Here is a 72,089-nt window from a genome sequence, read left to right as displayed (position 1 = left end):
ACCCCATGTGCAGTGTCGCACCATGCTAATGAAAGCATACAGCGATTCACGAAGTGGTGCAGGCATAGCGCAAGCCCATGGAAATGTAAACCAAAAAACACGGTTTACATTTTCCCAAACAGAACATCGGAGTTATGGAAGCGGACCACACGCATGTATTACAAAGTTAACATATGCCAATGGACAAATACACAGCCAATGGCACAAGAAAAGATGCACAACACCTAAAAAACAACATTTAATGTCATGTCCACAGTAACGCACAGTACACCCACAGGGCATGTGTGGCAAACAGAAATACAAAGGAAATATATAAAAATGGCAGAAAATCGCAGTGAAAGACAAATTAGGATTGCAACTAACTACCATGATTTCGACTAACATGATTTCAACTAAGCTCGAAAAAGGGCATAGCAAAATTAATTTAAAATGGGTGGCAAAAGCCAAACACACTCTGGCTAGGCTTATAAATGCCCTAGGGCAGATAGCCTAGTATGAACCTATGAACCTATGAACCATAATATGCAATGGTAGGCATGGCACACCACAAGCAAGGCACAAGGGTTGCCAGGGGCCCGCGACAGTGTTCGGCGCTGTAACTATGAATTAGTAGTCAATGCCATGCAAATGAGGCAGGTAATACTGAATCGCAAACATCCCGCCGGATTAAGGATGTACCTGACGGTGCAGCGCTATAACACCGAGGAGTTTATCAAAGGTGATACATGACATCAGCAGAGGGGTGTGTCACCATATCAGTAAGCACATTGGAGCAATGCAAATCTGGCCTGCCCGTTGCTAAGCAAAGCTGAAGGACAGGGGTTGGGAGGAGGGTATAGAACTGTTCAGCTGAGAGCACACATGGTGCCCGAAAGCGCATGTGTACGGGGATGAACTCGTGCCCGAAACCCGGTAAGCGGATGCACGCGCAGCGAACAATAGCACAAACAGGAAGGTAAGGGGAAGAAAAGAAGGAAATGCCGAAGCAGGGTAATTGGCGTACTAATGAGCAACACACGGCGGCCAATCGACTCCAGTAGACAAGCCTGCATGCAGAAACCTGCAAAACAGGATAGGGGAGGCATAGGATTGCAAAGAAAGGTGTGGAGGACCTGGAATGCAAAGAAAGGAGAACTGTCATAGCAGAGCAAAGCAAACCCACAGTAGATCGGCAATAGCACACATTACACAAGATGAGCCAGGTCTAGGAAAGTACAAATGAAAGCAGGCAGCTGGATGCATGCCAGCAAATGGTAGGTGTAACATGCACAAATGTAAACGGAAGGGCAGGAGGTAATTCACAGCATCCAAATGTAATACAACACCAAAGGCAGCACAATAGCGGTTTCATAAATAAAACACAGAAGATACCCTGTAGCCACGATCGTACATACACACCCTATGACATCATCATTGTTCACAGCAAAACAGTATAAAGTGTGAAAGCACCCAACACACACCTGTGTATTCCCAAACACCGCACCATAGGTGTAAACAGACGGAGAACTTTTAAAATGTACATGTTGGGAGCTGCCATAGCTGTGATTCATCAGCATGTGTTACAGACTGACGGTGTTGTGGAGGATGATGCTGACAACCACCATAGGCCTCGGAAGAGGAGAAGAGTGTTCAGACCAAGGGTAACCTACCAGGGGCTACATGATCTGGAGATAGTAGAGCATTACAGGGTGGACAGGGACATCTTACAGCAAATAGTAGAGCTGTGCCGGCCATGCCTGAGAACAAGAAACAACAGAGGGGAACCCATCCCAGTGGACACGAAGGTATGTGTAAGCTTGCGAATACTAGCCGCAGGTACCTTTCAAAGGCCAACTGGAGATATAATGGGGATCTCACAGACATTGGCATCCAGGGTATTACACCAGTTCCTGGATGCCATGTTACCACATGCCAATGAGCATATACACTTCCCCTGAACTCAGGAGGAGTTGGCCAGCAATATGCGTCACTTCCACCGTGTGGCAAACTACCCAGAGGTACTAGGTGCGATAGACTGCATGCATATACAAATTAAGTCACCACCCGGTGAGTATGGTAGGTGCTACATAAACCGCAAGGGATTCCACTCCATCAACTGCCAGGTCGTGTGCAATGTCCAGGGCATTATCATGGATGTGTGTGCTGGCAGCCCTGGAAGCTACCACGACTCCCATATCTGGCATGCTTCACAGCTGTATCAGGTATTTGTCAGGGGGACATCCCACAAGGTCACCTTGTGGGGGATGCTGGCTATGCACTGGAGCCGTGGATGATGACCCCCATCAGAAATGCACACACACCAATGCAAGAACGCCATAATGAGGCACACGCAATAACCAGAATCATCATAGAGCGTGTGTTCGAGATGCTGAAATCACGGTTCCGGTGCGTGGACACATCTGGTGGAGCCTTGCAGTACTCTCCAGGTACGTGTGCCCACATCTTCATAGTATGTGCCATGCTACATAATATGATCCTGCGGAAACAGCTGCAGCAGGGTCATAATGGGGGAGGGCCTCACAGCCCACCGCAAGTGCCAAGGTCAACACAGGCACAGAGGGATCCAGACCACGGACACACTGTGCCAGCCCCAGTAGGCAGACGGAGGCATGCCCAATATGCCTACGCCTTGGCAAAGAGGGAACGTATAGCACATACCTTGACAGTGTAGGCTCCCACGGACTGACAGCCCTCCCCACCTGCACACAGTAACATGGATGGCACACAAACACGACTACCTGTAAATTGTGATGTATAGGTGGCCCACTGTGGAATCCTACATAGGCAGCCCTCAAACATTGTACACGCAACAGCCATGGGAACACGGAACTGTCAACACCTGAACAGTAGATGCGCCCATCAGCATCTGTCGGTGCTGTGTGTATAGGTTCCCAGGTACATCGGTAGGTAGACGCCCGATTGTCAGAGGCAAAACACCAAACGGGGCAAACAGTGACACCCGTTGCCACAACATCGAGTAAGCAACTGCCGCGTACTGGAGCAGAGGCAATCATGGGAGTACATGTGTGTAAGCACTGTCCTACACACAGTCATCACGGATTACCTGCTGCGTTACTGAGGGGCTCCACAAAATGTAATCATGGATGTAGTGTCAAGGCAGGGGATGTACCCATGACAGGCATTAGTCACCCCGGCATGCTGCATCCACGGTCGTATGAAGGTGTAGCAAATAATTGGGTGTACCTAATTGTGATATACACACCCAGTGCTGGAGTACAGCCAGTAAACATCACATGGACATACCATTAACTGGACTCATCAAGTTGTAAACTAACGGAGTCTTCCATGTGAGTGTAGTGTGGAGTAACTGCTGTAGTGTACTGCACATACAAATTTACATAATTCGTGTACAACCCCCAGATGTCCAAGTGGTACATGCAGTGACTGTCATGCTTGTTCCCGGTCCCACGTCCCGCAAGGGATGTCACATAATCCCGACGGCATGAGTAATGCATTCCGGATGCAAGTCATCAGAATATGTGTAGCACACGTTAGCGGGAATAAGCGTTGCCCACAGCTGGTAAGCGATGTTTAAATACAACTATATGGATATGCGTGAAACAGGGCTAAGTGTCACCGACCACTGTGCAGATCACGGTCAATGATGTACAGAACAGGTGACACCAGCATTAGTCACGCCTGAAGAAATAGCGCCTGCTCTGAAGGGTAAAACGACCACTGCCAGGAGTGGAACAGGCAGTCATGTACACAATCACCCAACACTATTGCTAGGCAAGATGTACATATGGTAGGGTTGCCACAGTTCAAATGACCAATGTGGGACATATGCCAGATGTCAGCAGGATGACACACACCCAGCCAGGATGAAAACCAGAATGACAGTGTTTTGCATAGATAAAAAGCTTATAGTTTAATAATGGTCACAGGTACGTGTTCCGTGTCCTGTAACATGTAGGTGGGTCAGATACAGAATAAATGTGTCATGCAACTATGACATAAACTATAGGGAATATGTTTGCCCCAAAGTCGCAGGACATTTGCTATGTTCACAAATATTTCGCAGGACACAACTGCACAAAGAGGGATTGTCCCACGCAAAGTGGGATGGGAGGTAATCTTAACCTATGGCAGGTGTGTAATGTGACGGGTACAGACACAAATGTGCGGAGTCCAGGAAACACAGTATACACTGACAAACACACAATGAAAGGTGTAGCGTGCCTGTCACCACCCCTGTCCGAGATATATATATGTATATATATATATATATATATATATATATATATATATGTGTGTGTGTATATATATAAACATACATATATATATATATATATATATATATATATATATATATATATATATATATATATATATATATACACATATATAATACAGATAGAAAGGGCGATAGTGTGATATATGTCGATATACAAGGGGTCACTGGCATCTGCAAATATATAGATAAGTCGACGACATTCTAAACACCTTTGAGGTACAAATAAACAGGATACCGCCAACTATGGAACGTGTCACACACCGACACGAGTAACCAGTAGGATGAAAGACAGAAAGAACACAGTACTGGAACAGTAGAACCGCGAGCAATAGGATGATAGTAAGGACATGTAGTCACCGCTGTCGGCGGTGCGGTCCACGTAGGTACCGTGTACAACTGTGGTTGTGAGTGATGTAGCCTGTGTATGTGTGTGTTGAGGATGCCATGTGTGTTCCCGTGTGACTAAAGTGTGTGTGTGTGTCCACATAGTGTGTCTGTAGGTGGCAACTCGGAGGTAGATGATTAAGGTAGGTGCGGGTATAGCTATCCGTAGGCATGCGGTAAACACCTGTCCCACATTGGGAGGGACAGCCCCCTCCTGGGCAGGTGTGTCCTGACATGAAACATTAGAAAGGGCAACTGTCTGTGAGTGTAGGACATTAGTATGTCCCACATAATATGCAATAGTTGCAGGAAATACTCATGCCTGTATGTAAGAAATGGAAATGTTACATGCAAACTGATAAGTAGTGAAGGACCAAGAACAATAGGTATGTAATGAGGATAAAAGTATGCGCTATCCTGTGTACTGACCGTGACCATATGTCAGCCTGTAAACACCACTGTGTGACCCGCAAGTGTCCAACTATGGCCATATGAAAAGGTGGCAAGCCATGTGACAGAGGGTCTGACACCAACACCACTGCAATGACTGCAAATATCTGGGACAGACATACATGGGATAGCGTTCATTTACAAATATCCCTGCACATATCAACGTACATCTGGAGGTATGGAAGTGTCAACTGCACCTGCATACCATATAGAAACCAATTAACAATGGCCCAAAGTAAATTCCAGTAATAGAAGTCTATTAAGTGATAGCACTGTAATTAGGGAAGGGGCCCACACACATATATATGGACTACGTAGAAATGCAAGCCCCACAAAACCGTATATGCTACGTACACCCGCCTACATCCCCCACACTGTAAACAATAGCAATACAGACCATAACCACAGCCCAAACATCTAGTTAGTCAATTACATCCACTGAACCATTGACATACCTTGTGAAAGACATTTAAAGGCGCCATGCAAAATTGTATCCGTTGTATAACGGAACAAACGGCGATGTTACAGGTGTTTGCAATAGTCCTTTATCAGATGGGTGGGATGACAGGTACAGTCACAGGTAGAACCACATACTCAAGCCGTCACACACAATCCATGGGGGACATGACCCCAAAATAGACTTGGCTCTACACAAAGCAGTTGCAATTACACACAACAAAACACAATACAGGCTGTCTCCCCGAAGACAGGGCAAATGGCCAATGCCCAGGTGGAGAATTCAATTATACCCCACTGTTGCCACGTAATTGGCGAATGGAGTAGCTGCACAGCTGAAGTGCACGTAATTAGTCACACCGGACCACCAATTGGCGGCAGTAAACCACATGTTGCAGGTATAGACTTATATAAGGATGACTTGCCAGATATGCAAACTGTATGCTCATACCGTATAACAGTTGAAAGAGTGATACAGAAGAGCGAGATAGAGATGAAACACCAGAACGATATCAAGGTATGTATAACACTAACTGTATGTATGGTATGTTCTGTATTATGTAATGTCAGTGTATGCATATGCTGGTTTGCAGTAATTAACAGTGTCCGCCATGCATAAAGTGGGGAATGGTATTTATGTAGTGATGTCTCGCCGATCGTACTAATGCTTGTAAAAGATGTGCATCCAGCAGTGGGCCACACGGTAAACAGCACAGACACCACAAGGGATGCAACATGATGGCGTTAAACAGAACAATGTCATACGACCCGCCGTCAGTGGCAGGGTATGTCCAATAAGTATGTGCCATAGCAGGGGATAGTATATGTAGATATACTGTAACAGTACGCATGTGTAAGGGCATATAACGTCAATGCCATGTCTAAGGTGGACCCTCTGTGCAAGTAATGGTTGAATTATGGGATACCATGTAAAACATGTGTAATGTATAGTACAGTAGATTGATACATCAGATATGTTACACAGGAGAACAGGCATATGATGCATAACAAAGGTATCATATAGTGATGTGAGTAGTTGATGAATGATGAAATAACTATGTACTCCACTCTGTGTATTTGCAAAGGATGCAAACATTGCTCCCATACTAGAATAGCAGAAGAGATGTGACAGACAAACATGGACATGATTGGCGTGTACAATAACAGTATACATATGGCCCATAGTCACGGGACATTGTAATAGCGTGACAGCCAATCTAACTGGAAGGGCTATACCAGTAACCATGCACAAAGGACACGTAATAGTTGCACAGGTTCATAGTGGGGTACCATGCAGTCTGGCAAGTCAATGTGTAACAACAACTACAGTGTGCACACCAGTGGCACCTCTCCAGGGTAGTGTCCTGTGAACGGAAGAGCCATGTGTAACCTGCATCACTGCACAGTACAGCCACCGCATTGATCCCTGGCGTACATGTGTCCACCATCCAGCAAGCGAGGTATCACATGAACACTGCTACTGACTGTCCATGTGTGATGTACATAGGAATCATGTCCCAAAGCATGGTGAGTGTCCGGTCTGGGAATGCAACCCCCAAGCACATGCCACACACAGTCGCATGTGTGCACATATCCATGAGCATCATGGTCATAGTGGCTATTGTGTAAGTCGTGTATGCAGAGTGTATCCATAAACATATTTGCAGACATGGGCCCTGTCTTTGCAGCAGACGTCACCCCTGAGTATGTAGTCTGCAAATGTGTACAGATGTGGTGTCTGTACATAAGCCGCATACATTAACAGTTGTAGCTCAATAAACATCATGGCATTTTAATGTTGGGTTATGTAAAGCTGTTGTGTAAGGTACACCCTACGTGGGGTATTGTACCCATGGATGGGTGTATACGTCCCGTGTTCAGAGGTACAATGGGTGCCTATGTACCAGCTACACACCCAGTACAGACATGTGTGAACACGTAGAAGGATATCCACGCGACAGTGGCAATGTGGTAATCACAGGAGTGTGTGCGACATACATGTGTCTTACAAACATGTACAATGCAACATGTATGTAGGGGACTAACACCTATGTAATAACCAGTGGGAGGATGGTGTACTGCAAAGGTGATGTTCACACCAAGTGTCATGCAGGTAGAGGCCATGATGTTCATATCAGTATCTGTAACAGTGACAAGTGTATGGATGGGGTCTGTATCAGCTGGTGGAGCAACAATGGCGCTGGGTATGCAGTGGTCTGTAAAGCTAGGCAGAGAAGTCCCCTCGGTGGTAGCCTGTACCTCAGGGAAGCATATACCGAACATGAGGGCCCCATGACTGAGGACTGTGGTAAGCCAAGTGTAACTGGATTGCAGTATGTGATATGGTATGCCACCCTCAGTGTGTGTGTCCCGTCCATTAGCCACATTGCATAACATCCGGAGACATAGGTTGTGATGTGCAGGTAGATGTGTATGTAGTCAATGCCAGAATGGAGAACGGTGCTGAATGGTGGCGAGAGGACAATGCAGGCTGTGTCACCCGTGTCATCATCAACTACTCTGGTGACTGTAGGAAAGGTGTTTAACAGGTGTAGGAGGCCTGCTATGGCCCCAACAAAACCAACCCAGCTGGCATCAAAGGACTGGAGCACAACAAAGACTCGACGAATGATGTCCATGATGATGTGCCCTATAGCCATGCATAACAGTCCAGTGAGGTGTGTAGGGCAATAGTCCCAGTCGTGCAGTGTGGTGTCACCTGTGAGAAGTGTTACTGTCGCTGTGTGCCAGTCAGAGGCCACAATGTCTGGTACAAGGCTATTACTGAATATGGTGTCCCAGTGGGGAGACATGCTGTTCAGAGTTTTGTGGACATCACAGCCTGGGATATTGCAGGGTGACAAGGGGCCTGTGTCCTAGGACATATAGAGTGCAGGTTAGTACTGTGTAGGTGTGACTGCAGGTACACCGCAATGTACCTGCAAGGAATGTGGCCCTGCAGGGAGTGAGAGGGTGTAATGTTAGCAATGAAGCCATCAGACAGCATGTTGCCAACATCACCTGTTACTGTCATGTTCCAGAGTGACAGTTGTATGTGTGAGCAGACGTGGGTATTGCATACGACTACCGACATACCACCATAATGCCTTGTGGTACATCTCTGAATGTGTCGCAGTAATGTGTACGTAGCTAGTTATGGTGTATGTGATGTGGGATCCTGTGGCCCTACCGAGGCTGACCAGTGTGTCACCCTGCCCATGGGAATGTACACCACTGTGTAACAGCCCCCACCTGTTGTTGTAAAGTATGTCCGTGGGACTGCACCCCCAGAGTGTCGTCTATATTCTGGTGTGTACCAGCATGGCTCTGTGTGGAATAGCATGAACCACATTGTCGTGTACATGCTATTGAAGTGCACTGGGGTATGTCTCAGCATTTGCATGTGCATTGTCCACCTGCATGTGTGTCACAACAACAACTATCGCTGTCATACGACATCTGTAGTTGGTGTTGTAGTACTCATCTACTGTGTATGCCATGAAGTGTGTGGTGCCAGTATGTGGCTAACAAGGGTGGGTAGCAGAAGTTCGGATTCCACCAATGAGAGGATAACCGCAGGTGTGGAACAGCAGTCACATGTTGGTAGTGTCCATGTCAAGGATACTGTAGGTCTTGGAGGTGGTGTATGTGTCGAACCAACTGAGTGGAGGTTATGACTCACGCACAGTGTACGCCTAATGTGTCAGTACATGTGCGGCTATCACAGTTAAGTGTGGGTTACTGTCAGTCTCACATTAGTAGCAGCAGTAGTTCCGGACACAGTTATATGCATGTGGAGCACCTGTGATGCATTGTGCGAAGTAACCAGCCGGGATGTGTGTACAACATGGTGGAATATGGGGACACCTCAGCTGTGGGTGTGCCAGTCCAGGTACGTGCCTGAGAGGTACTGTCTGTCTATACCCAGTCATTGCAGGTGCGCTCCGCAGAGCCAAGAGGCAGGTCCCAGTCACTGCAGAGATATTGCAGTGGTGCAGTATCAGGTGTGCCTTGCCTGCGTGCATCACAGAGGATGATGTCAAGCATTGTGTGACATGACCACATGCTTCGCTAGCCAGTTCCCGTTCTGGTGGTGACTGTTAGTAGGCACTGTGCAAGACAGGCAGTATAAAAGCAGCAAGAGTCCAACATGTGATCTGTACTCCCAGGGCTGACAGGTGCAGGTCAACTGTGCCACAGCATCATGTTGTTTGGCCGGGTCTGTCAAAGTGGATGTATACTAGATGCCTGTGGAATGACAGCAGAAGCATGGACAACTGTTGGGAGTGACACAGTCATTCGTAGTACAGTGGTAACAGGTCTGGATGACTGCAAAATGCTTCTGAGGGCATGGACCACACCATCAGAGCGACAACACTGGTGGCCTATTGCATGTATCTGCACACATAGTCTGTGCCCTGAGTGACAACTTCAGTCACGCAAACATGGAAGGGGAGTCACATCGTACCTGCTGACTTGTGGCATGTGTGCATAGGTTATGTTGCAGAACCAGTTACTGGACAGCAGGATGTAAGTGACTATCGCCTTGTGTAGCCTGCTGAGTGGAACAGCAGTATGACCGCCGACAGTCACCTAAGACAGGTGTGTTGTGTATGTTATGACACCCTATTGGCTGTATGTGATGGGCACATGTGTCTGTGGGCTATAGGTTGGTGTGGTTGTGTTTGGCGATGTGGGCTGTCATCGGTGCCCACACAGAGTATGGAGGGGTACTGTACAGGGTGTCTCCGTATGTGTGGCCTGTGGTGGGGATCATGTGGGACCATGTGATGTGTGGGGTGCATTGCCAATGTTGCACAACCCCACATGACTGTCAGGTGCAGTCAGGGTTGGTGACAGTATAACCCCCAGCAGGGCTGCATATGTGCATCCCCCACAGGCTGTACTGTTGTATGTTGGGAGGTGTGCATTGACTGTGGACATGAGAATATCTCTATTGCCACATGTACAACATAGTCATCATAGTGACAGTCAATAGCACTGGTACGTGCCAGTTGGACATTCCTGTATATAAGTGGTATGTGGCAGGTGGACAGGCCATAGAAACCACCATGTCTCACGAGGTATGTGAGTGATGTATGTACGACAGCTGTTGTACATTTATCAAGCTGGAAATGTATGGACAGACAGTGTACCTGTGAGGACTGGTGTGAAATGGGTGCTAAACTAAGCAGTAGCTCATAACATGCCAAGAAGCTCTGAACAAGTGCTGAGCATGCCCATACATTACAGATAGGGTGTTGTATACTATCAACCCACAAGTGTTGACAACAGTCATGATTGGTGGCACTGCATCAGAACACTGCCGGGTATGGTCTGCAGGTCCATGAACCATTATCAGTGTAGATGTTAGCAGTACAGATGTGCAAGTCAGTATGGATGTTTGGCTACAGTTGCCTGTGTATGTCACAGGAGTGTTCTACTAGTGGCCTGTTGACAGACTCACAACTACCAAAGGTGCTACAGTGACATGTGCATATCACACGGTGTCAGCTATAGTAAACCAGGGTTAATGTGTTGTACCCCACCCGCATTGTAACCCATACCACACAGACAAATGTCAGCCATCTGTGTATGTGATGATGTGAATGGCCATGACCTATGGGCAATTGTTGTCACAGTGTTGTGAACAACATACAGAATGTGCTGTGTGTGTGATGTGTGTGACATATGTGCACATTCTGGTGGACGATATCAGCAATGACACCACTAGGGGAATACCACCGTACCCATTAAGAAACACCTAGGCTGTGGTCAACAGTATGGACACTGTGTTAAGGATGGTGTAGTGTAGTACACCTCCCTGAGCTGGAGACATCTCCCTGGCCCTTTAGGTAGTCATCAGAGGTACCCATGACATGACAGGGTGGTATCCATGAGCACGGAGATCATTGGACAGGCATACACAGCAACCGTGTGACCAATATTGGAATACACATCACCCTCCAGGGGTAGGGCCCATGCGTGGATTGCCGATACCAGCCTCCAGAATACTCACCTCCAGTATGCAGCATGCTATCCACCTTGCATACAGACATATGCCACACTATGCTGTTAGACATGCTACATGTCTATAGCCTGATCTGAAAGACATACGTCATGGACAACCACCGTCCTATGACTAGGATGGCCACATACTGGACAGATCCCTGTGCCATACCTGTGACATACTCCCGCCATACCATGCAGCCCTGTCCACATAGCTGCACATATCATCCCTGCCATACATGGTGTGATGGCCGTATGGTAGATGTAGTATCATCTATCTGGATCAGTAAGGTGTCACTGATGCCCCTCGTGGTGGCGTAATGGGTGTCGGATACAGCTAGGAAACCCAGCCCATACATGCCATAGCTGATAACCTTACCTGCGAATGACGTCCGACTAGCCATTGTCCCATGTCTATCACATGTGCAACACAGGTGATCCGTGACAGGATGTTGAACAGCTGTGCAGTGTAGATGTCTATGGAAAAACAGATGCATGTACATGTTTCCATGCGTACTTGGTGCATTGTCACTGCCCAAGTCCAGTAAGGCTGTGTCTGTGTTGATATGTGACATATCCACAGCATCTAGGTCAACAGCATTACAGTGGATACATCAGGCATGGGTATATAGGTAAGAACACCAGTGCATGCAAACAGACATGTCCACATGGAGACTGACGTCACATGCAGTAGGAGCACTAATGAGGTGACACACATATATGGGGATGATATCCAATGCATACTGGGTGTTATATGTGTGGGACACATACATACCAGTCGTGTTAGTGATAAAGATAACTGATAAGTGATTAGTGTAAAGATAACTGTGCGAATGTACTAGACTGTATGTGCAGCAGTATCACTGTACATGTCTGTAAATGTGACCTGTCACCTTCATCATGTCTTACAGATAATGCCGCGTACACGCCTACCAGCATATAGCCGACAGGAGGATGATGTCGTAATACTGTACCTCCATGAGAACTACAAGGTGTTATTTAGCCACGTGCCACAGCATGCACAGCAGCAGGATGACCTGTGGCAGGATCTTCGCAGGAGGGTCAATGAAGTGGGTGGCCACAACCGCACCTACCAGCAGGTGCGCAGACACTGCATGGACCTCATACGTCATGCAAAACAGCGTGCCACTGCAATTGCCAGGGAACAAGGTGGTACGGGTGGTGGGCCACCAACCCAGCCTCCACTCACACACACAGAGGAGCTACTGGCCAGTCTGGGAACACCCTCGGAACAGCCCCCACAAACAGTAGCTGCCATCGTGGAGTTGGGTGTCTCTCAACCAATGAGTCTGGAGTTGCCTGGTAAGTCAGTACTGAACATATGGCCAGTATAGCCCACGTACGTGCATGTGTCAGTGTACATCATGTAATGTAACAACATATGCAAGGTATGTGGACACACATGCTTTATGCTACCCTGTGTATGCACCATACCTCTGACCTGTACGGGTATTTGCAGGATGTCCAGATGTCTGCCTCATATTGTCGGTGTGTTCCCCTTAATATCTGTCCCTTTCTGGCAAATAGCTGAGGAATGGAGTCATTACATGATGACATACAGTTGTGTTTACGACTGCACATTCTGTTGCAAACCCATGTGCATGCAAACCTATTGGTCTATCAAATATCCAGGTTAGTAAGAGCAATATGTCACAGTTGTCCCTATATGTCCCCCATCATAGTAGGCTTTGTCCACATTTATTGTTCTAAGAGGTTGAGAGGTATGGTATGCACACATGTGTTGACTATATGCTATTGTACAGGCGAATGTGTTAACCTGCACTGTGCACCCTGTGGCTGTCATACAGTCATGGATAATGTTCATACTGCTGTGTCACCCTATACAGGTACCTCTGGCGTGCCGCACAGGCAAGAGTCCATTGCAGGCGAGTCTATCATCGGTATCAGGCATGTCAAAGCATAGATCTATTCGCCATGTGGTCAGTTAATACATGGATATACAGGTCACATCACCCATCATCCACACAGGCCACCCATGTGCAATATATACAACTGAAATGATACACAGACAGGAAACTACAGTTGTTGTTATTGCTACATGTGTGCCCAGCTGTGCATACAACAGTGGAGGTGTTCTACAATGGAGGGATATGTACTATACAGTGGAACAACATGTGTGGTACACAAACCAGTACCGCACAGTGAGCAGTGATATGGGCAGACCACAGGCATCTTGTGTTATATGCCCCTGCAATGGTTTCACACATTGTGATGTTCCATCCAACATGTCTGAGACACGTAGTGTTTTGGTTGCAATATTGTCACAATTTCCCATAACCCATACCCTACATACCACACATACACCTGTTGTCTGCATAGCCCTGTGGATGGTAACATAACCAACATCTATGGGTGTATGTCATATGGGACAGCACAGACATGTGGATAGACGGCCATCACATACATGACCAACACATGTACACACATGGCCATGGGGGATGGCCAGAGACACGTAGCCACACAGAAGACTGGATGTAGATACACCCTGTCCCACTTTGTCCACACATGGTCCAAGTAAAGCCGTACTAGACCGATTATACAGGTGATGTGGTACGCTACACATCATAAATGCCTGTGCACAGCTAGTGGAGGTGTCAGTGACATGTACCTCATAAGATGTGTTGAACATGATGTCTGTGTCATAGCATGACAGTAGTCACCTTCACAGATTCCACTGACAGTGACACCAGGCCACAGAAACTGTACTTTTCACCCCTGCCATAGGACATCACTGTCAGCTGTGCACCATGTGTGCATGGTACATCATTGTCATGTGTGAAATGGTGACGTGACAGGTCTGCTATGTGTGGACATGGTTGCCAGGCAGCTAACACTCTGTAGTCATCATGCAGGGGTGTCATCTGTATGTCCTCCAGTGACCTGTCACATGACACAGCATGGTTGGGTGTGTATACACCTCAGCATTGTAGGTCACAATCCACAGGTATGTCATGGGTATGCATGCAGTTCTGGATATGCAATGTGTACATAACATGCACTGTTTAGCAATATAGATGCCTCATGATGCCATGCAATGGCAGTGTCTGTACATCATACTGTACAGCAATGTAGATGGCCCAGTCCCCTACCATGCCCATGCACATTTGCTCAACATGCATTCTATCTGTAGGGCATATGGACAACACTGCAATGTGATACCCAGTACGATGCTGTACATGTGTCATGACACCATTGTGTCAGGCATGCATGCATGTTAATGAACATGTCAGCAGAGTACATGTCAAGGTCACGTCAGCCATGTGTACTGTTATCCTGTTCTGGTCCACATGGTGTATCACGGGGATGCATGCATACTACCATGATTGTGTGAATTGCATGGATAATGATATGACACCTGCCTGCTGTAGTGTGCATTCCAGGGGATATGCTTACAAACACTATTGATGTCTGAGCTGCATGCTGTCGGCTGTATCACAAGCATGCTGCATGCCATCTGCCATCTCACATGCATGGTGTGTCAGTGTGTGTGTTGGTGTGTCAGTGTGTGTGTGTGTCAGTGTGTCAGTGTGTGTGTCAATGTGTCAGTGTGTCAGTGTGTCAGTGTGTGTGTGTGTGTCAGTGTGTCAGTGTGTGTGTGTCTATTGTAATGTAGAGTATTTCTTTGCATTCACAGGTGATGTAGGTGCGTTACCCTCCTGCGGTCCATCTGATAGTGTCCCCACAGATGCTAGCAGTGATGAACATATGCATAAGGTACAGGCAGGGATGTCAGGGGTGGAATCTGTGCCAACGGTTGCCATCCCAGCTATGTCCTCCTCTTCCCCGCACACAGTTCAGCTGCCAACACATACCACATCTGCAGTGGCCATAGAGGAAGGACAGTCAGCGTTTGTTAGCGTTGAACAGGAACATGTGGTGGCTACAGAAGGTGTGTCTCCACACCATGGTGGCAGTATACTGACTGCAGATGTGTCACACAGGCATGTGGCTGGTGCTGCTCATAGGAGGACCTCTGGCAGACATGCACCTGCAGGACATAGCGCAGCAGCTGGGATCACCAGACGCATGTTCCAGACTGTAATGGCGGCACAGGCACATGCCGAATGGCAGAACAGAGAAGGGCAGAGGCTGCAGAGGGCTGCTATCAGTACCCTAAATAACAACATCCAGGCATTGGCAGGTGCTCAACAGCAGCTTGCTGATGTTCTGGACAGGTGATTGGGTGACATGGTCAGAATCCTCGACCGTGGCATGGCAATCAGTGAGTGTGAGCTGTCTGTGCTGGAACATTTGGTAGGGGTGAGGCGTAGGACACATGGATGTAGGCCAGCTACACCACCTAGTGCAGGTCAACATGAGCATGCCACCTTACATGGCCACTCCCATAGTGCCGGTAGCAGTAGCAGTGCAGCTGGTGCTGCGATGTCCACACCAGGTCACAGCAGGCCACGGCTCTGGACGTTCCCAGCGGGGACACGGTTCCAGTGGCCATGTGTCGTCGGACAGTAGCCATTCTGTACCTCTGCCTGGTAGTGCCCGTGCAACCCCTGGCAGGCACAGGACACGTGGCCGTGTCCGATCACAGTGAGCTGTACAACCTGGTCTGTACAATCTGGAGCTGTCCATAATACCCTTGTGTAGGCCTCACAAATGACAGAACTGTGTGCACACATACACGCACACAGCAAACACAATTGCAGGGCTCCACAACACCCACATGCATACAGAACAGACATGTCCATTCAAATCACTGGCCCTTACCCGCACACATGATGTCATCCATTGGAGTAGCCTTTGCCCCTGACAAACAATATCACCCTGTGCATATGATGAAGCCTGTGCCGCATCTCTGTCATCCACCCCATCGGTGCAGGGATATGCTCATATGGTCTGATGCACAGGGTGAACAGAATAGTGAGAGGTGTATCTAACATTACTTGTGTATGCACATTGCTGGATGTGTATGTTGTATTGGTCGTGTGTGAATACTGAGATGTGAGAGGTGTATCTAACATTACTTGTGTATGCATATTGAGGGATGTGTATGTTGCATTGGACGTGTGTGAATACTGAGAGATGTGTATGTGACATCAGTGGTGTACTGTCAACATGCACCAGTCATACCATGTAGTCCAGGTGCAGCATGCATTGTGATATGTTCACAGTATGTGTCTCGGTGACAACAGTAACAGCATGTTGGTAATGCCCTGGTTCCCTCCTATGGTGTACTGGTATGTGCCTACAGGTAGCAGTGTTTGCAGTCCCCCATGTGTAACTGTGGAGTACTTACAGGCACGTATGGCAATATCAGCATGCTAAACGTACCCTCAACCTGACTGTTGGACAGTCGAACATGACACAGATGTCCGAACATGACACAGATGTCCGCACATATACTGCACCTGAAGCATGTGGTCAGTTGAACAGGCTACAGCGGACAGAGATGTGACATACATAAGGGAAACATTACAGGTATGTTGACATGGTGCAGGGGTTGTACACAGCGGTCAGGCCATTGATGACATTAGAGGCCACCTGATAGCATGAGGCCACACTGTGTAGCAGTAATACCTTGTCACAGTACAGGAACATGGCCACATTCACGGGGTCTACAGCACTATAACACACCCCATAGTGTTCATGTGTGGACCCTTGCCTATGTGGTCATCAACCTCACAGTACTTTGCACCCACACAATGTGGCACAGAGAAGGGACATGCACAGGTAGCCAGTATGGCTGGGACCGATGGCATCAACAGGGCAGTAGACTGCATCACCATGAGGGGTTAGTGATCCTGTTTCCACAGTATGGTAGCATACACCCTCACACCAAGCACCAGACAGCTATACATACATACACACACACAATGTGGTGACCAGATATGTGTGTACGGATAGCCGATGTGTGTGATGCACCACACCTGCCGACCTCATGCTTTCCACACTGCAGTATGTACAGATCTCTACAACGGTGTACAGGGATGTGTTACATCTGGGACGTAGTCCCCACCATATGTGGCATGTGTGGTCACACAAACAGACACACATGGCAGTGCTGGGAATGATACACCTACCATATGATGATCCGTTTGATAGACATGCAGCGGTACTGTCCGCAGTATGTGTACCAATGCTATGTCTTGCAATTGTGTGGCTATGTGCACATGGGAGGATGTCAGTGATACAGGTGTCATGTGACATACAGTTGGTTACACCTGACCGCTGTGTATGTGTTAAGTCATCACCATCAAGTAACAGTGACATAGTGTACTGTTTGCACATGGCATGGTAGGGTAGTGTGTGACACACCTGTGAGCCATCCCCAGCACACATACATATACACAGGTGGATCACCACTTTATGTACACAGATCCCTTCATGCGTGATGTACAACCAACTGTACTGTCTGTATGTCACCGTATACAGGTGTCAATGATGGGGCTACATTGCGACTGCATGTTGTAGTTAGGCACAGCTGTGTTACGGACATCGGCCACTGCACATGCATGGTTGCTGCATGCACAGCACAGATTGTACATGTGCGTTGGTCCTACATGTGTCCCCTGTAGCTATGTTTGTATGCATTGCTATTGGTGGACATGTGTGTTGACATACATGACACATGGACTGTGGTATGATATCACGGGTGTCATGGGTGACTACTACAGTGGAATGTGTCCTCGGTCAACATTGCTACCTCCTGTACTGTGAGCATTCAACAGACATGGACCCACCTTCCATTTGCATGCGTATGATTGCTTAGGCCACTGTTCTGCATGGGGGACAGCAAAGGCTTAGCTATGTACATATGTGTTGTGTGTGTGGACCATGCACACATCCACTACAATCACATGTTTGACATATCCAAACATGTGTGTTCGTTGGTGTACAGCAACACTCATCTGTCACAGCTGTGTAAGACCTGGGGCCCCTGGTATGTCTTGAGCTGACCTGGTCATGTATAGTGGTATACTTGCAATGCATAACACCTGTTGGAACCCTGTCAGTACATGTGTACCCTGCACAGTTACTGAAGACCTCTGTACAGTCCACTGGTCATGTGTCACACGGTGTTGTGGTAATGTCTGGCTGTGTACTGCTGCAGCAACGACATGGGGATGTCTCAAGGGCTACAGTGTAGACTGCGGTGTGTACATCTGGGATCTGCACCTGTGACAGCTGTGAAGGCAGCTGAGTGTGTACTGGTCACTGCATGTGTGTGACCGCTCTGTGCGTGGGGACAGTTATACCTTACTGTGCCCTTCCGTGTCTAGACTCCGTCTGCATGCAAGACGGCCCTTTGCAACTGCTAAGTGTGTGAGCATGCCCAGTACGCTGTTGTGTAGATGGACACACATGACAGTCCCAACTGAGCCCTTGCGAGTTGAGACTCTGTCCACATGCAAGACGGCCCTTTGCAACTGCTAAGTGTGTGAGCATGCCCAGTACGCTGTTGTGTAGATGGACACACATGACAGTCCCAACTGAGCTCTTGCAAGTTGAGACTCTGTCCACATGCAAGATGGCCCTTTGCAACTGCTAAGTGTGTGAGCATGCCCAGTATGCTGTTGTGTAGATGGACACACATGACAGTCCCAACTGAGCCCTTGCGAGTTGAGACTCTATCCGCATGCAAGATGGCCCTTTGCGACTGCTAAGTGTGTGAGCATGCCCAGTACGCTGTTGTGTAGATGGACACACATGACAGTCCCAACTGAGCCCTTGTGAGTTGAGACTCCGTCCGCATGCAAGACGACCCTTTGCAACTGCTAATTGTGTGAGCATGCCCAGTACGCTGTTGTGTAAATGGACACACATGACAGTCCCAACTGAGCCCTTGCAAGTTGAGACTCTGTCTGCATGCAAGACGGCCCTGTGCAACTGCTAAGTGTGTGAGCATGCCCAGTACTCTCTTGTGTTGATGGACACACATGACAGTCCCAACTGAGCCCTTGTGAGTTGTGACTCCGTCTGCATGCAAGACGGCCCTTTGCAACTGCTAAGTGTGTGAGCATGCCCAGTACACCGTTGTGTAGATCGACACACAGTACAGTCAGAACGGACGTGTATTACTAAGCATGTGGCCATACCCAGTGACACCTTGTGTCGGTGATGTCCCTCTGTGCATGGCCATTGACATCCTGTATAGCCATGGTGGTCATCCAGGCAACAGATGTCCATTTTCAACGTCACGATGGATGCCTACTGAGTACACACTGGTTGACTATCTTGAAGGGTGGGGCATCCCATGACTGTCATGTTGTCGTGGTGCACCATCAATCTTATGTTGCCACGATCACACCACTGCCATGTGTTTGTCTACATGTACTCTGGGACAGTTATATGTCTGTATGCTTTCAGACTGATCACTCTCTATGCAATCCCTGTCAGCGTCCTTGTCAGTGCAGATGATGACACATGCCTAGAAGTATGCCTCTGGGATGGCTGTGTTTAGTAATCTCACTAGCGCGTTCTGTAAATGCATCATGCTGTAGTGTGTTAGGGTAGTTAGGTGTATGTTTGACTCCCAGCCCTGCCAAGTGTGTGTGTGTGTGTGTGTGTGTGTGTGTGTGTGTGTGTTTGCGTGCATGCTCCTGTCCGCCTGATGACTCAGTCTTGCTTTTAGACGCCTCACACCACAGCAGTTTCCTACCGACGTCTTTGCCTTTGTGGATGATGACACACACTTAGATGTCTGCCTCTGGGACTGCTGTGCTTAGTAATCTCAGTAGCGCTTTCTGTAAATACGTCATGCTGTAGTGTGGTAGGGTAGTTAGGTATATGTTCGACTCCCAGCCCTGCCAAGTGTGTGTGTGTGTGTGTGTGTGTGTGTGTGTGTGTGTTTGCGTGCATGCTCCCGTCTGCCTGGGGACTCAGTCTTGCTTTTAGATGCCTCACACCACAGCAGTTTCCTACTGACGTCTTTGCCTTTGCGGATGATGACACGCACCTAGATGTCTGCCTCTGGGACTGCTGTGCTTAGTAAACTCGGTAGCGCATTCTGTAAATGCATCATGCTGTAGTGTGTTAGGGTAGTTAGGTGTATGTTCGACTCCCAGCCCTGCCACGTGTGTGTGTGTGTGTGTGTGTGTGTGTGTGTGTGTGTGTGTGTGTGTGTGTGTGTGCTTCCAGCTGCATGACAACAGTACATTGCTTTTACAGTATTCACTCTCCATAACATCCATGCGGTGTCTTTGACTTTGATGTTGCTGTCTGCAGGCTAGACGTGTGCCTGTGTGAATCATGTGATCCACTGATCACAGTAGCGCATTCTGTAACTGCGTAATGCTGTCGTGTGGTACAGTGCTTAAGTTTGTGTTCTGCTCCCAACCCTGCCACATGTGTGTGTGTGTGTGTGTGTGTGTGTGTGTGTGTGTGTGTATGTATCTATCTACATGTGTGTATATATATATATATATATATATATATATATATATATAGCTGTATATATATATATATATATATATATATATATATATATGTATATATATATATATATATAATGTATATTGTATATAGATATGTATGTTGGGATTATCACTCTTGAATGTGCTGTATTATCTGTACGTGAGCACCTTGGATGTATGTACATCTGCTATGGCTCTGTGATAGTGCCCATACTGTGTGCTGTAGTGATCGTGGGTTATACATGTGTAGTGACCGGTTATTGTGTTACTGGGTATTACACGGGCATTGGAAACAATGTTAGTACAACACCTTTGAATGGTCGTATGCAGATCTCGGCAACAGTCAGCAGTGGTTATTACATTGGAGTGTGAGTATGGTTCATATCCATCTGTAGTAACAGACAATTCTATGCACCTCAGGTTAACATTACAGACTCACGTTTATCCACAGGTTGTGGTACAGATCCCAGGACTGTATGTGTAGACATTGACAGGTGCAGAACTGGGTTGTGTTGGATGCATGGAGGGGTGTCCATGGCCAGTAATGGGGATCTCTACAGCCTGGCAGGTACAGTCTGTGACTGTCCCACAACCTCCTGTATATGGCTGACACATGCTGTACCTGTGTATATGCAGACACACACACTTACCACAAACAGCTACGGCTATCACATACACACACCCATTGCACCACCATTGGGCCATGCAATAACCATTGTCCCTCACACACACACACCTACGTGTACATTGGATGGCTCAATGACAGCTCTGGAAATGTTAACACCACACCCTGTGCATATGATGTCACCTGTGCCACCACCTGTGATGTGTAACATTGATGCAGGATCTGACTAACCTGGTGCTGCTGCACATGGTGGCTTTATTCCACTGTATTGATGTTAGCATGCTGTTAACACACAGTGTGTTACTTCCAGGTGTATATCAGCGGGCATGATGCATTGCAGCTATGACCATCACTGTAGCATAGTTTACAGCACTGTTACTTCTGATGATGTATTCTCCATCCATGTGCCATTTCACTGATGTGTGTAGTATTGGCAGCATGTGTGTCTGTGTGTGCAGTACGTGTGTGATGTGTGTAGTACACATGTATATATGCTTACAAACGCATACACGACATTACATGGGTTTCACCATACGTACACTAGTTTACTCGTTATTCCACACTCCACACACGCACGCACACATGCTTACTCGGGCTTACTGGCGCGCACGGGCACAGACACACTGTGAGCAGGTTTGCAGGTCACATCGGTGGTATCCATGGCGTACACCGTCAGTCACCTGACATTCTCTAGGATAGCTCATGACACGCCGCTTTCACTGAGTACTGACAGCACACATGTGACACTGCTCCAGTGAGGTTACAGTGTTTTATACATACACACTCCTGTTGTCACCTATCTTCTACTCTAATAGTCCCCTTAACCTACACTACACTGTAGAGGCTTGGCCCATATGGCATGACATGTTGTGATTCACTATCCTCAGCCTCACTTGCCTCACATTGCCTACATATGCTTCGTTACATCTCTGACAGAGCGCTTCCACACATAAGTACCAGTACGCAGTAGCCATGTTGTCTCCAGCTTGCCATTCATCTACATGGCATACTAACATCTAACTAAAGCTACATTTTGTATGTATATTATACATAGGTCTTGTTTTGAAGCGCAGCGCATTCTCATGGCGCTGCGCTACGTTTCCACACCAGGGATCAGGGGAGGACAACTACTGGTTTATTGATATCCAATGGACAAAGCCACCACTGGCCTTGGACTTGGACATTGGCATGCTTCTTCGACTGTATTCATACTGTATTTGTAGCTGTCATTGCTCCATTTAGCAACGTGCAAAACGTTAGTTGCATAACATCCAGGTACATTTCTGCACATAACTCTGCTCTTGCACGGACAGCTTACTGTTTCATGTATCGCGTAATTACATCATTTGCATAGCTTACACATACAAATGGGGTATGTTGCAAATCCCAACATTGTCCGTGCAATGTTCGTGTTACGGGCGGTCTTGCACGCCCCTACGGGTGTTTGCTGAATAGCCTGGCAGTCATCTTTCCTTGCTGTACTCTCACTCAATCCATACACACCGGAGGCTTCGTGTATCATGGCCTAGGCTTTGCTGTGTGCTATGTCTAGTTGTGGTGTATGCATGGCTGTGGGTATGTCCCACTGTCATCATTGGTAAAGGTGACGCCCTATAGGTACTTCATGTAGACTGCTGTGTCATTTGACATGTCAGCACATACCTGCAGCCAGTACTGAACTTCCTACTGCAGAGCTTTTCATACCTTCTGAGTTATCTTGCGGTTGATAATGCTGTTTCCTCAGACATGTATCTGTTTCTGATCATACCTATCAACCTCCTAGAGAAAAACATCTGTACAAAGCCTAACATGATGGGGGGACAAATAGGGGAAGATTATACATATTGCTCTTACAAACATAGATAGTTGACAGTATTATCGGTTTTGCATTAGTATGACCTTTCTGAGGGATTTGGGGTCTTAAACTCATAAGTTTATCAGTATTTAATGATGTCAGTTCTCAGGTATTTGGCAGACAGGTACAGATTGTAAGAGGAACACACCACACATATGAGGCATACATCTGCACATTCGTGCAGTTGCGAGGTATGTTTCTGATACTGGAAATCAATTTTCTTACACCAATACACACAATACATGGCGCCATCACAGGCCAGTTGCCGTTACATTCCTATTGCAGGACACACCCACCCAGAGGGTTATATTCCTCACACAGGCCGACAGGTGCTTATCCACACTAATTATTCTATCATGTACCTTATGTGTACGCTGGTATTTGCACTTTCTGTCAGTGGCAGAGCTCACGTACGAGTATGGGGGACTGGACACTGTATCGGTGACACTGCATGACACCCTGAGGGACACATGTCTTATGAGTCTATTAACCTTCCACATTGACTTTCACAGGGCATACGTTGTCATTCACATTTGTGGAAATACATGCTTTTGACTTGTACATGTTTTGTCATTTGTCCTGACGTCTTTCTTCTCACCTGTCCACCTAGTATCACTAGTTCTGTACATTTAATTAGGATGGGTTACCTTCATACCTCTCACCTGTACACATTATGGGTATACTCCCCGAGGTTTGACCTATGATTCTGTTACATTTGTCATGATAATGTGCCTTTCTAATAGATTGCTGGCAAGGCATGACGGACTGTGCGGTTAGGTAATCATGACTGACATTTCTATGTCATGATTACTAACTCTCATAACCTTCGTATTCCTGACTACACAATTATTCTATCAACGTTCTGACTTTGTCTGGGGTATATTTAATATAGTCCCTATTTGTCTTTCATGTACTATGCCTTAGTCCAGCTGTCTTATTCTGACATTTTGGCAGGTATGGTTACCATCTTGGTCGGACGCATGTCCATCCATGATAATCACCTGCATGACACTGATATAGGTCCCTACATCTTCCCCCAATGGCTTACACAATATCCAGTAGATGGGTTGCACCTTTTTGGAGAATATAGGTGTGTGCTATACCCACATAGGTATATTGATCACTCCCATGGGGCATACCTAATAGATCTGTGCCAACCAACACCTTGGCCCATTTCTGCATACACATGATTCACATACCTGACACCCCTCTACAGTACCCATTAGACATGTTTAATGTGAGCGATAATAAAGTGTGAGGACACTTCTGAGCACTCCCCACTCTGCAGATATCAGGTCGTACGTCATACATTATATCGACCCATGTGTTATTACCCTTGCACCTGCTACTGTTGCATGTACACCTATATCGTAGTTGCACTTGTGACTTCTTTAGTGTCAATGACGGTTCGCACTTCATACAGGATCAATTTTTGGGGTTCTGCAAAGGGCACCTATATTCATGTTTAATGTGTAGAACTTGCAGGCCCTGTCACACTGGTACTTTCCGGGCAATGGTTTGGAAAGCATCGGTGTATTCTCCTTTCATGCATGTCTGTCTATCTATCCATAATAGCTATACTGTGACCTATTTATGTACATGTGTTATATGTACAGGGACATATGCTTGTTGTGTATATATCTATTCATGTATCGTGTGTGTATAGATATATATATGTACATATATACATATGTCTGTACATTCCTCATCTCATAATTTGCTTCGGTTTATGTCTGTGGATATATGTGTATATATATCTCCATATCATACCTTTCAACTGTACAGATTTCCGCTGCATGTACAGCTGTTTGCCTCTTATTTTTGGTCCATTTTTCATAACCTTGTGTCTATCTGGGAAGTTAGTGGCATATCATTAAAGACTGACGTTGGTAAATAATGACAAACATTTCAGGTTACGACTTCATACCCTTCAGAGAATCCATGCTAGTGACACACCTGTTATTCTATCCACTTTCTATGTTTGTTAGGGCAATATCTGGGGATTGTCCCTATTTGTACCAGTTGTTGTCATGGCTTTGTCCGGTTTCGTACTTTACGGGGTTAACAGGTATGAGCCATGTACATAGAACGTGGGGAAAACACCATTCATTTTCTATTCTGTGAGCGGATTACACACGTGCAGGCGCATTTGCATATCCTTATTGTGGGTTACATATGTTTCATAGATAATTGTGCTTTCATAATTCTGACCGTAACAGTTACATATCTGTATTCCAGTTTATGGACTGCTGCGAAACACACGTTCACCTTTACGTATTTAAATGTGTGTACAGCACGAACGCATTCATTACACTTTCATGTTATATGTGCAGTGGTCGTAGGTCAACCGGGACTGCATTCACATTGGCCGGATGCCAGAACCACTATTCTATTGGTGTTCTCCCTCATTGATATGCATACCCATAGTACTTAGCTACATCAACATACGCCTCACCACTTCACCTATGACACAGGCATCCATTCTCCTGCTGGGAAAAAGGTGGTACTATATATTACACATTCCCTATTGCCTACTGCTGTGGACTCCGGCTGCATTGTTAATCATTCCGAGCATATGCAGAACACCAAGGCATATAGTCCAGCCACATACAGGTCTTTGATTGTCAGGGCGTTCATGTAGTGATCTGGGTTTAGGCTTGTCCACCTGGTGAACGGAACTTCCCTGGCCGAGTTCAAATGTCAGACGAAGCATATGGACAGGGATTATCTCCCTATTTTGAAGATTTACCTGTGTTTGTAGACACAGGTGTTTGGGCACCTGTCAGCAGCTTATTCTCTTGGCATTACATATTATGGGTGGGGTTGTTACAGTCCATACTCCACGGTGAGGGTGTCCCCATTCACATTTGACTATTACCTGTATACAGTCATACGGGGATTATTATTTTGGACATGAAGTGACTACAGGTATGCAGTGTGAAGGGTTGTTAAATATGTACGGACCATACCTCTCAACCTCTTAGAGCACCAAACCTGCGCAAAACCTACACGATGGGGGGACAATTAGGGACACATTTTAATGATTGCTCTTACAAGCTTAGAACATTGATAGAATACTAGGTTTTGCGTTAGCATGACTTTTCTGCAGGTTGTGGAGTCTTAAACTCAGGATATTTCTCATTATTTAGTGACGTCAATCCTCAGCTATTTACCACACTGGTGCAGATTGTCGGAGGCACACACCAACACTATGGGGCGAACCTGTGGTCATTCTTAGGGTTGCCACCTTTTCAAATGCCCAAAGTGGGACATGTTCTGTAGAGATGTCAGATTTTCCAGGACAAAACATACCTACAGCCATGCATAGTACATAACTTTAACCTTTTTTGTACATATAATAGCTTATTCTAGTAACATTTGAATTGCTTATGCTACTTCACATAACATATAGAATTTTCATATATAAGATAACTGTTTTATGCGACTATTAAAGAAACTTAGGAAATAACTTTGTCCTAAACTCTCAGGACATTTGCTATGCCTTGCTTTTTTTCACAGGACACAACTGCCTACAGAGGGACTGTTACTTGCAAAGTGGGACAGGTGGTGACCCTAGTCATTCTGCGAATATCCGGACAGTTGAGTGGTATGGCACGGACCTCTGTAATACGCTGTTGTGTTCTGGCACAGCAGTAGCTCAGCATTACAGACTGCAGTCAGAACGTGCTGACAGACAGTTGGGTTTCAGACTTCATACTCCAGACATTAATGCCAATGTGCAAACTGTTATTCTATCAAATGTTTCCAAGAGCTATCTTTACAGATTGTCCCTGTTTTTGGACCTTTGGCAGTAGCTCAGCATTACAGACTGCAGTCGGAACGTGCTGACAGACAGTTGGGTTTCAGACTTCATACTCCAGACACTAATGCCAATGTGCAAACTGTTATTCTATTAAATGTTTCCAAGAGCTATCTTTACAGATTGTCCCTGTTTTTGGACCTTTGGCAGTCGCTCAGCATTACAGACTGCAGTCAGAACGTGCTGACAGACAGTTGAGTTTCAGACTTCATACTCCAGACATTAATGCCAATGTGCAAACTGTTATTCTATCAAATGTTTCCAAGAGCTATCTTTACAGATTGTCCCTGTTTTTAGACCTTTGGCAGTAGCTCAGCATTACAGACTGCAGTCGGAACGTGCTGACAGACAGTTGGGTTTCAGACTTCATACTCCAGGCATTAATGCCAATGTGCAAACTGTTATTCTATTAAATGTTTCCAAGAGCTATCTTTACAGATTGTCCCTGTTGTTGGACCTTTGTCTCACTTATATTCACGGCTCTGTCCAGATATCTTGCTCACACAGGTTGACAGGTATGGTCGGTCATGACTGCACACAGTCAGTGTCCCTCACACTTGATCAGGGTTGACCTGTTTACGTCAGTGTCTTCCTCACCCTCCTGCCCTTTTCCACTTTGCAAATGTGTGCATTATATTCTCCCTCCTATTCGTGTCTGGACACGTGCGTCACGGGAAGGTATTTTATCCTGGGTGATAGGTTATGCATGCCCACTTAGGGCTGGACAGTGTCATAGACCTCCACTGCATGTTCTGACTTGTGTCCAGATATCTACTGGATTGGACATCTTGTTGTCATACCCATTCTACTATTTACACAAGTTGGTCATCCCATGAGGGATATCCCAAAAATTGGACTAGACCAAAACAAGTTAGATAACAAAGATTTTTGTGGCTTCACGAAAACGTGCAGGGGGTTTTACATGCAGGGGATACATGGTTTGCAATCCTGACACTGCCTAGGGTGACAATACCTACTACATATGCGTAGTGGCCACTGTGTGTGGCTGTTTCTGCAACAAACCAGTGGACCAAGTACGGCTGGATTTGATGGACGTTCTGGTATGGTGGCAGGTTGTGTGTTGTGGAGGGTATGCTGGGTAGGCCATTATGCATCCAGGTGTGTTGCATTTGTTATGGCCAGTTCCATCAGGACCCATCTGTGGGTATGTGATGGTGACGTATCTATACATTTGTCTCGCATATTTCCATAGTCATATGTTTGTGGGATTGTGTTCTACACTATGGTCTGTCTGCTTGTCTTGCAGCTGTTTCTACATGTGGTTGTGTTTCTTTCCACTTCACCCGCTGCCCCCTCGTACACCTCTGGTTCACCTTTTCTGCATACGACACAGTATCGCCTTTGAGGAATTTACCATTAAACACCCACCCCTCGCACGCGAATTCCTCACACCCCATAGAGCACTACTTTGGTTGTTGGCCCATGACATGGCCAGAGTTACACACTGACTACCCTACATGTGTCAGGTACCTTTGTGGTTGTGTGGACTACCCTGCCATGTTTGCTTTCCACATGCTATACCTCACGCACATCGGTACACGCCCATACTTCACTTTCATTACTTGGTTGGTGTATCCGGGTACTACCCGTTCGACTGTGTCACATACACATTCAGATTATACAGCTGCCTTACGGATTTTGCCAGCCTGTTGTACTCATTGGTAGGATGGCAACTTTTCCTATGTCCAAGCTATTCCTTACACATGTCCGACTGTTGTGGACAATGCCTCCCCACAGTCGACGGTTGTGTTTCCACCTTTTCAACTGGCCACAGTGTGACATAGGGTTACCACCTGTCCCACTTTGCGAGGGACAGTCCCTCTTTGGGCAGTTGTGTCCTGACATGTAATTGTAAACATGGCAAATGTCCTGAGATTTAGGACAAAATTATTTCTTATATTTTATGTGATAGTTGCATTAAACAGTTATTCTGTATCTGAAATACCTAAATGTTATGAGAAACAGAATAAGCAACTAAACTGCTACAAGAATATGCTTTTCTGTAGGCAAAACAGTTACGTTCTGTCCTTTGTACTGGCCGTGGGTATGTGTTGGCCTGTAAAATCTGATGTCTGTACCAAACATGTCCCACTTTGGCCATTTGAAAAGGTGGCAACCCTACTGTAACATTTGCGGTGAACACAGCATATTTTACAGGCCGACACATACCCACAGTCAGTTCGGCAGATAGAACTTACAATTCCTGCCTATATCTAAGCTTATTCTTGGAGCATTTCGGTATCTTATTCTGTTTGTTATGACATTTATGTAATATACGTTCAGTAAAATATGTTTAATGCAACTATTGCATGATGTCTACGGATGAATTATGTCCTATATTCTCTGGACATTAGCCAGTTTTACATGTTTGTGTCAGGACACATCTGGACTGTCGCTTGCAAAGTGGGACAGGTGGTAATCTTGGTCGACAGTACGGATTATACTGTTCTTTTCAGCCTACATGTGTCCGTATTGTTATGGCTGTTTATATGCTCCTTCTTTTTCGTTTACATGCGTATGCTATTTCCTATCACATTTGGTATGTGAAATACGGGCATACCTTTTGTATGTGACTATTACATGACTTGTGGGATATGATTCAGACATACGGTCAATACATATATCTACATTTCTCCTCGTGTATTTTGTTATGGACACATCTGCGCAGCTATGTTCTCTCCCTCACATTTTGGGTCGGCTGGTGACCCTCTCCGTTGGACTGGACATACCTACTGGTGGCGCGCTAACATATGATACGTTTTGCTTCCACATGGTATAGCTATCAACACTATGTTGGACTACGGGCACATGGTTTTCATGTAATTTGTTCAAGAGTAGGGACCCGTTATTCCCTACCATGCATTTGTGTTTGATTCTTCATTTTCTGTTCGCAGTGGCTATGCTTTGCATACGTTTCAGTATCCACGGACACTGATAGGTACGATTACTATTGCTGGCAGGATATAATATTCAGCAGTTTAGGTTGCTCCTCGACAGCCGACATTGACACGCCTCCCTGCGCAACTTTGATATGCCCCTTGCACTCGTGCACATTTCCTATGCACGTGGCTGTGGCGGCTGCGCGCCTTCATTAATATGCATATGGCGCGACTACTCCATATATACGCCGCACGGCCCGCGCAAGCCTTACGCCGGCCTTGCGCCGTGCTTCATGAATCCCAGGGTGAGTTTCAGACGTCATAACCTTCAGAAAAATGCATGCTAATGCAAGACCTGTTATTCTATCAACTGTCTTAAGTTTATACAAGAGCAATTTTTAGTAGTGTTTGTGTGTTCCCCCAATGTATTTGGCCTTGTCCAGATTTCCTGCATTAAGAGGTTGAGAGGTACGTGCAAATTGCTTTGTAGAATTAGGAATATCCAAACCTCTCAATTGTCCCCAATTTTGGCTCAAAATGTTGCTCTCCCCTAATAATCCCTCCTCAAAATGCAATTTTGGGAGAAAATTTGAAGGGCTTACAGTTATATATAACTGTAATGATCACAGTTATAGATTACTTTTATTTCAGAAATGCATGTAGATGCTCTTATTTTGTTAGCTGCTCAAGTGTTAATATTAAAAAGGTGTTCCTTTTTTGACAGGTTCCCAGCTGTATTGTGTGGCAACTTTATATTTTTGCATCACATTTTTGGTCTGTTTTTCATAAAATTGTGGTTTTCTAGCAAATTAGTGGCAAGTCATTAAAGATTGAAGTTAGAAAATAATGGCAGACATTTGAGTTTCGGATTTCATACCCTTCAGAAAATTCGTACTAATGCAAGATCTACTACTGTTCTATTATCTAAGTTAATAAGAGCAATATTTAAAAATTGTCCTTATTTTTGGGCCTGTGTCCCACTTCTAGTTCTATGTATGGCTTTGTCCAGATTTCTTGCTCTGAAGTTGAGAGATATGAGTGTCAGAGCCATCACTGTCAGCCAGAGACATTTCAAATGATGACATACTTGTTGCACCCCACTCCCCATTGCAGTGGCTCTGGATGTGTCCAAGGAAGGCAAGGAGCAGTTATGCAGTGTAAGTGTGCAGAGTATTCCCCCATCCAAGGTAGACCACAAATACGACCGTGGATTTTCATCTGTCCTTGATTTTGCAGAATGTTCTGGTTTTCTGTCAGATTTTTATACTGTTGATTTATGCTTCTTATTATTCAGGAAATGCATGCTGTCACAGTACCCTGTTGCTCTGTTTAAGTAGCAATAATTTAATGAGCATCGGGTAAGCTTGTCGGAGATTGTAAGATGCAAGTAAGCTTTAATAAGCATACTGTTAAAGAATTACCAGCATTGAAAGCCTTTTCGTTGTTGCCATTCAGAGAATATTTACATAACTAGATAATGTTTAAGCCTTGGGTATTGAAATGCATATGACAGTATTTGTAATAAAAGGACAGGATTACAGTATTTTCAGAAGCTCATTACATTTATTGGAGACTTGCAGTCATCTTTTGTTGGAGACTTGCAGTCATCTTTGCAGGCTTACCCGTAAACTAAACAGAATGCCAGTCTATCATGTGGGGTCCATAACTTGTGCAGGAATCCTTTAAGCAATTTATCTTGAGCTTGTTTCTTGTTTGCTGTTCATTTTTTACTTTGATCATGTCTTCCCATGAAACAAGTAGATAGTTGTGTCAGGCAGCAGGTCTTTTGGATAAGAAACATTTTTACAAGTGGGGGTATCACAGAGATTGCTACTTTCAGCATGTTACTTGGTAATTTTATAAAGCTGAATATAAATTATAATTAGAACTGCAGTGCAAGGAGTAGTGGTTTGAGTTGAGTGCTGCTTGTTTTTTATACTTGATTTTGACTGGCATTCCAGTAATGTATTTAAAAAGTAATTTATTTTTTCATGCCTCACAACCTGTTTCCATCTGGATATTAAGTGAGTTGTCATGTAGCCAATGCATTGAAATATTTTTTTCTTCTACACTTCATTTTGTCTTGATTGGACTCTCATAATGACTGTTTGGCACCCAGGGCAGTGTATTTAATTAAAGTTCCAGTTGTTGTGGTTTTGAGCATAGCTCCACCCCGTTCTAGTTGACCACACCCCTTCCCATTGGCCCCACCCATTCAGCTGTCTCCTGCAGCCCTCCTTTAATTTGAAGTCACCAGCCGCCACTGGTTAACATGCATTAGTAAAGTGGAGCAAGAGTATCCCCTCCTGCTTACCTTACTAATGTGTACTCACTCTAACCCTAACCCTACCCCTGACCCTGACCTACAACCCGCCTCTCTCCATGAGTAGTAGTAAGAAGGTAGCCGAAAATATATAAAAGAATGGTTTATAATCATACTCAAAATACTTTCACAACCCTAATAATAAATAATAAACAAACTGCAAGACAAAATGAATGTTAAAACTGAAGCTACTCTTAGCAGGTGACATAATCGCACCTCTGGAGTAGTAAATAATGCAGTACAAAAATACATTAACCCTTTAACATACACAACAGTCATGCAAGCAAGCCAGCACACCCCAGGAAGATGCCTTTCAGTAAATCGCTTTTGGCCATAAAGACATACTATGCAATATTAACAAGGGCTTCAAATTAATGTTCATTAATGCGGGGAATAGCAAAAACAAAACTACTGAGTTCATTGCATTAATATGGATTCACCCAGCACACATTTATGCCTTATCTGATTTATAGCTCAAATCGTGCCATACATACACTCTGGATGGATACACTGTAACTTGTCACAAAAAAGAAGGTGACATTATAGTATGCAGCAACAGCCCTAGGTACACAACAGTTTAATTTCACTGTTAGATTAAGTCTACTTTTTGTACTTCTAGGTTCTTAACAAAAAAATCCTTGTAGGGTGAAGTTCCCGAGTAGTACCTCAAAATCCAACTACTTTTGTGGAAATACACAACATGTGCTAACATAAACAATTGTTTTTAGGTGGGAGGACAATCTCCCCACACCAGCTAATGTATTATTCTCACTGTAGGATCCCTGAAGCTCAGAAAAAGAGTCAGCCTGTTCATAGTCAAGCATGGGGGAAACATTATTCAGCAAACAGAAACTCATAAAGGTAAGTCATCGGCTGGTTCTGTATAAACTACACTCATGGCCTAGTAATGCACACTGACAGTATAAACTCCTCAAACACCAGTATAGCCAGAGTGCATATAATTAGATAGCCTTATTTTAGACTAAACAAATTCCGCATCTAGCTAGCTTACCAGACAGCTAAACCTGGACCTATTTAAACCCATTACAATTGGAAAAGAACTGCCATACTGATTGAGGCTGTTAATAACATAAAGAGTTTGTTTGCAGACACCGTGCTTGATTATGCTCTGCTATTTTGTATCTGGAGAAATTAAATTCATAATTCCCCAGCTTGGATCCTATATGACAGAAAATTAAAAATATAAACCTTGCAGTTTTGCTAACTGGACTTATAGCAGTGGACTGGAAGCCTATTAAAAACACCCAAACATATAGGATGCATCTGGGCATGCAAGCTAAGTATGCACCACTCAGTAAAATGGATGTAAATTCTATAACAGCCCCTGAATTTGGGCAGATTTAAAGTTGCTTACATCTATAATAAGGGCAAGAAAGGAAGCATGGGCAAATATAAAAAACACACAGGCAGAATTAGATCTTACCAGTTACAAAGATTTATGTGACCAGTCCAGATTCTTGGAGAGACAATGCAGGTATAATTACTCCAAAACCCAGCAGCAAAACATTAGAAATACAGTAAGTATCATGACCAAAAGCCACAGATCAACAAATAAAGATAAGCATTTCACACTGAGCTAATCGAAGGAAGAACACTGAGCAAACTCGGATCTATAATATATAACATTAAGAATCCTGTTTTTTTGCTTATTTTTTCGAGTTATTTGTAGCACTTTGTGCACTGTATACTTTTCTAGCTAGTTTCACTATGTGTGAGGTATTAACTGGAAATTGTCCACTTTTATTAAGCATCTGTTTGGGTTGTTTGATTCTGATAACTTATTTGCAGTTAAAGCTTTCTCTAGAGGCTCCTTTATCTGTTTAAAACTTCCATTTAAAGGCTCACTGCTGCTTTCCTGCTGTGAGAAACATTTCTGCAGTTTGTTTCCCACCTTCCCTCCTTATTGGTATGCTGTTCTTATAGTTGGTGGCTTTACAGTTGCCCGCCCCTACTATAAATTTGATCTGGGACACTCCTTCCAGTCTAGTGTCATTATCTCATTCTACCTAATCCAGGGAGAACATTTGAGAAGGTCAACCTAGTTAGCTTCTGCTCCTCCTTTCCCATTTCCACTTTACAAAATAAAAAAAATATTTTCTAAGCTTGTTTCCTGCCTTTCCTGTAAGTTGTCAAGTCCAGATACAGATTTGCTGTATCCAGGACTGTTTGTAAGCTTCTGAGCCCCCAAGCCTTTCTGTGTTGGAGGGAAGCCTTCTAGCTTAATTTTTTTTCTTAGAACTAGCCAGTTTTTTTAGTTTCAGTTTCTGTTTCTTTGAGCTCAGCACTTGTTCAGAACTCGTTGTAAGCACTAAATAAGCTACAGATTACTACAGCACTCAACTTTCCTCACTTGTCTAGAGGAAAACAGTTTTTAGTACTTAATAAATAAACACCTATCCAGGCATGTCTAAGGGTCAGCTCCCGGTGTTTTCTCCTGTCTACCTGAAGAATATGGGCATTTTGGGACAAAGCAGCAATTGCCTCATGCACAAAGAAGACCGTCTCCTCCTACCACCCAACACTACAGCCTGTGAGAGATGCACTTATATAGCCAAACTGGAAGCAAAGTTCTCTTCACTCAAGACTGGACTAGGCAGTCAAGAGGAGAAGGTAAACACTTGCACCACACCACACTCAGCACATATTCCCTCAAAACCTACACCACCAAAACACACACATAGAAACACAAAACACACACCTACATTCATGGAGGCTCTCAGTAAAAACCTGCCCAAGCAACAGGGACCTTTAAAGCAGAAACACAAGTAGCCTCCACCCTCCAACACAACCCAAATGACACATAGCCAACAAACTCAGTGTGCCACTCAACCACAGCCCATAAGGCATAACAACGTACCCAACACTCTAGTCATAGGTGACTCTATAGTCAGGCACACTGATGTTCCACTCACCAGGCTAAACAAGGAGAAAGTTACTGTCAGCTGCCTGTCGGGTGCCAGGATCCACCACATAATGTATGCACTCAAGTCACTCCACAACAAATACAAATATGATTCTGTCTTTGTCCATGTTGATGTGAATGACCTGAGATGTACCTCCCTGGACTACATGAAAAGGGACATGGAGGAGCTGTCTGATCTTATAGCCCAAGCAGGTATGACTCTAGCCTTGAGTAGCATCTTGCCATCACCCAGAATGATACCACAGTACAAGGACAAAAATTATTGACTTCAACAATTGGCTAAGCTTCTGGTGTCATTCTAAGGGGTTCCAGTATCTGTCTGCCTGGGATGATATGATCGACAAACCACAATGCTTTGCCAGAGATGGCCTGCACCTGTCGCCCCTGGGTTTCTGGATACTGGCTAAAGCTCTAGCCACCCCTATAGTGCCTTTTTTAGGCAAGGTTCAAATGACAAATTCACCACCGTAATAGGTACAAGCAAGCAGAACCCGAGGGTATTGCTACTCAATGCTAGAAGTCTAAACCTCAAAATGCACTCACTTGAGGCACTCCTTAAAATGGAGAACATCGACATCTGTGCAGTGACAGAGACCTGGTTCAAGGCTCCAGAGAGTACCCATGCATTACCAGGCTATAATTCATACCACACCTTTCGGCCACCTAACCTGGACCAAAAGACTAAAGGAGGAGGCGTGTCCATATTCATTAAGGATATCCACACCTCCAGGCTAGTTGCTCAGCATAATGCATCCGAGATTATCCAAGTGCAACTAACTCTGGGCAAGACCGCAATCCAAATTGTAGCTTGCTACAGATCCCCCACCATGTCTCAGGATTCCCACTCCTCATTTCTTGATGAACTGGAAAATATTAGGGTACAACCTAACACCCTAATAATGGACAATTTCAACTACCTCACCATTAACTGGGAAAACTACTCATGTACCAACTCTTGTACTCAACGTTTTCTGGCATTCATAAATTCCAATGCCTTGGATTAACTTATCCACACCCCCACCAGGGGCAGCAATATCCTAGACCTGGTTATTACCAACATGGGCTCCACACCGGAGGTCAATTCCTCGTTGGTCAGATCCGACCACAAGGTAATCACCCTAGACATCCACATACCTCCCCCACCCCCCATTAGAGAAACCACCGTAAAAAATTTCTCCAAAGCCAACATCACGCTTCTTAAGACAGAAGTGGCAAATTTCACGACACCCATGCTGACGGACAATAGAGGTATGACTGCTGAATCCTACACAAATGCACTTTATAAGCACTTACACGAGTGCATGGATCGTGCAATCCCTAACAGAACCAAGATGCTATCCTCCAAAAAAAGGAAGCCAGTCTGGTGGTCCCCTGCCATAAACAAACTCTACAAAAGAAGAAAGAAACTGTTGCAAAAAAGAGTAAAATCCCTTGATTGGAGAAACTCCCTGGTCAGCCTCAGTAAGAAGCTGAGATCCCTCATAAAATCCTCCAAAGCTAGTTACGAAAACAAAATCGCCACTGACTCTAAAGACAACCACAAAGCATTCTATAGCTATGTCAAGAATCTCAATGGCAACACTCAGATCTGCTCTGAGTTACAGCACAATGGCACTAAATATACAGATCCAACTGATATTGCCAACATCCTGTCACATAGATTCAGTGCTAACTTTACCCTCCTGTCATCCCCTAAAGGGCCTGTCTCTATACTGGAAGAATGCAAAGTTCCTGTAATCACAGCTGCACAGGTAAAAAAGACACTCTCCAAAGCCAAGAACACAGTGTCAATGGGACCTGACAACATCCCAGGCTGTGTTCTACATGAACTACAGAACGAACTGGCACCCCACTTAAGTACCATGTTCAATCATAGCCTCACCTCAGGCTATGTGCCCACTGAATGGCGCACAGTGAAGGTTATCCCACTCCACAAAGGGGGAGCCACCATAGACCCTAGAAACTACTGCCCCATTAGCCTGACAAGCCTGGTCTGCAAGGCTGTGGAATGTATCATCATGGAACTTATAAACAATGACATTGGTAAGCTCCAAACTCTGGACCCCACCCAGTTCAGGTTTGTAAAAGGCAGATCATGTCTCCTAAACCTGATAGACTTCTTTGAAGCAGTCACCAAAGCTGTAGATGAGGGTAAGGTGGTTCACACAGCCTATCTAGATTTCGCCAAGGCTTTTGACACCATCCCCCACTCTGGAATTATAGATAAACTCACTAAACTAGGTATAAATCCCTATGTCACAAGAAGGGTTGCCAACTGGCTCACTGACAGAACCCATACTGTGAAAGTAGCAGACTCCAAATCCAGCTTCAGACCAATGATAAGTGGAGTACCACAGGGTTCAGTCCTGGGTCCTCTCCTGTTTGGTATCTACTTCTCTGAAGTACAGGCTAACACAGAAAGTCTTTGGCTAATGAAGTTCGCAGATGACTGCAAACTAGGAGCCATAATCAAAACTCCAAAAGATGTGGACATCCTATAAAGGGGCCTCGCTGAGACAGATGTCTGTTGTCAAAGCCATGGCCTTAAGCCCAATGCCAAAAAGTGCATTGTCATTCCTTTTGGTAAAAACTCTGTACCCATGAACTACCACATAGGCGGTAGTCTACTTAACACCGAAAGTGTGATAAGAGACCTTGGGACACAGGTGGACAGTAGTCTCTCCTCTGATAATCACATCACCATAATAGTCAGGAAATCCTTCTACATGGCACACCTCATCAGAAAAGGTTTCTCATCGGAAAAAAGAGGTCATTGTTCCCCTCTACTCATCATTCAATAGACCCATTTTAGAGTACAACACCCCTTTTGGTATGTACCTCACAAGACATCTACAACAACTGGAAAGGCCACAGAAATACCTCACAAAGAGGATTACCAGCCTCAAACAGATGCCCTACGCAGACCATCTCAAAAAGCTGCAGCTTTACTCCATCACACATCGCCTACTCAGCGGCGATCTCTGCCTAACACACAAAATAATGTCAAACCCAGAGCTTTTGGGCATGCTTCACTTAAAGAAATCCCAATCCCTACAAGCTACATGCTCTAGGGACCTAAACCTTGTCACCACAATAAACAGAACATGCTGGAGGGATAGATTCCTGTCCCAGAGACTTCCCATACTCTGGAACAAACTACCTATCTATATCAAACAAAGCTCCTTACTAGCACTCTTCAAGAAAAATCTTGATGATTGGATGGGAGATAGGAAATTCACTCCCGGGATCACTTCTGTGGCTCTGCTCAACAGTGGCACAGGAAAATACTTTTCTTGGGTGGAGAATGCCAGGGTACCTTTTGGCTGGGCTTATATAAGCCCTACGGCCAATAGCCTAGTACCTACCTATGAACCTATGAACCTATGAAGTCTCCATTCAGTATAAAGCAGATGTAATCATTGCTGAGGCCTTTGCAGGTTATCACTTATGTATTACCGAATTGAATGCAAACTCCTACTATAACTTGGCTTCCATAGTCATAGAAAAAATATTGAAAAGTATTCACAACAAGGAATAGTCTAAAAAGCAAAGCTAGTCTAAGAATATTTAAAAAAAAAAATAAAAGCAAATGCAGTTTTGACAGTTCTTTAAAAATCAGTAAACAAAGTGTCTTCAGCAGCAGAAAGCATCCACCCGTTTACTTCAAAAAGACTACGTTTAACATGAGTTTTCTCAATAACAAAACTTTTCAACAGATTGCATACAGACAGCTGAACACTAACCCTGTGGATGTTAAGTATTGACACTTCTCTATGTAAAAGGGTAATTAGAGCACAACTGAAAACTAAACACCATTTAAGTCTAAACTAACCTTTTAAGGTGCTAAGAAATAGTACATAAAGAAATAAATAATTAGCTAGAATAGTACAACCTGTTTGATATACAACCCACATTTCATAACAAACATAGAATGAACACAATTATTCTGAACATTGCAGTTTCAAAGACCATGTCTGTACTGTCATTGGTGGAGGAGCAGCAACCATATCATCTTTTTGTTTTCTCTCTGCTGTGTACTGACCATCAAGTTCTCCATTTATTGGTCCTCCTTCACTCCTTGGGTGAGAACTGATTATGGACACATCATGAACCTAGCCATTGGAGTTTCCTATTTGTAGCTCTAACCCTAACCATAGTGGCTGATATGTGCAACTGCATCACAACATCACTGGCTTGGGATTGTCATGCCTATGTTCTCTGGTGCTGTGGCTGTTGTAAACAGGTAAGCCTCTGTTTGCATGAAGGCAGATGGCCAACTGTGACAACCATTCACTTCCCCCCAGAATGGGTAAGCCAGTGTAAGACATTCATTCCCAACCTCTCCTGCCCAGCTGTTCCAGTGCCCAAACTGCCAATCAGTCACAGGCCATCTGAGTCAAAGTCAAGGTTTTAGTCCTCTGTTCCAAAGAACAAAGGAATCATCTTTGGCAGCATCTCTAAAGTATTTGATTCACTTATAAAGTATTCCTTAAAGTCCTAACCAGCCTAGGCATATCTGACACCACTCTAAATGGTTCATTTTCTGTGTAACACATTGAGCTACACGTGAAATGCTGTTAGAGCATCACTACACTTAATCATTTAACTACACATGTGAAATGCTGTTAGAGCATCACTACACTTAATTATTTAACTACACATGTGAAATGCTGTTAGAGCATCACTACACTTAATCATTTAACTACACATGTGAAATGCTGTTAGAGCATCACTACACTTAATTATTTAACTACACATGTGAAATGCTGTTAGAGCATCACTACACTTAATCATTTAACTACACATGTGAAATGCTGTTAGAGCATCACTACACTTAATCATTTAACTACACATGTGAAATGCTGTTAGAGCATCACTACACTTAATCATTTAACTACACATGTGAAATGCTGTTAGAGCATCACTACACTTAATTATTTAACTACACATGTGAAATGCTGTTACAGCATCACTACACTTAATTATTTAACTACACATGTGAAATGCTGTTAGAGCATCACTACACTTAATTATTTAACTACACATGTGAAATGCTGTTAGAGCATCACTACACTTAATTATTTAACTACACATGTGAAATGCTGTTAGAGCATCACTACACTTAATCATTTAACTACACATGTGAAATGCTGTTAGAGCATCACTACACTTAATTATTTAACTACACATGTGAAATGCTGTTAGAGCATCACTACACTTAATTATTTAACTACACATGTGAAATGCTGTTAGAGCATCACTACACTTAATTATTTAACTACACATGTGAAATGCTGTTAGAGCATCACTACACTTAATTATTTAACTACACATGTGAAATGCTGTTAGAGCATCACTACACTTAATTATTTAACTACACATGTGAAATGCTGTTAGAGCATCACTACACTTAATCATTTAACTACACATGTGAAATGCTGTTAGAGCATCACTACACTTAATCATTTAACTACACATGTGAAATGCTGTTAGAGCATCACTACACTTAATCATTTAACTACACATGTGAAATGCTGTTAGAGCATCACTACACTTAATCATTTAACTACACATGTGAAATGCTGTTAGAGCATCACTACACTTAATCATTTAACTACACATGTGAAATGCTGTTAGAGCATCACTACACTTAATCATTTAACTACACATGTGAAATGCTGTTAGAGCATCACTACACTTAATCATTTAACTACACATGTGAAATGCTGTTAGAGCATCACTACACTTAATTATTTAACTACACATGTGAAATGCTGTTAGAGCATCACTACACTTAATCATTTAACTACACATGTGAAATGCTGTTAGAGCATCACTACACTTAATTATTTAACTACACATGTGAAATGCTGTTAGAGCATCACTACACTTAATTATTTAACTACACATGTGAAATGCTGTTAGAGCATCACTACACTTAATTATTTAACTACACATGTGAAATGCTGTTAGAGCATCACTACACTTAATTATTTAACTACACATGTGAAATGCTGTTAGAGCATCACTACACTTAATTATTTAACTACACATGTGAAATGCTGTTAGAGCATCACTACACTTAATCATTTAACTACACATGTGAAATGCTGTTAGAGCATCACTACACTTAATCATTTAACTACACATGTGAAATGCTGTTAGAGCATCACTACACTTAATCATTTAACTACACATGTGAAATGCTGTTAGAGCATCACTACACTTAATCATTTAACTACACATGTGAAATGCTGTTAGAGCATCACTACACTTAATCATTTAACTACACATGTGAAATGCTGTTAGAGCATCACTACACTTAATCATTTAACTACACATGTGAAATGCTGTTAGAGCATCACTACACTTAATCATTTAACTACACATGTGAAATGCTGTTAGAGCATCACTACACTTAATCATTTAACTACACATGTGAAATGCTGTTAGAGCATCACTACACTTAATCATTTAACTACACATGTGAAATGCTGTTAGAGCATCACTACACTTAATCATTTAACTACACATGTGAAATGCTGTTAGAGCATCACTACACTTAATCATTTAACTACACATGTGAAATGCTGTTAGAGCATCACTACACTTAATCATTTAACTACACATGTGAAATGCTGTTAGAGCATCACTACACTTAATCATTTAACTACACATGTGAAATGCTGTTAGAGCATCACTACACTTAATTATTTAACTACACATGTGAAATGCTGTTAGAGCATCACTACACTTAATCATTTAACTACACATGTGAAATGCTGTTAGAGCATCACTACACTTAATCATTTAACTACACATGTGAAATGCTGTTAGAGCATCACTACACTTAATTATTTAACTACACATGTGAAATGCTGTTAGAGCATCACTACACTTAATCATTTAACTACACATGTGAAATGCTGTTAGAGCATCACTACACTTAATCATTTAACTACACATGTGAAATGCTGTTAGAGCATCACTACACTTAATCATTTAACTACACATGTGAAATGCTGTTAGAGCATCACTACACTTAATCATTTAACTACACATGTGAAATGCTGTTAGAGCATCACTACACTTAATTATTTAACTACACATGTGAAATGCTGTTAGAGCATCACTACACTTAATCATTTAACTACACATGTGAAATGCTGTTAGAGCATCACTACACTTAATCATTTAACTACACATGTGAAATGCTGTTAGAGCATCACTACACTTAATTATTTAACTACACATGTGAAATGCTGTTAGAGCATCACTACACTTAATCATTTAACTACACATGTGAAATGCTGTTAGAGCATCACTACACTTAATTATTTAACTACACATGTGAAATGCTGTTAGAGCATCACTACACTTAATCATTTAACTACACATGTGAAATGCTGTTAGAGCATCACTACACTTAATTATTTAACTACACATGTGAAATGCTGTTAGAGCATCACTACACTTAATTATTTAACTACACATGTGAAATGCTTTTAGAGCATCACTACACTTAATCATTTAACTACACATGTGAAATGCTGTTAGAGCATCACTACACTTAATTATTTAACTACACATGTGAAATGCTGTTAGAGCATCACTACACTTAATCATTTAACTACACATGTGAAATGCTGTTAGAGCATCACTACACTTAATTATTTAACTACACATGTGAAATGCTGTTAGAGCATCACTACACTTAATTATTTAACTACACATGTGAAATGCTGTTAGAGCATCACTACACTTAATCATTTAACTACACATGTGAAATGCTGTTAGAGCATCACTACACTTAATTATTTAACTACACATGTGAAATGCTGTTAGAGCATCACTACACTTAATCATTTAACTACACATGTGAAATGCTGTTAGAGCATCACTACACTTAATCATTTAACTACACATGTGAAATGCTGTTAGAGCATCACTACACTTAATTATTTAACTACACATGTGAAATGCTGTTAGAGCATCACTACACTTAATCATTTAACTACACATGTGAAATGCTGTTAGAGCATCACTACACTTAATCATTTAACTACACATGTGAAATGCTGTTAGAGCATCACTACACTTAATCATTTAACTACACATGTGAAATGCTGTTAGAGCATCACTACACTTAATCATTTAACTACACATGTGAAATGCTGTTAGAGCATCACTACACTTAATCATTTAACTACACATGTGAAATGCTGTTAGAGCATCACTACACTTAATTATTTAACTACACATGTGAAATGCTGTTAGAGCATCACTACACTTAATCATTTAACTACACATGTGAAATGCTGTTAGAGCATCACTACACTTAATCATTTAACTACACATGTGAAATGCTGTTAGAGCATCACTACACTTAATCATTTAACTACACATGTGAAATGCTGTTAGAGCATCACTACACTTAATCATTTAACTACACATGTGAAATGCTGTTAGAGCATCACTACACTTAATCATTTCACTACACATGTGAAATGCTGTTAGAGCATCACTACACTTAATCATTTAACTACACATGTGAAATGCTGTTAGAGCATCACTACACTTAATCATTTAACTACACATGTGAAATGCTGTTAGAGCATCACTACACTTAATTATTTAACTACACGTGAAATGCTGTTAGAGCATCACTACACTTAATCATTTAACTACACGTGTGAAATGCTGTTAGAGCATCACTACACTTAATTATTTAACTACACGTGAAATGCTGTTAGAGCATCACTACACTTAATCATTTAACTACACATGTGAAATGCTGTTAGAGCATCACTACACTTAATTATTTAAATACACATGTGAAATGCTGTTAGAGCATCACTACACTTAATTATTTATCTACACATGTGAAATGCTGTTAGAGCATCACTACACTTAATCATTTAACTACACATGTAAAATGCTGTTAGAGCATCACTACACTTAATTATTTAACTACACATGTGAAATGCTGTTAGAGCACCACTACACTTAATTATTTAACTACACATGGGAAATGCTGTTAGAGCATCACTACACTTAATTATTTAACTACACATGTGAAATGCTGTTAGAGCATCACTACACTTAATAATTTAACTACACATGGGAAATGCTGTTAGAGCATCACTACACTTAATCATTTAACTACACATGTGAAATGCTGTTAGAGCATCACTACACTTAATTATTTAACTACACATGTGAAATGCTGTTAGAGCATCACTACACTTAATCATTTAACTACACATGTGAAATGCTATTAGAGCATCACTACACTTAATCATTTAACTACACATGTGAAATGCTGTTAGTGCATCACTACACTTAATTATTTAACTACACATGTGAAATGCTGTTAGAGCATCACTACACTTAATCATTTAACTACACATGTGAAATGCTGTTAGAGCATCACTACACTTAATCATTTAACTACACATGTGAAATGCTGTTAGAGCATCACTACACTTAATCATTTAACTACACATGTGAAATGCTGTTAGAGCATCACTACACTTAATCATTTAACTACACATGTGAAATGCTGTTAGAGCATCACTACACTTAATCATTTAACTACACATGTGAAATGCTGTTAGAGCATCACTACACTTAATCATTTAACTACACATGTGAAATGCTGTTAGAGCATCACTACACTTAATCATTTAACTACACATGTGAAATGCTGTTAGAGCATCACTACACTTAATCATTTAACTACACATGTGAAATGCTGTTAGAGCATCACTACACTTAATCATTTAACTACACATGTGAAATGCTGTTAGAGCATCACTACACTTAATCATTTAACTACACATGTGAAATGCTGTTAGAGCATCACTACACTTAATCATTTAACTACACATGTGAAATGCTGTTAGAGCATCACTACACTTAATCATTTAACTACACATGTGAAATGCTGTTAGAGCATCACTACACTTAATCATTTAACTACACATGTGAAATGCTGTTAGAGCATCACTACACTTAATCATTTAACTACACATGTGAAATGCTGTTAGAGCATCACTACACTTAATCATTTAACTACACATGTGAAATGCTGTTAGAGCATCACTACACTTAATCATTTAACTACACATGTGAAATGCTGTTAGAGCATCACTACACTTAATCATTTAACTACACATGTGAAATGCTGTTAGAGCATCACTACACTTAATCATTTAACTACACATGTGAAATGCTGTTAGAGCATCACTACACTTAATCATTTAACTACACATGTGAAATGCTGTTAGAGCATCACTACACTTAATCATTTAACTACACATGTGAAATGCTGTTAGAGCATCACTACACTTAATCATTTAACTACACATGTGAAATGCTGTTAGAGCATCACTACACTTAATCATTTAACTACACATGTGAAATGCTGTTAGAGCATCACTACACTTAATCATTTAACTACACATGTGAAATGCTGTTAGAGCATCACTACACTTAATCATTTAACTACACATGTGAAATGCTGTTAGAGCATCACTACACTTAATCATTTAACTACACATGTGAAATGCTGTTAGAGCATCACTACACTTAATCATTTAACTACACATGTGAAATGCTGTTAGAGCATCACTACACTTAATCATTTAACTACACATGTGAAATGCTGTTAGAGCATCACTACACTTAATCATTTAACTACACATGTGAAATGCTGTTAGAGCATCACTACACTTAATCATTTAACTACACATGTGAAATGCTGTTAGAGCATCACTACACTTAATCATTTAACTACACATGTGAAATGCTGTTAGAGCATCACTACACTTAATCATTTAACTACACATGTGAAATGCTGTTAGAGCATCACTACACTTAATCATTTAACTACACATGTGAAATGCTGTTAGAGCATCACTACACTTAATCATTTAACTACACATGTGAAATGCTGTTAGAGCATCACTACACTTAATCATTTAACTACACATGTGAAATGCTGTTAGAGCATCACTACACTTAATCATTTAACTACACATGTGAAATGCTGTTAGAGCATCACTACACTTAATCATTTAACTACACATGTGAAATGCTGTTAGAGCATCACTACACTTAATCATTTAACTACACATGTGAAATGCTGTTAGAGCATCACTACACTTAATCATTTAACTACACATGTGAAATGCTGTTAGAGCATCACTACACTTAATCATTTAACTACACATGTGAAATGCTGTTAGAGCATCACTACACTTAATCATTTAACTACACATGTGAAATGCTGTTAGAGCATCACTACACTTAATCATTTAACTACACATGTGAAATGCTGTTAGAGCATCACTACACTTAATTATTTAACTACACATGTGAAATGCTGTTAGAGCATCACTACACTTAATCATTTAACTACACATGTGAAATGCTGTTAGAGCATCACTACACTTAATCATTTAACTACACATGTGAAATGCTGTTAGAGCATCACTACACTTAATCATTTAACTACACATGTGAAATGCTTTTAGAGCATCACTACACTTAATTATTTAACTACACATGTGAAATGCTGTTAGAGCATCACTACACTTAATCATTTAACTACACATGTGAAATGCTGTTAGAGCATCACTACACTTAATTATTTAACTACACATGTGAAATGCTGTTAGAGCATCACTACACTTAATCATTTAACTACACATGTGAAATGCTGTTAGAGCATCACTACACTTAATTATTTAACTACACGTGAAATGCTGTTAGAGCATCACTACACTTAATCATTTAACTACACATGTGAAATGCTGTTAGAGCATCACTACACTTAATTATTTAACTACACGTGAAATGCTGTTAGAGCATCACTACACTTAATCATTTAACTACACATGTGAAATGCTGTTAGAGCATCACTACACTTAATTATTTAACTACACATGTGAAATGCTGTTAGAGCATCACTACACTTAATCATTTAACTACACATTTGAAATGCTGTTAGAGCATCACTACACTTAATCATTTAACTACACATGTGAAATGCTGTTAGAGCATCACTACACTTAATTATTTAACTACACATGTGAAATGCTGTTAGAGCATCACTACACTTAATCATTTAACTAGAGAAGCTGCAAAAAGTGCAGCTCTAGGACCATTACTTTTCACAAAATACTTGAGGCAGGCTGGACAGCTCCCTTTCTAAGGTGGGTCCTCACTTTCTGATGAGGATAGTTTTATAAATATTGCTCCTTGAATCACTCCATAGTAGGATAGTGGACAGACACTGAAGAGAGCCATCATATTGCAACTGGCTGGTAGACTGTCTTGACTTGTATTTTTCTTACTCCCCTTTTTTGAATGGGTTTGGATGGTGTAGCTGGTGTAGTTTTGATTTCGGGACATTGGAAGGAGATGCCACCAACTCCTCTGTGATGCAGTACTCTACTGCCTGGTAAGCGCTACTTGCCTTGGCTTCAGTTCTTTAAAGGAGTCAGACTTGGCATGCTACCACACTCTCTCCCTGAGAGTGGAAAGCAAGCATATCTTCATCATTCCTCCCCCATCTTAGATCCATCATTTCCTAGGTGACTAACTCAACATGAGTTCACTGGGTCATAATTAGGTTTCTATTCATATATTTCAACACAGAGTTGACAAAGTTATGATATTTGTAGGTACTGAGCTTTGGATCAGACATTTTCCCATTCTATGCATTGCAACTTTTTTCTAGTACTACATTAGAAATTATAAAAAAAAAAAAAAAAAATTATAAAATCATATACTCTCATACCAGGACATGACATATAAAGACAACAGTGAATACGCAACAGCTAAGATGCACAATGCATATTCAAAAACTGCTTAACTCTAGAATCAAAAACAAAAGTGAAATGCAGCTAGCAACCCTTTTAACTACCACGATGCTATCCAAAAATGCAAGCACCTACCACACAACAGACAATTTTTCAACACAGTCCACTACCAATCCCCATCATTATGAAGCTTTATCGTCCTTCGGTCGGATGGCATTAGTAAATCAATTTGAGTTTCTTCAAATGGGGAAGGCAAACAAACTGCTTAATTATAGTATTAACACCTACTATGTAAATCTGCTGCATTTCTGCCACCTCCAAAAATTAAGGTCTAAGAGATCAGAGCTAGTAAACATCTTCAAGACAGAAACACCATTGGGAATGAAGTATTTAATATTGTTACTGCTATATACATTGTCAGCCTACCTTACATAATCAATCATACTGAATGCTTTTAATAACAAATTAAATCATTGTTTCCTTTGATATCACCTGAATGTAATCATTTATTATATCCATAATTCGATGGATAAACTATATACTACTGCCAAGTTTAGTCCGATCTATATTTTCACAGGCAGTATGCAGTTTCTTCTTATAGCTAGGCTTGTCTATACTTACTAAGATTACCTTTACAAACATATAGTTATTCCTTCACATGTTTATCATGGCTCACAGCTGTCTGCGTATTTATTTTTTCTTTTCTTTTTTACGTTATATCTCTTCTCAGTGTTTTATGCAATGCATGTATTTATGTTTAATCTTTGCTCTGCATCTATTTTTGTGCTTTTTTGGACACCTTTCCTTTGTGACCACTGAGGTTTCCCTTTTCCTGCTCAGCTGTACCATTTGTTCCGCTGGTTGGTAATAGACCTACTAGTCATTCATTCCCCCAGGAGGTGAAGGTTAAACAGCAGAGGCTACACCACTGTCCATCTTCTGGACATAGGTATTATGTTTTTAGCCGTAACTCCGCTGTGCTTGTCCAGTAGTACTTTGCAGGGCTTCAGCATTCAATGAGCCTCAAATACAGCTTGTCACTTGCTTCCATAAGTGATGTATTTATCAGGAAACCCTGCCTGCCTTGAGGGAAGAACGTCTCTGGTCACCAGTAGAAATTCTACCCATGGAAATTATGCATTGAACATATACACTGAACACTGTCTCCCCTTCACGTGTGAACAGTCATTGCCTCTTCTGTCTCTCTCTCTCCCTTGCCTGTCTCCTCCATTGCCTGGACCATTAAGTGAAAGTACTGTTGTGTAAGTAAACTTACCATAACAGTAGAGTGTTCTCCCACTGAAACACTGGCATATTCTGGGAGTAGTTTAAGAGAAAGAGAAACCACCCACAGAGAGAGCACTATCCAGACCCAGTAAATTACTCTTGTCTAAGGAAATTTGAGGAGGAGTAGATACATATTTATTTTTCTGTTTACTTTTTTAAGGTCAAATGGGGTCAACACTATAAATGAAGACAGCAGCAACTTCCTGAGAGATATGGACAACATTCTGATTAAACAGAGAAGCCTTCCCTCTTCTCTCTACCAGAACTGAAAATATTGTCTCTCCCTTGCACACTGAGGGGATTCCAACACCCGTAGAGGATGTGGCTTAATCCCTGGTCCATTGTGACTGTAGGTGCTACACAGCGGGAACTGGTGTAAAAGATGAGTGGTCTCAGAAACAAGCTATGGTCACAGCAGAGTCACTCACTTGCAGCTGAGCAAATTACTAGCCCACTGTGGAGGCAAAAGTTGTTTGCCTTTCTTTTTGTGGCTACAAGAAGGACCATTCATGGGATTATTAGATTGCTCGATGCTCAAGCCAAAAATGATGCCTCTTTCCTGGGGAAAACAGGCAGCAAGCACCAGTAAAATTTTAATGGTTTTAAAAAGTCACTTTTTCACAAAAAATAGAGTAAAAAGCATTTTATAGCACTTTGCCGGAAAAAGTAAATGAACACAATTTCTCCCCAGGAAAAAAATGGTTTTCAATTACTTCAAACAACTTGTAAAACTGAAAGGAAAAAAGTGTGCTCCCATTTTATGAGTACATTTGCAAGTCTTATGACAGTCCGTTAAAACACAAACTCCTATTTTAAAAATAACTTTCCTAAACAGGAAAGTACAATAAGGCAACATTTTTTTTAAATGTGGAAGGTTTCCCCAAAGAGAACTTATCTTCCCAGCAATGGAACAGTAGAAGCATACCGCTGATTCTTTAAAATCCATAGAGATGCGTTCTCTTCAGTGCTAAGAAAGCTCTGGGCTTGGCACACAAACCTGACTTTTTAGTTAGAATTCTGATGTCTTTTTTTACCATTATTAGGATTGCAATATTGATTTTATTTATATTTCTGGCTGTGATATTTGTTGGTATATACATATATATATATATATATATATATATATATATATATATATATATATATATATGTGAGTGTTTGTATCTATATGAACTTTTTACTTTGTATAAGAGTATGTTTTTTATTGCAAGTGTGTTTTTGAGTCTGATACTGAATGTTTTAAATATACTAACATTTTCGACATTAGTGGAGGTGGGGTTAGGGTTAAGGGCTATAAAAGAGGCTCAGATTTACTGTAGGGTTGTGTATGTGTTTGATGATGTTTGTGAGGGTTTAACCCCTCTCCATCACCATAATCATGTGTGCTAACCCTACTGCTGCCCTAAACCCCAGTCTTACACATTAAGGCACTAAACACCCTTTCTCTAACAGTACCACCAAACAAGACACAGGCACACAGGTACACACACACACACACACACACACACACACACACACACACACACACACACACACACACACAAGCAAATGTATAATTTTGCTTCATGGCAACTGAACATTTGAAAATGTGTTTTTCAGGTTGCTGTGATGTTTCACTATTGTCAAAGCTCCTCAAATATACATATGTCATATTATTTTATTATAATTATTGTTTGCTTGTTTGTTTCCCATGCCTGCTTACCACTTATTTGGTCCAGTTCTTCACTTCACTTCAGCATGACACAAACATCATCCAGTAGTCACAAGGGGTTTTTCCATTTATGTTCCAGCTCATTGCTCCTGCATATGCTCTGTCAGGACTCATGGGGTGAGTGTTACTTAATCTTTAGTTCAGTTGCCATGAAACAAAATGATGCATCCTTATAAAGCTACTACAGGTCATCTGACAATAACAATCTCTTTCTGGTGGAGACACTTCTGTGATGAATAAATGCACATATGAAAGCAGCTACTGAAAGGCATGGCAGAATTATAGTACAGATAAACATCATTGATGTGAACGCATATACTGAAATAATAGTTAACAGAATATTTAAACGTGTATGGGGAGATGTATGAGCAATATGGAAACACCACAGTAGCCATAAATATAAAATATACAGAAGGTGGAAAAACAAGTGATATTTTCAAGTAAAGCCAAGTGTCGTCTCTGCCCTCCATAATCTGTTTTTATTTCCTGTGTGGTGGGGGAGACTTCTATGATCAGTATTTGCACATCTGGTGAGCTCCATTCTTATAACCACATAGTACAGAAGTGCATTATTTCACACCTGCACACTGGTTGCAGTGCTCAAGTGCATGATAAGTAACAATATATCACAGCTCGTGCAAATGCGCAGGCACATTGCAGTGCAACTGTGCCAAAATATGTCATTGTTTACCCCCCCTCTGACAGACCTGCATACAGAGATTCCTCACTCTGGATGGTCAATAGCTATACAGCCACAGTATGCACATGGTAAGCAGAAGTGTTTCAAAGAGTTACTATGAAAGGGTTGCACATGCCATGGCCATTAGGCCTCTGTGTGTAACAGTGCAATAAGTAATGCCAGGAAAAGAAAAGAACAGAAAAGAAAAGAGCACATGATGTGCATCAATTAACTGTTCTGATATGTAGGCAGCAGATATTAACAATGTTAAACATATATTCTGTAAATACTACTGTAAAAGATATTACTCGTGCATTGTAAGATGCTTCTATGTTAGCCGATGAGAATCCACCACAAGTGCAGTATAGACTTTGGTAGTCCTGTGATATATACTGTAAATGGAATAACAGGGAATTAAAATGGTACTTAACCAGAGGAGCAGGTGGGGTGTGGTACACCTGATCTTGTAGCTCCTTCAGGTACTTGGCCTTCCAGTGCCACAGAACAAGTAATTCCATTAAAGACACCATTGCTCTTCATGCTCTGGAAATTTCTGTACATTTGCAGAACCTGCCACCAGCTGCATTTTAAAGCACACAAAGGGACATATCCAATGCTACTGAGCCAAAAGCCTGTCATGTTTACGAAAGACCAGACCGGACATCTCAGTCTCCCACCAATTTGTGACATGAATCCCTTTGGCAGCATAACTCCTCTGGGGAAATTCAAGACAAATCTATTACCTGAAAGCTATAAATACTTCCAAATAGAGCTATAAACATGCAATGGTCCATTGATTCATCTACTCATGCATCTCAACTGTCCAGAATTTTGTACGATGTCCAGATTTTTTCCTTAGAATTTTGATCTGTTCCTCATAAAATTTGTGGTTTTCTGCAAATCAGTGATGATTGAAGTCATGAAATCATAGCAGACATCTGAGTTTCAGACTTCATATCTTGTTATTCTGTCGATGTTCTAACTTTATAGGAGTGATACTTAAAATCTGTCCATAATTTTGGGCCTTTGTCCCCCTGATTATATTTGGTTTGTCCAGAATTTTTGCATTAAGAGGTTGACAGGTATGCATATACTTGCTATATGATGTGCTGTTTAAAAATAAACAAGAACCTAGACATCTTAAGCAACAAACTGTCGAAGCACACCGACCTCCAAGGTGTATCTACTAAAATAATAAAATAAAATTAATAAATAAATTAATTAATTAAAAAAAACTGTTTGGAAAGACCACACAAAGTAACCAATTTCCACAGCAGCTAATAAAGACCTAAAATTTATGAAAATAAATTAGGCTTGGTGGGAATGTGCCATTAATATTTTTTTTTTCAAACATGACACATTTTTTTTTCAAAATAATATACATGTGCAAGTTTTTTGAGCTAATCACACACTGATCCATGTTCTAGCTATCAATAATATTTACAGTGTAGTGTGAACATGTACTAATGTTGTGCACCATAAACCAAGGCTGTCACTACTGAAGGTTTCATTTATGCAAGCTGGCACTTACACCTCAAATGTACTATGTAAATCTACTAGTTCGATTCGGGGACATTTAGCATGAGTTTATGAATACCAGCAGGAGAGTGCTGGCCTTCTGTGTTTGTGTCTGTTTCCCTGTATATGTATTGTACCCAAATAAGACATCATTGTCTTTGCACAGTAAATGATAACATTCAGTTATTTCCCTCTCTGCCTTCTGCTAATGACTGTTCATAATATATAGGTAATGCACTTAACTTTGTGCACTTATAGACAGCCAGTGATCTGTTTAATATATAATATCACTGTTATAGAAAGATTCATATAGATGATTTAAAAACTACCCAACTTATGGCAGAATTAGTTTCTGTATCACTGTTGTATGCATGCATATATGTATGCATATGTGTGTGTGGGGAGAGGGGGATTGCATCTATATTTGTCTACCTACATGTGCAAATATGAGTAGACAAGTTCATAAGCTGTAAAGGTTATAGCCAAATGTCCACCAGACTAAATACAGCTTCATACATTTGCCAGTTTTCAAACGTTTTGGATCAGATATTCAAAATCTCAGACTGATGTAATTATCTACAGCAGTGTAATTACTTAATGTTATACTGGATCCATTTGAAAATGTTAGCTCAACACCCACTAAATGCAACCTTTCAATGTAAAAGGATTAAGAAAAAAACTTGGATTTTGTAGACGGTGATAGCTTCCTTTTTTCCCCCTATGTGTGGTGACTTAGCCCCCATAGCTACTAATTTAAATACATAGCTCCATGATATCACGATTAGGAGGAAATGAGTAACATTTTGGAAGGGTAAAAACTGTATCATGTGATTTCATCCAAATTTTATTTAGTAGGAAATACTGCTGGGGAAGTGTAACGTTGGGGAAACAGGACTATGGAGTCAGTGGTCAACCACTTACCTGTTGATCACATGCAGGACTTCCTACCACGCAAGATCATGCTATTATAGTCACTGTGTGAAATCTCCTTTTCATATCGACGTGAATACAGTTTATGATATGGAATTCTGCAGCCATCTTCCTTTAAATCTCTGTCCAGTATGTTATGAAATAGTCAAGTTAAATTCTTTTGTTGAAAATATCCCATGAGAGCAATGCAAAATGAAAATACATTATAGAGTTATATTTACTTTGTGGTACGCTTCTAAGGCATGAGAACATATTTTGATTTCAGGTAGCAGATGCAGGATTTTACATGACTGGAAGGTTGTGGTATACTCAGTCCTCAGTAGATGGATTGGGGGAGGCCTGCTGGTAGACATGTAGTCCTGCAGGATGTTACAGACTGGTGGACTTTAAGATGATTCTTTCATTCTGGATCTTTGTGAAGCATATCAGGAAGTGGAGAACAGCAGTGCACCTTTAGAAGGCATATGGGTCAGTGGGTTCCTATCAGTTCACCGACAGTTCAGAACATCGACACTCACATCTTCGATGCCAAATCATCGACAGTTCATAACATCGACATTTCAGGTAAGCGATCTTCCCCCTTACAGGACCCATGGTAGCACTCGTTTCTCTATTACGAAGGTAAGGACAACGCTGTCAGGGTAAATTGTAAAGAATCACGTAAACCTTACGCGTTGTAAAAGAGAAACGAGATAGGAACCCGGGTCAGTACAGAGCAGCAGTGCATTGCTCAGTGAGTTTTACTATGTAGAAGGTTCTGGCACAGAAGTAGAATGACACGTGATGATTATGCAGACTTACTATGAAATGGCTAAATCATTTCCAAATATTCTGACTACATATATCTCTGAATGCACACATGATATGATTACTTCCTCACATAATGTAGTTAAACACACACTGACTGCATCCACATATGAATACAATCAGTGACCACATGCACATAGTGGATGGGATTTATTAACAGCGACACTGAGTGCAATGCTGTTTGGTATTCATTATATAGCTCTACACATCTTGTAGCAATACAAAAAAAAAGGGAAATGTCTGAATACGGTAATGACAGCTGAACTTCTACTGGCCAACTTTAAACTCGACAATTTCACCACCATTACCATAGTAGCAATCTATATCCCTCCCGGAGATAACATCACCATACTAGAAAACATTTTATCCCACCTCTCTCATACCATCCATAATGAAACCATCATACTGGGAGACATAAATATTGATTGGCTCTCACTCCAAGCTCCCAACTCAACCTCTTTTATTAACTTACATGGGTTTGAGCAACTAATCACTACCCCTACTCATATCAATAAATCTCACCTCCCTAGCTCCCTCCTTGACTGGATTTTGGCCTCCCATCCCCAAAACTACCATAACCCCCAGACCCTCCCAAATGCCCTAAGTGACCACTGCCCTGTAACAGTCATTATACATACTCCTCATTCCACAAAGCCCCACAAGTATATTACCACCAGTAAACTAAAAACCTTCTGCCCTGACTCCTTCATAGACCAACTCTCAAGAATTAACTGGTTACATCTTACTACTCTTCCCCTTGACGAAGCTGTCCATTCTTTTGATACTACCTTTCTTAACATCCTTAACTCCCTCGCCCCTCTCTGCACAGTCAGATTTAAATCTAAAACAGCTCCTTGGCTTACTAAAGCTACTCGTGCCCTTATGAAAAACAAAGATAGGATATGGAAACTATGGAATAAAACCAGGACTCCCTCTCTTTTACAAACCTATAATGAACTCAGAAACCAAGTCAAAAAACTCATCCACGATGACAAAAAGAACTTCTACACTAACCCCCCCAATACCCTTAAATCAGACCCCAAGAAATTCAGGAACTCTATCAATCACATACTACATCCCAGAAACCCTTCCCCTCCTAACCCTTGTCCAAACAACACACCAGGTGAAACAGCTACCATCTTGAAACATTATTTTATTGAATCTATAACCTCCTTAATTAACTCTCTCCCCACTAGTAACAGTGCCAACAAACCCTCTAACTCCTCTTCTCTTCCCAATCCCCAAGATTCTTTCTCCCTCAAAGCTGTACCAAGAAACTATATAAAATCTTTACTCTCTAAACTTAAACCCTGTTCCCTTCAGTTGATAATCTACCCTCTTATTTCATACAGATTGCAGCAGAACCCCTAGCCTACCCTACCCAGTATCTATCTTAGTCAGCTGCTCTATTACTGAATCCTATGTCCCCTCCATATCGAATAATTTCTATACATTACCCTACACAAAGGAGGAAACTCCTCAGACATCTAACTTTAGACCAATTGCCATACTGTCCCCCCTCTTTAAAATTTTAGAAAAATTTATTCAAAATCAGGTTATGCACTACTTACTTCAGGAAAACCTACTTACACACACACACAACATGGCTTTTATCCCAAACACAGTACCACAACCGCACTAATATCCTTCATAAATACTATATCTCTTGCTCGGGAAAACAATAAACTTGTCTCTTGCCTGTTCCTGGACCTCTCCAAAGCCTTTGACACTGTCTCCCATCCTCTTCTCCTGGCCAAACTAACTAACCTTAATTTCTCTTCTCCTACTGTTTCCTGGATCTCAAGCTACCTCTTAAACCGCCAACAATCAATCAAATGGCTCTCTGCTCAATCCCCACCCCCACTGTGGAAATCCTTAGGCCTCTACTCTTAAATATTTTCACCAATCTATTGCATACCTCTTGCTCCTAGTCATCACTTGTACAATACTCTGATGACTCTACTGTCATCACCATCGCAGACAATCCATCAGACCTCCACTCTACTACACAAGCATCAATATCACAGAGGGCTCAGTGACAACAAATTAATTCTCAACCCAAAGAAAACTAATCTCTTACTCTTTCTCCCTAAAAACCTCTCTAATCTCAAATCTACTTTTACTATTCAGTCTAGCAATAACACAGTCATCACTGCAGAACCTTGTACAAAACTGCTAGGAGTCATAATAGATGATCAGCTTAAATTTGATGCACATGTCACAAACAGTATTAAAAAGACACATCAGAAACTCAGAAACCTTTACCGCAACAAGAAATTCTTAACCAACTGGTCCAAAATAGCTCTCTCTCTCATGCATTTCTTATTCCTACTCTATTATACAGCTGTCAGTTATTCACAAATCTGAACTCCACGCTCCTCACCAAACTAGAAATTACCTATAATAAGGTGGCCAGATTCTCTGCAAATCAAACCTATAAGTCTCACCACTGCATATCTCTTAAGCAACTAGACTGGCTAGAATTCCCCCACCTCCTCAAACTTCATCAACTACAACTTATCCACTCCATCCTATATTTGCCCTCCTTCTGTCCTAGCCTTACTTCAATTTTATCCAAATACTCTCCTGCTAGACCACTTCGCAGCCCCGACCAAGACCTGCTACAGATTTATAAACCTAAAACCAAAACAGGTTGTATACTCTATAATTACAACCCGGCCCACATCCTGGAACAAACTACCCCTAGAAATTAGGTCACTTAACCACCTTAAACATTCAAAACTGACACTCATGAATACCTAAAGAAAAAATGGTCTTGCCACTGCACTCATCCTCCATGACCCTCTTTCTCCTTCGTATCCAACACCCCTCTCTCTCCTCTGCCCATGCTACCTACAGCCTCCCACTACTTCCTTTCACACCCCATCTTTCTTGTCTAGTCTTCCACCTGCACTGCCCTCTAACAGCTTCCTTTTATCTATTCTTTTCCAATCCCAACCTCCCTTCTCTCATCTTTCCTCTTCAGTATTATTTCTCCTGTTTCTCTCCATATTACTTAATTGTAATTTACTATAAACACATGCTATTCTGCTGATTACTATCCTTGTCACCTTCTACTGTCTCTCCTCTTTTATCTCTCACCAGTTCATGCCACGTTTATTACCACAAACCCCTTCTATATACCTCTGAACGTATATGTTAACTTTATTCTATGCTGGTTTACTGAGTCCATCCTAGATGTGCATTTCCTTTTCAAAATTTTTGCCTCACAAAAGTTATTTTTGGTTTCGCTACATCACATCTCTACCATTGCAAATATTGTATAGAAGTTTTTGAAACTTTTTGTGTACTCCTGAATGTATAATTCTTTTTATGTGTATGTAACTGAAATGTATTTTTAAGTTTTTGTATCTGTTGTATAATTTTATCTCACTGTGGAGCTTTTCTCCCCGGTTATCTGCTGAAAATGAGCCACTAGCTCAGCCAGACAAACCCGGTCAACAAATGTAAAATAAATAAAAATAAATAAAGAGCTGAATTACATGTGAATTAACCAATCCAGCATGGTGGAGCTATTCAGGAAGCTACAAAGCCATCACACTCACTTTTGCCTGGAACTCCAAAACCCTTTTGAATACAGCCAATAATAAACCTGGACAATAAACATGTTAGGGGTTGGTGCTGCAGTTATGCTGTATGTGCAACAGACTTTAAATCAAGGTGTTCCTGCTGCTGCTAGACCTTGAACAAGAAGAAGAAGAAGAAGAAGGGTATTTATATCCCATTTAACTTATCGTGGACTGCATAACACAGAAATTGCAGAGCAATACTGGGTGGACAAGGAAACAGTGGAAAAACTATGCAACCTCTGCCGCCCCCACCTCAGGCTCTAGGGAAATTGTGGAGAACCTATCCCAGTGGAAACAAAGAGTATTACTTATACTAGATACTGGTGCTTCCCGGAGCCCCACAGAGGATATATTAGGGTTGTCAGAGATATCAGATTCTAGAATATTACATCCTGTTTTAAATGCAATACTATAGCATGCAAGGGATCACATCTGTTTCCCATGTCCCCTGTCTGGAGAGAGCAAGAACCATGCAGGAAATTTTATGCAGTAGCACACTTCCCTGAAATGTTGGGGGCCACAGATTGCATGTACATATAAATAAAAGCCCCACCTGGTGATGAGGGAAGGAGGTACGTCGACTGAAAATGTTGCCACTCTAAAAAATGGTCAGGTTGTCTGTAATGCCTAAGGGATCATCTACAATATCTCTGCATGTAACCCAGGCAGTTTTCATGACTCACATGTATGGCACATCATTGAGCTGTAGACCAGGTTTGCTAGGGGAGACATTACTGACATTCCTCAAGGTCATATAGTGGGGGATACAGGTTATGCACTGGAGACTTGGCTCATGACACCCATGAAAAATGCATACAACATCAGTGAGCAAGGATGCAACAAGGTCCATGCTCAAACTAGGAATATCATAGAATGTGTGTATAGATTGCTCAAATCAAGCTTCCAGTATCTAGATGCATCAGAAGGTGCATTACAGTATGATGCAGGCACCTCTGCCAAGATACTTATAGTCTATGCCATGTAAAAATATAATTCTCAGGAAAAAGCTTCAACAAGGACAGCAAGGGGCAAGAACACAATTTCAATGACCACATGCAAGACCAGCATTAGCAGCAGCAACAGATACAGATGAGGGCTCTGAAGGAGAAACACCAGATGGTGCTGGAAGATTGAAAAATGTACAGTATGTCCTGACAGTGGCTAAGAGGCAAAGGATAGCACATACACTTTCTACCTAGTTCAAAACATATAGGAAACATTTTTGCCTGTCAAACTCCGCAAGCTTTACTTTACCATGTAATGGCTGTGTTTTAATAGCATCAGACAGGGACAACCCACAAAGACACAATTTCTGCACTAATAGCAAGGTTGTGTGGAGCCTGTAAAGGAAAAAAGGGTACATAACAGAGTTCTTTCATATAGAAATATGTTTATGCCTTTAAACAGAACATTTGTCTGAGGTGCATTATAATGTCAGTAGTAGCTGATATGTCTGATGTTTGCAAAATTCATTTACATATTCTACCCAATACTGTGCATCAAGCATTTCACTTGACCATTGTCTATAAACCACGGAACAGATCAATTATACCATCATTTGCACAAGTATAGCAAGAAGCGAGACTGATTTGAATGCTTTACTTACAATACTTTTTAAAACTTTTATGTTTTGCTTGGTCCATTGAAGGTGGATATTGATACCATTTGGATTGTTTAAATAGAAGTGGTGCAGTGAGGGCATGATCATTTGTCTCAGTTCTTTTTCTAGTTTGTTTTTTGTGTTTGGATTCTTTATCAGTGAAATTAATATTAATACAAATGGTAATGTTGACCAAACAGCCAGGCTTTCAGGAGTGGCCACTGTGCCACCAAGAAATATAAGTACTCTCAAAGGTTAAAATATTTTTTAAAGGACCAGCCACAATGAAAAGTTTAAATATATTTAATAATAAAAGAACATGAAAATACTAAATGTCTATTTACAATAAAGACCAAAGTTTAAATCACAGGAAATATTAAAAATAACACAGGTGGACAGGTTCACAACAGTTACAGAAAAACAATACTCAACTAACCTCACTATAGTTTCCTGACTGATGTAAAGATTTATTAATCCCTGGTTACTTACTAGAGCAAGACAAGATGAAGTAGGTGAGAGATCCTTCTTTGGCAAGTTACAAAAACAGAGTGCCATGAGACTTCGGTCTCAGCTAGTATTAAAACATTATTTTAGTGATGGATTACAGATTGACATCACATACATCTGGTCATCTGACTTCTGGTTCCCATGCAACCCCTCAATTGTTAGAAACTGCTAGGATGTAGCACATATGTGTCACTAATTTTGCTAAGATCTGATGCAGCTTCTGGAAGTCATAAAACAATTTCAAACGGGTTCCTATTATGTAATCGAAAGTATAAAACTTTGAACACCACAAGATCAAACTTGTATGTTCGAAGTTTTATAATTTCGAACACAAAAAAAAAAAAAACAATGGAGAGATCTCGGAGTTGGTATATTTAAAGAGCGGGGGTGTGGGGGTGCACGGGGGCTTGCCCCCCTGCTTACAGCAATTATTGAGCTGGTTTTGTTTTTTTTTTTTTTTTTAATTCAAATTGCTGAAACTTTGAACACTTGTGTTCGATGTTTTCGGGTTCAAAGTTTCAGCAATTCGATAACGCAATAGGAACCCATTTCAAACTTCTACCCTTCCAGAGTAGCAGTTAGTTCACTGTTAAAGATAATACTGAAGGCTTTCTAATGTTTGTTTTCCCCGACATTTTGTTTCTGGCTGCATACCTCTCAACCTCTTAGAGCAAAAAAATCTGGACAAAGCCTAAAATGATGAGGGGGCAAATAAGGACAGATTTTAAATATTGCCCTTATAAACTTAGAAAGTTGATAGAATAATAGGTTTTGCATTAGCATGAATTTTCCAAAGGATGTACAGTCTTACACTCAAATGTTTGTCCTTATTTAATGACTTAAATCCTCAGCTATTTGCCAGAAAAGGACAGATTGTAGGGGGAACACACCAAAAATATGAGGCAAAAATCTGGACATTCTGCAAAAACCTGTACCATTGAGAGGTATGTCTGACTGCAATCAGAACTGTAAGATACAATCTTTATAGCCTAAATTAAGTAATTTAATTTTTTACTATTTCCAAAGTCAGGTGGATTGAAATTAACTTATTCTCTTCCTGTATCCTCTGTTAAAACATATACATTTAATTCATTTACAATAATACATGTATATTTTTCTGTCCAGTAGGGCACACTGTTGGTACATTTTTGACACAAGTAGCTTTACAAATACATTTTTCAACACAAGCATCTGTACAAATCAGTTTGATATACGAATGACATATAATTCTTTACAAAATTCCAGCTAACTGTGCTGGCATATATTACACATCTACTGCTCTGCTTCTCCTGGCACAGCTGGCAATAACTCACATTATCACAGCTGACACCAAAGAAGTTAGTGTTTGCAAGGAAGAAACACATGTATCTATGAAAGTATACAGTGTTCAGGGCCAGTAACAACAGATGTATAGCACACAACGGTACTGTTTAGATAGCTTGCATGTATATGAAGTGGTATGGGGAATGCTTTGTTTTCAATGCGTTTGTCTGCATGGACACAATCAAACACAGTGCTAGCAATATGTCCTGGCATTTCAGACAGATGTAAGCCAGCTTGGACAGATGTAAGCTATGCATTGTAGAGAAGTCAGTTCATCATCATTGTCCCTGACCATGAGAACTTCCTCTGCCAGGAGTTGCACTGCTACTTTCATGACTCTGGCTACAAGTTGGGGTGCTACCTGAATGTGAGTGATGTCTTCAAGGTGAACTCTTCTCATGACTTTGTCCAGGACCATGACCCCATGGCCTACTGCTTCTGGGTATGGACACCACAATCATTGATGGAGAAGTGGTAGTAGTGCCAATATGGGAGCTGGATCTGGCACGGCCACATCTGCTAACACCAGAAGATGTAGCAGCTCTCCAGCCATATAGATGCCAAGCCTCTCCCCAAGATGTTCCATCCTAGACTGCCTGATCCAGTGTGTCATTTATCCTGTCCAGGGAGTTGTCCATATTTTTCAGGGAGTCAAGCACTACATGATGCTTCATACTCATAGTATCTCCTCAGATGCCCTGGTGGAACATGCCTGTGCATTTACATGGCCCTACAAATACCTCTGGTGGCACCTAATGACACACCAATGTCAGAAGGAGGTTGGATAGCAGGCCTCCTCTGAGCAACTCTGCCAGCCCTCCTATGTTGTCCCTCACCTTCACGATGGCTACTGAGAGAATCAATCAGCTCTGCAACCAGAGTAACCACACTACCCTGAAAACTGCATCACCCTCAGCCTGTCCTATATCAGAAGTGTCCATTTCATGGGTATGCATAGGCATACCGACTGTGTTCAAAATATGGGCAAAGGAAGTGTGACCCATGTCAGTGTCAGCCTGACCCTCTGCACCCCCCAGACTGTGCCTTTTCATCATCACCATCATCATCAGAGGGTACTGATACTTTGAGATCAGGTAAGAGGAATTCCACAGTGCCACTGTCAACATCACCTATGATAACAAGCAATAAACCCAACACAGATAAATAGGGAATGAAATTGATCAAACTATTTTCTTATACAAAAACTATGTTAAGCTATAAGAGATGCTAAAGCAATAATAACAATAACAAATGTGTGCTTACCATGTGCAGCTGGTTTTGAAGACTGCAATTCAGATGGCTCTGTATGTAAGGAAGGTAGAATTAACAAGGTTGATAAGTATCACAATGCAAATGAAACACAAAACAGAGAACAATCCCCTTTACATATGCAGATTAAGAATGATCTCACACAAGAATCTACTGACCAGCTGAATCCCCTCCAAGCACTCTCCTCTACCTCTCTATTACTATGTTGTCTTGCTCACACTTATCACTGGCTCTGGATACATCAGATATATAAGACATACACATATAAAGATATGTAGAATGATTCTTACAATTATTTTTATTTTGCAAACTTGGAAGTTCTGTTTGAGATATTCTGGGTCTGTCATCCATATCAGCACCAACATCAAATATTCTGTGTGAAACCTCTGCCAAGTTTTCCGGATCTCTGATAGTGGACAGGAACTGCTCTATTTCAGTTAGTATTGGTTTAGCAGAAGGACCACTTCCCATAGCCACCTGCTCCTGGGCAATTGCAGCCACATTACAGTGGGCAGAGGTTATCATATCTCTTGCCCTGTGTCATATCTGGGAGCAACTTGTACCCATGCCCTTTGACAGCACTGATGTCATTGACCGCCTGATACCATATCTTGTCTCGGCCAAATTGTTCATCTCTACCTCTCTCTAAGATGCTCCATGGTGATGTAAGGCCTGTATAATGACCTCATTTTCTGCATTAGTGAATGGTGCCTTGCGGGGTGCAGATTTCTTCTTGGGTGCCATATCTCTGTACTTGATGGAACAGAAAACAGACACAAAACTAAATGTATAAGACACAGACAGGATGGCTATGAAATCAGTTATGTATGAATGCATGCATCCATCATGAATATAACAATTGAAAAGATAATGCTCCATAAGACTGCACAAAAGTTAAAAACTCCCCCCAAAAAATATATTAATTAAATAACAACAAATATAACAGATCTATAATGCAGGCAACAGTTGTGTAACTGTGTAATACACTGTACCATTAATAATAGTAATTTGCAAAATACAAGTAGAAATGGAGAAAACTATTATAATGCCATCTCCACTTGTGTGGAAGGCAGCCAGGTAGATATCACAATCTTAACACATTCTTTGGGTTACGCACATAAAAATACCTGACCTTGCTATGAAGTTATACTGCACTCATTTGCAATAAGTACTCATATTCCAAGAAAATATAACCTACAAAATATATGTCAAGTGTCATTCTTTATAAAACTTTGTAATGCAGGAAAATAACTGATATACATGGGTTATGCCAACAGTAAAGGATAAATAAAAATCAGACAGATAAAAAATGGTTTGTATTGGGCACTGCAATTCATTCTTACGGTTACACTAAAACATTTTGCAAGAAATAGGAACATATCTTGACAAGAAAACAGTTTAAAAATTAGATATAAATCTACAAAAGGCACAGCCGGCCTTAGGCATAGGCCAACTGGGTAGCTGCCTAGGGTGCCACTCTAGCAGGGGTGCTTTTCCAGTATTTATTTGGTGTAAGTAGACCAGGATGGAGACACTGGGTATTGTAGGAGGGAGCGCCATGGACCCCTTTTGCCTAGGGCACCAGTTGACCTAAGGCCGCTCCTGACAAAAGGTTGTGTATTTAGCAATATTAAGCTCTTAGGATCCAAATGCCCCAGTATGATACAAACTGATTAACTACACAATTACCTTTATGTAGTGCTGAGTCCCCCACTCAGCACTGTGAGTATGCAAACGAGGTGTTAAATCATTAGCATTATTAAATACCACAATCTACACTAATTGTGGGGGAAGTTAAACATGGTGTAAGGAGCTTCACGATTGTATGCACATGCCATAGCATTGCAAGGATGAACATTGAGAAGTTTTGCCTGCCAGTGGCTTGCAAGTGTCTATGATTAGTCTGGCTGCAGAACAATCAGGGTTTCACAGTCTCCCCACTCTGGTGTACAATTAATGAGGGTGTGTCAGGGAGAAGAGACATACCAAAATGTTTGAAAGTACATTGATTGAGTTAGGACAGCAACATTCCTAATATTCAAATGTTTTAATGACCGCAGTCACTGCCTCTTACTAAGAAATGTTGTGCACATTCAAGGGATTACACTGAACATTGATACAGATACCATATGTAATAAAAGTTAAATAGCATTGCTGTTAGGAAAACATAAATAAGGGAATGAAGCACCATAAAGAAAGACAAGGATATACCTGTATTGCATGCAGTCTTTGTTTAATATCGTGCTAGTACATGGGTATCCTAATTGCTGCCAATATCCCACTCATCCAGACATTTACTGGCAAATAAGAAAGGACAACTTTCATTATTTGTTTCTGTTGCACTTTCAATGTGGCTTGATACAATTTCACATTTTGAGTACATCTAAACACTGTTACTCACTCCTTGCTAATATATGTTATTGTTTGTGGCAAATCTAGGGTTACCACCTGTCCCACTTTGCGAGGGACAGTCCCTCTTTGGGCGGCTGTGTCCTGACCAAAAATATTAAAAATGGCAAATGTCCTGAGATTGTAGGACATAATTATGTCCCATATTTTATGTAATAGTTGCATAAAATAGATATTTCTGTATCTAAAATACCTAAATTTTACAAGAAACAGAATAAGCAACTAAACTGCTACAATAATAAGCTTTCATTTAGGCAAAAAAGTAAAGTTCTATGCTTTGTACTGACTGTGGGTATGTGTCGGCCTGTAAAATCTGATGTGTGTCCCGAAAATGTCCCACTATGGCCATTAGTGGCAACCCTAGGCAAATCTGGTAAACAATCTTAAACAAGTGTTCTTAATACCATGGTTTGATGGTTCAAATCCATACAGGTTCCTGTTGCAAGATAAAGCTGAGGAAACATTGGAAATGTACATTTAAAGTATTTATTTCAAAATGTGATTTTTTTCCTTGATTGTTTGTGTGCTATTTGACATTATGTTCAGTTGACTGGCAACGGTCAATGACAGTGAAAAGAAGTTCACTTCCCAAGGTAAAAAAACTGCCACATTTAATTAGGTATGCCATCAATACCTACATCTGAGATTGGCATTGGTGCTCTTTCCTCCACACGCTGGACAGTACACACCTTTCTCTGTAACATAATGCATAAATGTATTGAGCTTATAGAAACAGTACAGGTTATGCAGGGTGTTCACAGATTATTTTATTGAGGAAAGTCATAATAAATATTATCACTCATTCTGCTTTATGAATGTGTTGCGGTGGGAAACTAGAACAAGGTCAGTATAAACTAAAACTGACAGGTAGACATGTCATTTGGAATGATGTCAGTATGAATTGTGTGTTCTGTGAGAAAAATTAAAGCATTGCTGCTGTTCCCTGTCCCTTATTCCATTCCCATAGCATTACCTAAAGTCCTGGTATTATGAGACATAAACGATTGTACTGACATGGCAAGGATATGTGAGAAGGCTGAATGTGTCAGTGTACTGCAGTGGTAGCCCTGACATAAACGATTGTACTGACATGGCAAGGATATGTGAGAAGGCTGAATGTGTCAGTGTACTGCAATGGTAGCCCTGCTCATTGTCAGACAAACACGTTGATTCATCTCATGCTCCTTTAAATTGTTATTTGAAATAATTCTGCAAATGTTTTTACTAACTATTGCCTTCTGCATTTGTGCATCGCTTGGCAGTGTGCAATTAACTTACATGGCTTAAGAAAAAGAGTGAAAAATTCAATTTTGTGTGCCTTCAGTAGTGCCAATAAGCTTGGCATCTGTGAGTGTCTGTCAGCAACCTGGATAGTAATGACTGTAGAGAATGCAGGTGACAGATGTCCAACTCTGTGGCACCAGGCGTAAATGAAGTGAAGTGGGAGAAATGAGACTGATGATGATGCAGTGTTCAAATCCAGTTTACAGATCATATTTCAATTATTCATTTTTTTTAAATTTGTAATCTGCTACCAAAGGAAAAAAGTGAACATTTTAGTTTAGGCTGCTTTGTGTAGTGTAAACTTGCCTGGCAACTCTGCATGGATGTCAGCAGTCTGAATAGTACTTAATGACTAAATTCCACATCTCAGATAACTATTCCTGTGGCACAATGTGTAATTGAAGTGAATTGAGAGAAATAAGACAGGTTATGTAAGGTTCAACTAGTTAATTATTAATTTTACACAAGGTTGTATGAATACATATTTACACACATTTTTATCACTGCACTGTTGTGTAAATCTCCACTATTCTAAGTATTTCTTACAGTATTTTATATATTTGTTGTTAACTAGAAGTCTAAAAATGTGTTCACCAAGTACATTACTGGTGTTGCAAGAAGATGAAGGATCAATGTGTCACTTGAATGTACTTCTTGCTTTGGTCATTTCTACATATACTCATTGATTGAATACATTAAACTGTCAGCTTTTTTAACTCCCATATATTTTTGTGATGCCTTTTTTATTTGCACTTTACTCAGTAGCTTGCAAACATAGTTCACTGCCTAAGGAAACAAGTGAAAGTTTTAGTTTAGGCTGTCTTATTTAGTGAAACAAGCCTGGCAGAGTGTGTGGCCATCAGTACTATGGAGAGTACTCAGTGAAGCACATGCCAAATAACCTTCTCTGGTAGGTGTGAGTGCAATGAACTTAGAGAGAAGGACATTCAATACAGGGTTCAAATCCACTTAACTGGCAGTTTTACAGTGGGTGGTCTGAATACATATTTACTCACATTTTGTGATATTATGTTGTTTAAAAATCAGCTATTGTCAGTATTGGTAACAACATGTGAGCTGTTGTCTGTCCAGTTTCACATTATTTGTCATCAACTACAAGTCTGATAATGTGTTTCACAAAGTACGTTACTGATATTACTAGGAGATGTGAGAAGGATGAATGTGTTATTTGAATGCATTTCTTGTCTAGCCATTGCTACATATACCCATTGATTGAATTCAGTTTACTGTCAGCTTTCTCTCTCTCTCTCTCTCTTGTATATTTTTAATACATTTTCCACTTGCTCTCCACTCTATAGTGTGCAAACATGGTTCCCTACCTAAGAAAATAAGTGAAAAATGTAGTTTAGTCTTCCTTATGGAGCACAAACACGCCCAGCAACGATGCACTTTCATCAGAACTCTGGACAGTACTGAGTGGAGAAATTCCACCTGATGCTGATCTATGTCGGTGCCATAAAGTGTAAGTACACTGGCTTTAGATAAAGAACATAGGTTATTAGGGGGTTTGAATCCAGCTAAATGATGCTTTGACAAAGGGTGTCAGAATCCCATTTCTCATAACATTTTGATTAGGAATGTAAAATGGAAGACAGATGAGAATAATAAACATGTTTATTGCAAGCAATGTATTAGTAATGCTTGCATAACTAAACCTTTTTATTTAGCATATATCATTAATGTTTACACATAACCTCAAGCTAAAGTGTGTACAATTTCTTAAACATGGCAATGATGATATTTAAATTAAAATGTACTTGCGCATGTATGGCAGGCACAATTGTTTTGTTATAATAATATTGATGCAGCACATATTCTATGTATTTAGGATAGTATGTCTTGAGAAATATGTATGTAACACACCTCAACCTGGTCATGCAACTGCATCCATCTGAAATATATGTACAAACAGAAATACTACCTTTTACATAAGAATGCATTTCCAGGGCTACAAACATGCCTCAGTTGTGTACGTATACTGACACGTAACCTGCATATAAATGGCTGCTCTGAAGTGCATCTCCATTCATTCTGAAATTAGTCAATCTCTAATTACGGTGATTAAAAGGAAGTTCTCCTGTGGCAATGAAAATTAATAAGCTAAGTTTCCACTTTTGCATTCTTTATCCTATTGGTTTGACACTGAGCTGATACAACACAGTTTTAACACTTTGTAAGTACCAACATCAAAGTATATCACAATTCATACTACTTATTCTTACAAACACCAAAGATTATAAGTGAAGTTATTAAGCATTTCATTGTTGAACATTGGAACATGCATCAGTAGGTTGAACATCACACATGGCAAATCACAACTCCATGTCTCACATCTTTAGTCCTAATGTTTCTACCAAGGAATCCATATTTCTTCACATGTGCAAACGCAGTTGTCAAGTCTGGGCATCTTAGCACATAACCTGCAACATGCAAGATCTGAACTGGGCACCATTTCATACAAATGTAGTTAACTTGACTTCTGCAGACATGGCTGGTAATGGAGAGATTAGTGCTAAATTTAGAGAACAAGGTGGAGTGTTAGGAGTCCATGAGTTTTGTGGCAGTCCTTGTGAAGCCCTACAGCAGGTCATTACAGTGACCTTGAAAAGCACAAATAAGACCTCCTAAGCAGATAAGATTGTAAACACCCCTTAATATTGTAAGTATACAAGACGCATAACCTGTGTATGATATGGCTTTAATTACCTAGGCAGCTGTTAGAAAAATGTGTATTTAAATATATGAGAAATGCTAGTTTAAAAGCAAAGTAGTATATAATGCATTTTATTCTATTAATCATATAACAGTATAATTAATTCATGTGTAAATGTAAGTAGTTTTGAAACTTCAGTGTGGCTTGAAGCAAAGCTGATCTCTGACCCTGGCAGAATGCTAGCTTAGCAAGTTTTAATGTTTATGCTTTTCACAAGTGATTATCTGCTGGGTCAGGAAATTAAATGTGTGAAATAATGAAATCTTCTGCTCTTTCCTGTTGGAATGATTTGGCCTTGTATATGTGTTACTAAGATAGCACGCAGCTGTGTGAGAAAGTGTAACAGAGAACAAAGACGTGTATTAAAAGACTGAAGCTACTATTGTATTCGAACTGATATGAAACCTTGAACAAGTAACTTTACAGAAAGACATTATGACTGACCAGCTGGATAGCAAGGCCGTATTGTATCTAGAGGAAAAGTTTTTTTAAAATATACAACATCAACAGATTTAATGAATAAAGAACTGTAAGATAAAGTGATGTAGATGCCCTGTGACATATCACGTCAGTAAGGTGGGCAAAGCTTAAATGTTAAACCTATATAAAATTGTGTGCTTCCTGTTTCATGTCAGACAAAATTCTGTACTTGTACGTTTTTTGCCTCCTGGTGTACACTAGTAAACTTTTGAATCTGAACCTCCTGTGTATTGAATTCTTAATTTTATTTAACAGTTTGGTCCTTCGTAGACGGAATTCCCTTGGTAAGCCGCAGATCAGAGCATATCGGTGGTCGAATACTGCGCAGGAGAAGTTACCGAAATGGTTCTTCTTGAGTGAAAAGACCTCCGACTGAATTGTCGTGTAAAGAGGCTGGCCACTTTCTGATCTGTGGCCGAAAAGCGGAACTTGAACAGTTCAATACCGGAGGCTCAGGTAGGAAGAATTTGCCTTTTTCTGTTTTAGATCAGGGACTAGGTTACAGTATATTGTTGTCAAGATTTGTTTTGCAGATCAGGGACAAAAGGAAGTACTGTATATTTGGTCATAGATCAGGGTAACAGAATAAGGTAGGCAGTTATTCTAGATAAACTGTGAACAGGAATTGAGAGCTTGATATCACGTGATAAAAAAGGATTATGTAACATTTTCTTTGACATGGGTAATCAGTGCACTAAAACCTCGCGAGAACTGCCCCTAACCGAAGATGCAAAATACATGCAATTACAACGTTCTGATAACATTAGGTATTATACGAAATGGGTTAGTAAATATGAATTTGATGATAAACTAGATAAAACTTCACTAGTTAAACTCCTTAAACAGCTTAAATCTGATACGGGAGGTCAGGCAAAAAAGCAACGCCAACTAGGCATTCCTCAAGCACACAGGTGGATTGAGGAAGCAAATCGTAGAGAACAGAAGCTTAAAAATTCAAAAACATTATTTTTAGACAAAGAGGATAATAACTTGGTAATAGCAACAGCTCCTCCTCCTCCTCCTCCTCCCTTGCCCCCTCCCTTACCCTTTTCAGGATATGAAGTGAGTGGACAGGCTGGTCCGCCTCCGAGTTATCCTGAAGTTTCAGCAAGATCACAACCATTTGTTAGAGATCCTATTGAAACTAGGTCCCAAACACGTAAAATACATAGGGACACAGAACCATACCAAATAGAGAGAAATCTACAGGATGAGAGTGAGGAAAAAATATGTCCACTTATAGAAGTCCCAAATCCTCAGGCAGGACAGGAAGGGCAGGACCCAACACTCTTAGTATACAGACCATGGACACCGGAGGACATCCGGAAGGCTACTGAGGGAATCCCCCATCCGAAAGTTAATTTTACGAAATTTTTAGAAGATTTCCAAGGCATGAGGTTAAGTTACCACTTGAATGGGGAAGAAGTAGCAAAAGTAGTAAGACAAATTATAGGTCCAGATTGGCACATGATTTGTGGCACCTAATATCCTCATAATGCAGAGCTTAGACCACTCCCACATAGTGACGCAGAGGTAGACAACAGAGTGAAAGGTCTGACCTACCGAATCTCTGAAAAATGGAAACCCAGAGCAGACTGGACTTGCATTAATCAATGCATACAACAGGAAAATGAGACAATAGATGGATATTATGCTAGATTATTAGAATGTTTTAATAATCATAGCGGTATGTCGGTTCC

This window comes from Protopterus annectens, chromosome 12.part0, assembly GCF_019279795.1.
Source record: "Protopterus annectens isolate FY-2018-M chromosome 12.part0, PAN1.0, whole genome shotgun sequence".
Taxonomy (NCBI): Eukaryota; Metazoa; Chordata; order Ceratodontiformes; family Protopteridae; genus Protopterus; species Protopterus annectens.
This window is presented reverse-complemented; position numbering follows the sequence as displayed.